The following is a 60,948-nucleotide window of genomic DNA, read 5'->3' as shown; positions in this document are numbered from 1 at the left end:
GAATATTATTTAAATGTGTACACTACTATTTGGTTATTTATTCAAGCCATACATCTTTTTATTAGAAATCTTTCCAGTAGCAGACTAAATGTAAGTCGAAATTATTTATGGACCTACTTGTTTTTGAGTTGTTTTGGTTTGGTTTAAATAATTTGACAGAGTGAAAAATAAAGGAACTCAATACTAAATATAACAATTTGATAAAAGTGGCTTGTGATTTCTAGCACTGTAACAAAAACAAAAAACTTCACACATCCCCAGGCTGTGCTTTACGGGCCCCTGATGTAGACTATACAAAGGTTCTGGCCAAGATCATACAATTGTTGAACAAACAACATCAATTAAATGTAATTACATATATGAGAATCTGTTTAAGTTAAGACCACTTTCAAGTACCATGATTATGCTTTTTGAATTAAAAAATAACAAGAAAAACTGCACCTCAATTTATTAAAATAAAATGCTAAAAAAAAAAAAAACACCTTGGTTTAGTTCTTTGCATATGTGCTCTTAATTTACATGTTGTTAAGTATGGAGAAGATGTATATATTTATGCTGGGGCATTGTGCATTATGGGATATAAATACATACACTCCATACTGTTGTATATTCAAACACACTTCCTGATGCATGCACAGGACACCTGAGCTGTTTAGCTCCCTCTAGTGTAATTAACTTTAATTGTTCCTTTGATTGTTTTTTTTCTTCCCTTTTTTTTTTGGGGGGGGGGGGGGGTTGTATGGTGGAGGGGGGTGTTACTACTTGAAGCTAAGGTGCTGAATTTTTTGTTGACTACAGGGTAATGAATGTCTTGATGAGGTCGTGAATAAGATGAATATAAGAACTTCAATAACATGCACCAGCTGGATTTTAAAGTAGCATTTCCCAATTCTCATTTACAATAAACAACAAGTACCATCTGTATTTTATTCAATTGCTTATACAGCAATTGTATTTAAAAAATGCCAAGAGTTAATTATCAGAGTATAAAATAGGTTTGATCCAAACTTCAATAACTAAATAAGAAATAAGCCAATAAATAATGTCAGAAGGGATGATGGAAAGCTCAGGTATAAATAAAAGCTCTCCGGCTAAATAAATATTTAATATATCAGTGGACACATTTTAACAAAAGCCCTATTATTTGAGTAGTTGGATTATGTTCAGAAGGGAACAATGAAATGTATTTTACAGTAATTGGGGTCTCTGGCTGAAAAAGTTTGAGAATCCCCTAGTCTGTAGGATTCGTATAAATCTCTGACTTATTTACAGATCAATCCTTATACTCTTTACATGCCAAGTTGGCATTCAATGTAATTCAATAAAACATTATACATTTTGGGTTTTAACTTTTATTTTGGGTATATTATTTTCATATCATTTTTAAAAAAGGTTCTGTGTATAGGCCAAATTGTAATAAATTACAAATGCTGATAAAGTACTACAGAATAGGATTACCATTAATGCTCCCAAGTGGCATTTACCTTATTGTCAGTACATCATTAGATCAGCAGTTTGAATCAGAACACAGACATCTGTAGCCGGGAGCAAAGGGAGTAAATTTGGCTTTCTGCTTTGCTTGGGAGTGATGGCAACAACTGCTATTTCTTACATAGTTTAAGACATAAAATGCTTTTCTTCATATGCAGCTGAGGTCATTGGTAATAATAATGTCAAAGAAATACACAGGAGTTTGTGCAAAAACTATGTGGTTTAATAGTGTCAAAAAGTCATGGTTGCTGTTTATCCGTAGTTTGTTTCTTTCTTTCAATCAATCTCTTTCCTTCTGCAGTTTAGCATACATGTTGTCATTAAATGTTCCTATATTCCTAATAGTTTTAGGAAAAATGCACTTTTTTTTTTTTTTTGTTACTTTGGTTAACAAGGCTTCTGTAGATTATCGCCTGTTTTGTTTTTAACAATTAGAACAGTTTGTCAATAACAATGTACCTGTAAAAGCAGCGGTTTTGTATTCCTTAAAAACTTTGTTTTTTAACCCAAGATGAGGAACCCACCTCATGGTACTCTTCCAGAACTTGTTTCCTGTATCCCTTTTGTGTTTTGCATTGAAGGACTTAACAACAAAAGCAATTTATTCATTTGCAGAGGCAAATTCTAACCCCCTAATCTGAGGGTAATCACACTGATAAATACAGAGGTGAAAAGGATTTCCCAGCATAAGACTTGCACAACAAACTGTCCATCAATAAGTCCTATCACTGATTTTGCTTCAGCAAATCAAAGAGCATTTAAATTACCACTCATCACTATCACAAAAGCGTAAAAGGTCAGATAACGCTGTCTTTAAAGCCTGTCAGTGTAGGGTGCAGACAGTAGTTTGTCAGTAAACAGCTCATGTACAACAAAACTGTAAAAAAGCATTTGCACCAAAGCTGTATTTTGAACATATACAGAGACTAGATAAAGTCTATGTGCACTGCAGCTTGTACACACAGTTTGTAGTTCCTCAGTACAAAGCTTTTCTTGAACACCACTGTTATGATAGTCAGACAATCAGACACTGCATATACTTCATCTGAAAAACTACACTGAGAAATGAATGTGAGTTTAACTCTCTTGCATTATGCCAAAGTCTGTTTTACAGTGTCATGCAATGATTCAGCATCTAAACTGTCTACTGGTTCCTTTTTTTGCTCTTCTTGAATTAAATTCTCAGATCCGATCATCATCATTATCATGTATATTTTAATAATGGTCCTAATAGTCCCTATGGGTCTCCAGTAGGTAGGACTTGTGATCTACAAGTTGCCAGAAGTGTTCAATTAATGGTATACACTCGATTAGAGTTTTCCACACTTTTTCAATGAAGGGCCAAAAATCAAACTTGATTGAGAGCTGTGGGCCAGAAGTAAATGTTGTATTATTCCAAATTGTGTTATGTAAAAAAGTACAATTGCTATGGTTCCCCTAATTTCTGGTTTAATTATAATTATAAATAAATAATATCACTGTAATCTGTTTACAGTGGTGGTTTACAGGAGTGGTACAGTTTAGTGGAACATATAGTACAATGAAAACAGTGAAACAATCCCATTTAGAGAACAATAGAGTTCAATGCCTTGTAGAGTTTTTCAATTTATAAGCAATACTTGTAAAGCTGGTCTTTATTTCTTTGTACATTTTTCCCCAATTTGGCCTGCAACTGATTTGCTGAAAAAGTCATGACATTATGTAGGTGAGAGTCTGTTAGATCGCTTCTCAGTTCACATTTGATCAAGTTTGTCAGTCTGTAAGTCTGCTCATAGAGGTAGATACCTCCAAAGTGTTTGCTGCTTAAAAATATAACTTAGATGAATTTAACTATGCATTTCATATTTAATTTATTTGGTATTGCAGGCCCTAGTTTGGGCATCTCTGCACTAGATATTACATGCCAGTAAGGCAACATATCACAATAGAAACCCACATGGACCATTACCTTTTGCATTACAAACACAATTACAACCATTACAAAAATCTATGTAGGTTTCTAGTGCATTTTTTCATATTACAGAAATAAATCAAACTCGTGAATATTTGCTATTGTTTTTTTGGTGCATGATCTTCGCTTTACATATATTTCTTTTAAATACAAAATATATTATGTGCGTGTTTTTTATGTTAAAATTCCTACCTTTCTTCTAGTTCTTAGACATCGTAGACACTCCCACCTGCACAGGGCATATGTCTACTTGTACACTAGCGCACTACACAGAGCTCTAGAGTATCAGTAGGCCATTACTGCGCCACTCATACTGCTCAGTACGCTAGTATGCTGCAAGGGACGTAGTCAGGAAGCACATGATCGCTGCTGTTTACATGCAGCGCAATGCCACGACTCACCTAGACTAACAAAACTGCTGGCTTTTTTCACTTTGCCGGTTTGTTGGATTATATTAGTGACTCAGATTCACAGGATCTTCGTCAGTATGAGGGTTTAGCCAGCTCTGCTGTACTGTATACTCCGGACTGAGGATCTGCCTGGCTTTGCTTCACCAAGCGACCAAAAGCAGTGGCATAAAAGAAGAAAGGTAGAAGAGAGCTGATCACATTACAGCTGTTTTATTGCCACTTTTTTTTGGATTGAAAATCCCAGTTGTCGGTTGGCTAAGGTGAATTAGCTCGCATGCTAGCTATCCTTTGGTCAGGTTCCAAGCAGCAAGTTCATGTGGACTGAGTAGGAAGTGAGCAGTTAGCTAGCTGGCTAACTGACAAGGCAGCTTGTGACTGCTGTGGGTCTGTTACTTGTGCTGTACATTCCTGTAAATATGTCCCCGTTCTGCTAGAGGACAAATGTAGTCACTGTTAGAAGTTAAATTGCCGGCTGTCATTATTTATTTGTCTTGTGTTTTTGGGGTGGAAACCCAATGTTCCTTCTATATGTGACTTTATATGCATTTATACACACAATCTATAGGCTTTAATATTATATATAATTTAGTAATCATGTTAATAGAAGGTTCTTAGAGGTATGATAAGAAAAGTCTGTGTGTGTGTGTGTGTGTGTGTGTGTGTGTGTGTGTGTGTGTGTGTGTGTGTGTGTTTGTTGAAAGGCCAGCAGGATTCCCAGATGTATAGCTAGATGATCTCCATTGCATGGCCATGGGGGTTATCGAGGAGAGCGATGTGGAGCGTAAGTACACTCATGTTCATACCATCAAATGACATTTTTTAACTCTCCACCTCTGTAACGGTCTCCGAGCTGCTCCACCTTTTTGATCTTGACCCACCAATGCACCTTTATCTCTCTACGATACTATATGTCATTCTGTTTAAACAGCTATAGAAAAAACCCGAGCCGGGAAAGTGTTTTAACCCAAACTGACACAGGAGCAATTTCAGAAGGGTTTGTTATGAAGTGCTGCTTCGACCAACATCGACACAACCTGCATAAAGACGACCAAAATATGCACCGAAAAACAGATGGATATAAATAGATATTTGCACTTTTGCATATTATAAAGATGATATTTATAGGGGTACTACCAGGATTACTATTACACTAATTGTGCTATATGATGCCAGGACTACAATATAGCACACCATAGAACACAGGTCATGATTGTCCTCTGCTTTTTGGCTGAATTTGTGGTTTTGTTCACTGGTAACTTGCCTACATTAATAATAGATATAATACAATTATTGGGCTCTATACACCTGATGGGTATACAGCTCATCCAATTATAGCAACACAGTTGATTACATTGTACTGTAACCAGTGTAACTAATAACACTGTATAGCGACCAATAAGTTCCATGCTGTATCATCTTAGCTTTACATTGTAAGTAAAAAAAAAAGGCATGTCCTTAAAGTGATTGTAATCCTGCTGTGTCAGATTGCTGGATTCACAAGTGAAAGTGCAGTCAAGTCAAGGCTTAGACAATAATCTGTATCTGAGACTCGTAGAATCCAGATTGAAGCATTTCCCTTCATCTTTCTGCTGATAATTTCATGTACTTCACAAAGCAGTTAGGTGTAAGGTTTAATGGGGAAATTATTGTGCAATCCTAGTGTATTGAGTCATTTGGTTTTTTTGGAAGTCTTTCTGTAAATAAGCCAAAGTAGTACCATTGTCTTGTGATTTTGCATCAGCATACGATGATGTAATTCTCAACAACGGTTATCAAATTAATAATTAATTACGTAATATTTAAATCGATTTTAAAGATTCAGTGCATTTTTATACTTTAAAATGCCCTAGTTTCAGCCTCCACATGTTTAACTTTGTTTTAAGCAGCGTGTTCTCTCAGCAGCAGTTGGCCCTTGCTGTAATCACTGTAATCCACCTAGTGTGATTGAACACCCACATTAGTTAACACTGTCTGCTAGTGAAGGGAGTAGGAGGAAATGTTTCCCTGTTAGTGTGCCAAACTCTGAAAGAAGCAGTACCTGCTTTTTTTTCTTCACAGTCACTATGAGAAAACATGTTAATGGCTGCCTGATGGTCACATGCCTTATTGTCATGAAACTTGAACAGGAACTGTCCATTAAAATTGTGACCTTAATCAGTAAAAAGCAATAATGTTTCCTCTAAGCACAACAGTCATATGCATTTCTACATGTCAGCTCGTGACGGTCCGGGTTTAGTAATGCTTGCTAAAGATTTATTTCAACACGAATTTTAGCCAATTAAAAAAAAAACGAAAAACAAAAAACTAGACAGTGGGTAACCTGGGTATGGTTTACGTGTTTTACAGAGGCTGAATAAAAAGTGGGTGATATTTTTTATAATAATGGATCTCATGGGAAATCTGTTTTGATGAATAAGCTTTGATTTGTTTTGGTGTGTTTGTGTGTGTAATCAGAGGTGACCCTCGCTCTACTGGATGCAGCTAATGATAAGGATGTGGGTGTACAAGAGCAGGTTCGAAAGTCTATCCTTACACTGGGGAACCAGCAGCCAGATAAAGTGCTGTCCATGTGCCAGGACTACCTGCTTAAACACTCCAAGGTCAGGCAATGATGATGATGTTGACTTTGTGTGTTCCAGGAAACTTATCAATAGGACTGCTGCTATCGATTATTTTAGTAATCTAATATTCTAAAGATTTTTCCATCGAATAATTGATTAATCGGATAAGAAGTACTTTTTTTTTATTATTATTAAAGAGCAATACTAAATAAGAGGGAGAAAATAAGACGAGTTTTAGAATTTAAAAAAAAAAAATGTATTGCTGAAATTGCATACAAGAATATCGGTGAAAACTAAACCCACATAGTGCATTTAATATAATATAGTACAGTGGGTTTAAAAAGTCCCCCCGTGGTGGCCGCGTACAGTAAGTTATGGGGAACAATTCGTTTAATGGAACTCATGATTATTCTCACTCATGTATTTATTTATTAAATCTCACAGTATCGTGATGTGGTTTTCTTGTCTCCCGAAAAGTTTTCCACACTAATCAGTGTATTTATATACACGTCTACAGCCGAGGGACTTTTTGAATGCACTGTATATAAATAAAACATATAAAAATCTAAATCGAATTGCTTTAAAAATGAAACCCACACTGTACATTGTTTCCTTTTTTAGTTTGAAATTATCCCAAACTTTTGATCCCAAACCGTTTTTTCATGTTGCAGCATCGTTTGTGTTACCTGTCCAGAGCGCTCCAGATTTTAGTGGCCGGTGCATCAGTAATAATGGTGTTTGGGAAACACAGTGATTCGTTTTTAGTTAAATAAACTAAATGAAGCATCGAAGCAAATTAATTCGCCCCGATGAATTTATGTACGCTAATTGAATTACTCAAATTACTTGAGGAATCGTTACAGTTCTACTTATCAAACCTATGTCAGCGGCACTATCATGTATATTTGTTATATGTGCTCGTCTATATACTTCATCAAAATGGGAACATGCTGTGGTATTTTAATCTTAAATAAGCACCTGCCACCCCAAAATTTACGTTTATCCCTGCCAAGCATTTAAACTATGTTTGAGAGACTTTTTTTCTTATTCAGAAATGTTTGGCAGTGGCATATAGGAAATGCACATCGAATAAAGACTGTTTAAAATAGCATTCTACACAAAAGCTGACAGTTCTGCAGTAAACCATTTTAATAAATGTATCATTTCCTTCCCGAATGTGCTTCAGCATGTGATCGCTTTGATACCAAGGAGAGAAAAAAATGTTGTGACATGTTGTGTTTTAAAGAAGATTTACCAGAAAGTCTTAATGAATCATATAGAGTTAGATGAAAATTATTGCTTAAAAGGTGAGAGTTTAAAATTCTTTATTTTTAGTGCAGTAACATACTATATTTTCCGGACAATATATGCCGCTACTTTTTTCCTACGCTTTGAACCCCGCGGCTTAAACAATGAAGCGGCTAATTTATGGATTTTTCCTGGGTTTTTCCCGGGTCACAAGCTTCAAGACAAAAAAACTGAGCCCCATAACATTAGACCAATGAAATTGCAGAACGGGTTCAGGTGAACCAATGAAACTCTTTATATTAAATCAGATGCGCTCCCACTGAATCGGGCCGCACCACATTAGAAATATGAATGAGGTTCCTCTGACGTTTGACCTGCCGCTCACTCGGACTGTCTACAGGAAATGTGAATCATTCGTCACGCTGAAAACAACCGGGCATGAAAAAACACTTCACCTGTGTTCTGAGCTGCACGGCTTCGGGAGAAAAAATTCACCGATGGTGATTTTTAAACGCACGACGATGCCAAAAGATAAACTCCAGAGAGAAATTGTTGTGAAAGGAAGGAGGAAGACAGTGAACAATGACTTTCTTGGTAGGCTACTGTTTAGATACAAGCCGTGTAACAGGCACTGTCTTTCATTAAATCCTGTGTAAAGTTCATTAGTTTCAGTGTATATTATAGACCGGTGCGGCTTATTTATGTTCAAAATAAAAAAATAAAAATTTAAATTCAGAGGGTGCGGCTTGTATTTGGGTGCGCTTAATAGTCCGGGAATTACGGGTAAACAGCAATACAATACAATTTCCCTCTTTTAAATGTAAAATATGTACATAATACAAACAAACTACTAACAAAACAACAAATAAAATGTAATCAAATAACAATAATTACCTGTGGGAGGGCATATATATTCTTTATAATTCAACTGCAAAATAAAAGTTGTGTATTGTAGGTTCTCAGTATATAGTAGGGGCTTTAGAAAAAATCATACCAATTTCCAATATTTAATAGGAGAGAAGTGAATTTGGGGAAATTTGCAAACACAGTTGCCTTACATATTCAACCCATTTAGACAAGGATTTAATAAACACATTTTTCTGAATGCGTAGAAATAAAGTATTCTTTTCCATTATATAGATGTCATTTACAATATCCAGACAGAAAAGTTGTGAGATTGTGGTAAAAATGTTTGTGGGTAATTAGGACCGCATGAAGTATACGATTTATTAAACTTTTCCTTGTTTGCATATGTATTGTTAATGCGCTTATTTATTGCTTTTGCTTATCTAGATTCTCTACAAGAATCTGCTTAACCTTAACTGTGTGTTTCTTGTTCAGCTGGTGGCAGGGCACAGAGTGGTGGTTCTGCAGACTATAGAGCTGGTGGTAAAAAGCAAGATTGAGGACATCAGTTACCCTAAAATAAAGACCACCATTTCACTGGCCTCAGATGAAATGACCAGATTTAAGGTAATAGTTCATCAATTTACCAAAAGAAGAATAAGAACAAGTGACTACAATATTTAATAAGTTCAAAATGATTTTTTACTTTTTCTGCAGGAAGTTGTCCATGACTGGCAGCAAACGGCTAGTAACATTTTGGTTGCGGTAGGGAACAAGTATATCAATGAAATCATGGAGGACATCCTCTGCAAATTCCAGCCAGGGGTCCTGCCTCATTACTTTGTCGTCCAAACATTAGCCAGTCTCTCCGACTCCAATGGTAGATATTTTGGCCTGAATCCATTAACAGTAACACGGTTGTTTTCACCTGTTTTAACTCTATGCATGTTTGCATTGTAACTCCATACGAAGCATTTAAACACATGTGCTGTGATGGATTTGTATTATTTGACAGATTGGCACATTATATCCATGGGGCCTTGAATGTTAAATAAAATGTTTACTGTCTTTTTCAGCTGATTCAATGCCTTTTTTAACTCCAGCTTTAGAATACCTTAGCTAGTATTTTCCAGGGTTTATTTGATTTTACTGTCACTTTCCTACTCAATGAATATTCAGTTTGAACTCCGTCTGCTTGCAGTTTATGGCATGGTGCCGTTCCTCAGTGCTATCTTGGGTACCATGTTGCCAATGTTAGGACTGGCCAAGCAAGACAACATGAAATGGGTCTTCTCATCAGGTAAGATTACAGTTAACAGATTGCAGGAAAATGAAGCCATTTCTAGCATTATAATGAACAGTAGATTAGATGTAAACAAGAGAGCAAAAACTATAGATAGCTATATCAATTTATTCATCTTCTGTACTTGCTTAATCTTCTCAGCATCGTAGTGACTCCAAAAACTGTCCTCGGAAATCTAGGTGTTAGTAAGAAATATTTCCTAATTTTTTTTATATGGGATGCTAATTAGATGTTAAGCGTCATACATATGAAATGTCTAGAGCAGAGGTCACCAACCTTTTTGAAACTGAGAGCTACTTCTTGGGTACCGATTAATGTGAAGGGCTACCAGCTTGATGCACACTTCTGAACTGACCTTTAATTATATGTTATTATTAATAATATAATTAATGATATTCATATATATCTAGTCATCTATATTTAAATATTGTCATTTTCAAATTCACACCAATGCAAGTGTGATTTAAAAAAAGAATAGTAACAAAAGAAATTAGATGCAGCTCACTGGTAAGTGGCACTATAGTGAGCTATTTTTAGAGAAGGCCTGCGGGCGACTCATGTGGTCCTTGCGGGCTAATATCTACCTCTAGAGCAGGGGTGTCTAATCTTTTCCACAAAGGGCCAGTATGGGTGCAGGTTTTCATTCCAACCAATCAATGGTCACACCTGATAGTCATTTGAACAGGTAGAATTTGGTGTGGATTTGCCTGGTTGGAATGGAAATCCTGCACCAACACTGGCCCTTTGTGGAAAAGATTGGACACTCCTGCTGATATTGTGCCGCGTTTTTTTTTTATCAATCTGTTTTTTTCGTCCTTATTTTAGCAGTTGAAAGATCCACTGTGCTGCCATCCTCATTGAGTGTTCTTATTGCCTTTAGCTCTTTCACGCTTCAGCGAGAGCATTCTGGAGTACCTGGCAAACCTGGACAAAGCGCCGGACCCAACAGTTCGCAAGGACACTTTCTCCAGTGAAATCTATGCCGCCTATGACATCCTCTTCAACAGCTGGCTACAAACCAGAGACACCAAGGTGCAGTAAATTCGACAAAGCGTGAAACCAATTAGAACTAACTCAATTATACAGTCAAAAGAAGACTGTCTGAGAAGATGTTGGTGACTTAAGAGGGAAGCGGTTATTGAAATCTTATTTTTAAGATTAACTTTAAAATCAAAGCTGACCCCATTTGTAAATTTGGAACACTACCAGGAATTTAGAAATCCACTTTGCAATCTAACTAGAAGAATATGGCATTGAGGACAACTAACAAGAGGTTTCTCAAATATGATAAAGTGTTTTGGGTATTTGGAAATCGTGTAGAAATATACAGTTGTAAGAAACTCACTCGCATTTTTACTTAATCAGTCAGTGATGCATGTCTTTACTATGCATGGATTCATCTATAGCCATTTGAGACCTTTTAGTCAGTAGACTTTTTTAAGTAGTGCCCAAGGCTGTGCAATAAATCCCCAGTGAATGAGTCTGAAATATAAGCCAATGTTTGGGAAAACATGTTCTTTTCTTCATTGTAGGCTTTAGTCTTTCGATTGCAGCATTGGAAATCTATTTATTTATCTTTTCATTGATGAAGTATAAAATTCACCATGTATAATGCAATGCTTTGTTATACTGTTTATTAATAGAATTGATAAATCTTCAAGCTTTTTTTTTTCATTTTAGAGAATTCATTGGAATTCATTGTGTCTTTATACTTACGATATGCATGTCTAATCTGAACTTGCTGGGACATAATTATAATAACAATATACACCGTGTTCCAATTTATTATGCATATGCCATTTTTGTTTGGTTTTACACAATGGTCAGTATGTTTAAAGATTTAATTTTATCCCCTAACAATTATATTACAATGTGGATATTATTACATGTAAAAGAACTGACAATGTCAACAGCTTTATTAATTTTCGGGAAAAAAATAAATACAAAGTATGTTTCAAATAATTATGCAGAATGCACTTTAAAAACATTCAACAAGTCATAACTCAAAACTCAAATCTGTCATATATGGTGCATGGACAGAACTTTCATAGAAATAACATTTAAATTTACAACAAAAAGAATTATTCATATTACATTTATTATATTATCTAATATATATACTGTGTATTATATTACAAGTTACATGTTAATATATGAGCCCTTCTTTGACTTTAACAACTCTCATCCATTTAACTTGTAAGATTCCTGTATTTCATAAAAGGTTGCCAGTATTGACACCCATAGCTGTTGTTTGGAGCTGTACTTCCTCCCACTGTCATAGATCTTCCTTTTGTGGATACTTTACAGGTTCTCAATAAAATTGAGGTCAGGGGATGATAGTGGCCACACCATGGTTTTTTTTTTTTTTTTTTTTTCTATGCCCGTAACAACAGTGTGTGATTGTGCGTCATCCTCCATGAAAATCATTTTATTTCCCAAGTCACAATTTTTGTTTTTATACATGACAGAAAATGAACAATTAGGAACTTCACATATCTCACAGAGCTCATTTTGACACCGTCAGGGAATCTTATAGGGACCTTCCATCTCACTTCTCAATATTCCAGCCGAATCATCACTCCATGCTGACATCAGTCTTGTTAGAACAGGGTGGCCATCCACCAGCCATCCAGAATTTCTCCACCGGCACCATCCAGTGTAGAACGGCATTCATCAGTGAACAAAACAGATAGAAAAATTTGACCTTATCTATCTAACTATATATCTAACTGAGCCCACTGTAAATGCTTTGGTTAGGGGTGGCTGTTGTTTGGGACTGAGACAATGGGAATTCCTTGGGATTCCAGAGACACTAGCATCTTCAAAAAACATTTTGCTGCTTGACAGGCTTTTTAAAAAAAATCATTTTTCTTTTTAAATACCATACATTTTTCTGACAGAAATCTTTCTTACTAATCCTTTATCTGATCGAATTCTTCTGTTTTGTGGATCTCTGTTTACTTTCTGTGATATATCCATTGTTTTCGTGTCTTTTGCAGGACATTGCACTGTTTCACGCTTTTCATCTTCAGAAAGATCTTTCTTTCTCTCCGTATTGCATTAGAACTGTGACTTGCTTAATAATGTGGAACAACCTCAAGTAGGTTTCCTTCTTTAGCTAAAATCACCTGTCAAACTAATTAATGAAACTGAGACTGAGCCCAGTTATCTCATCATATATGAGAAAAAACAAACAAACAAATGCTTTCTTTGAAAAACTGAAACCCGGATGTTTATTTTATTAAAATGCTACTAAAATGTTACTTACATAATAATTTGGAACACAGTGTAATAATATATATATTTTTATTAAATAAAATAGCTGAAATTTTGATTGAAAAGAATTAATGGCTTCTGAGAAAGAAACTGCTCACTGTGTTGTTGGTAAATCAAGTGTCAAGTGTGAAGTATAGTAAGAGTGTGTGTGTGTGTGTGTGTGTGTGTGTGTGTGTGTGTGTGTGTGTGTGTGTGCGCATGCAATTATTTTGCAGTTGCGTCTAACTGTAGCTGAGGCTCTGGGGTTGATGAGTCACTTGATTGCTCATGACAAGTTGGAGGAGCAGCTTCCTAAACTTCTTCCTGCAATACTTAACTTGTACAAGAAAAACCCTGAGCACTACATCATCAGCAAGGTGCAGTTTTTTATGACTTCACTTACTTACTGTGACTTGACTCACTGGAGATGCAGTAGGGATGAACTGGAATGAAAATTCTGGGCCAAACCCAAAATTCAGGATGCACTTGGCCGAAAACCAAAACCGAAAATTGCTTATTTTTAATTATTTCTAAATACTTTTTTAAAATAATTAATTGTATTAATATAAGACTTTTAATCTTGTAAAATTGTATTAATCTATACTGAAAAATTATGAACCAATAAAATAATCACACTGAAAAAAAAAATAAAAAAAAATATTTTAGAACAAACTCAAATATCTTATTCTTCATTGAGTTTTTTTCAACATAATAAAATGTTACAATTATTGTGCAAAACAGCAGTAACACAAACTAGAACCAACCTCAACCTGTAAATAACAAATGTATCCACACGCTACACAAATGTAACGCTACACAAATCTTAATATAACTGCACATAGCAAATTGGACTGCTTTCTATTTTAATAACAGTGGCAGGTTTTTCTACAACAAAAACAGTGGCTCAGCTTTCTGACAGGAGAAACAGTTCCTTCTCTCATTGAGAACAAGAGATGCTGCACCGAATAATTATAAACTAAATTATAACTGAATAATTAAAAATTATCGCTTCTGCCGATGGGTAGTTCAGCAAGGAAACAGGTCCAGTTGTGATGTAGCGGTGACTACTGCTTTAAAATTCTACTTTATATTGATGACATTGATGACTATTGATAGACATGATTGCCCTTCCATAGGTAGCGCTGTGATAATGTCTAGAGCAAGCGTGTAATCTGAGCGCCAAACGTGGGGGGCGAGACGGCATATTTTTGGCTTGTGATTTTTTTTTTTTGCCCCCCACCCCTTTTTTTTTTTTTTTCTTCCGGCCAAAAATGTTCAGCGGTCAAAAATTTGGTGCATCCTTATCCAGTATGCTACATTGATTCAGCTCTTCATTGAGTTGTTAATGAAAATAAATGAGTAAACTATTACAAAATATTAAATAAGTGTAACCTTTATCAGTAAGGTATGTGTAATTTTGTATATGTATTTTTTGCTGTGTGTGTGTGTGTGTGTGTGTGTGTGTGTTATAGAGTCTTTGTCAGGTCCTGGAAGCCTCTGTGAATATGGGTAGCAGGGTGCTGGAGTCTCAGATGGACAACCTTCTAGTTGCTCTGCACCAACAGGTTGTGGAGGTTTTATTTCCTTTTCCTTATCGCTCCTGTGTGTGTGTGTCTCTCTCACTCTCTCTCTCTCTCTCGCCCCCCCCCCCCCCCCCCCCCTCTTTCTCTCCCCCCCCCCCCCCCCCCTCTTTCTCTCATTCGCTTGTGCAAGACACACATGGCTGTTTTGTAAGCAGTCCTTTCCTATATGCTGTTGCAACAGAACAGGTTTTGAACAGGCTTGGTTTGTTTAAATAACCCCACCCAGCTCACATGTACAAACCTGCCAATACTTAATGATTAAAAAAAAAAAAAACTAGAGACAAGTTTGTAATACTTGTTTAAATAATGCGACTACCTAATGGCTCAGTTTATCAATGCTTATTGATGCTTTGTATTTTGGCCACACAGTTTCAGGTTCATGTCTACTGAACTATTCACGTCGTTCCACCTCATTTAAGACACAAATAAATATTTATTCTGTTCAAGGCAGCAAATACTTGTCCAACCCTGTGTTCTGATGTGCTCTTTCAGGTCTGTTCACCTCTGGACTATAATAATCTTCCAACTGTGAAAAACCACAACGAAGTTCTGCGATGTTTCACCGTCCTTGGTAGGGATTTTTTTTTCCTGAACACTGGTTACTGGAAAATACCCGATTTAATTAATTGGTTTTATTTAGATCCAAAATTAGTGGATTTAAGTGAAGCATTGATTTCTACTGCATATAATGAGCAGTTTATTCCCCTTATGGACATCATTTGGACACAACATTGTTCAGTCTTTTGGTGTCTAACATGAATGTTATAGAATAATGAGTGTACAGTGTGTCTGCAGTCAGGTGACTGCTGGTGTAATGCAGTGGTTGGGGGGAAAAAGAGGATTAAATTCAAGTCGAGTTAATCTTCAGACGCCTCGGCTCCTTCCGTCGCTAAAATTACATTTCACAAGTAGATGTTCGCTGTATTGACACGGCTTTGCTAGTGCTTTTTATAGAGATTTTTCTGTGACTGTGTAATTCCTACTGGTTTATTCGAATCTGAAGTATACTAAGTAAGCCAAATAAATTTTAAATGCACAAGCAGCACATTTCTTGGCTGATAATTTATTAATTTATTTTTTATTAATATGATTTTTTCTGTCTTGGGTAATGTGAATATTGAAAGTAACCGCTGAAAGATGGGTGGGGATGGCTTTTGGATTTTAAGTTAGGAATTGTTACCGTTAGAATACTGTACTGTACGTCCAAGTCCTATTGTAATATTTAATTCTTTGTCTGTCTCTGACACAGCCAACACATTCCCAGACCGACTGATGGTGTTTGTCCTGCAGAGACTGGAAAACAATAATGAGAGAAACAGAATGGGCTCCCTGGCTTTACTCAGACACCTCATCAACTCAACAAGTGAGACTCTGTCGTCATCAAATATAACACTTATGTGATAGATTTAAGAGGCTCCTGATTCAACAAGTCAGCGTTATCTGATGGATCATGTGCTGGAGATGCTTCAGTTTTTATTTGCGTAAAAAAAAAAAAAGTTTCATATTTTATTAGTATTTTAGTAATCTATAAAATGTAAACTATGTGTGTTAATCATTTTTTGATTGGCTTTACTAAGAAAATATATTACATTGTTCTATTTTTTTATAGCTTCCATAATGGAAAATAAAAAGCTTTTTATTATTGCAAGTATGAGGCAGCCTCTAGTAGACCACAGCAACAAGGTGAGCTTTTCAATAATTGGTGGGTAATGTGCACTTCATGTGTCTACACATCATCTTGAGGGGAAAATATGGCAAAATGATTAAATTGGATAAAGCATCTTGATGTTTCAGTGGTGGACATGTCTGTTTATGTGCGCAGGTAAAAAAGAGAGTTGTGCAGGTCATCAGCGCCATGGCTCACCATGGCTACCTGGAGCTGGAAGGAGGAGACGTGCTTGTGCGGTTTATCGTTCAGCACTGTGCTCTGTCAGACAATTATCATGTACGTAGCTCTTTTAAGTTCGCTATTTTTTCCATTTTGTACCTTCGTGTGCACCAGGCTTTTCTGCAAAGAAAGGGATGTGTTGTGTAAATGATCTATATTAGAAAGTCTTTTTTACATCACAATAACCCCTAATTATGGTGCAGATAATACCATCCTATTTTTAGTTTTTTTTTTTTAAAACAAACATCTTAAATATAATATATCCTGAATAAAAATACTATTAATATTACAGAATCTCTTAAGTGAAAAGCCTAAATTTGTATCTTTTTAGTTGTTTTAAGATCTGTGCAGATCGAGGTTTATTTAATGAATTGGAAAGCACTCTTTAGTTCATGTATTCTATATAAACTATTAGAGAAGGTATTTTATAAATAGACAGCAGACTGCAGCAAACTGCTTGATATTAATATTGTTATTCTGTGGAAATGCTAATGATGACGGATTGCATTTGCAGCGTGGACAGCGTCCTGTAGATCCAGAGGAGGTGACAAACGAGGCACTGAGAAGCATGTGTGATAACACACTCCATCTCTTCACCACAACTGTGGGCCGCCTGACTGATGTGAGAGTGGCACAAAAATCACACACTGACATATGGCCAGGAGGATTGGAAGGACTGTAATACTGAAAATGCACATAGGTTTAGTTGTTGGTATCACTTTGGAATGTAAACACAAAGAGCGATTTTCTCTGAAGCGAGATTAGCATGATAACAAGTTCACTAAGCACTTCTGTATGAATTGCAGATCAGTGTTTTAGCCTGGTAAAAGACACTGTGATCTGTATGACACCACAAGGAAGGAGCGTCATGAACGTTTAACCGTAAACTGTAAACCTTCAGCCAGCATCAGCAGCCCCAACCCATAATAGCAGTGTCTGTGTGTGTTTGTTCTGGAAGAGGTCAGCTCTTTTCCTGTATAGCTCCCAACATTAACAGAGGACTGATGACGGAACTCTGTCATCACGCTGGCACTTTGAGAGTTTTAGTGTGCAGACAGAGCGGGCTATTTTTAGTGACTTTGTTTCTAGGTGCTTTATATAGGACACTGATCCTATTCTTTTGTTCTGGATTAGTAACATGTCACTTAAATCTACTCCAACTATTTGTCGTCAGTTAAGTTCCTTTCCTGAGCAGATTTCGTGCACTGTGTAAGTCAAGTTGGCAAGTCAGTTTGTGTGCTGTAGGTGCTGTGGCCGATGCTGCTGTGCTACCTGACCCCGAGTCAGTACTTCAATGCCACCACACCTCTCTGCAAGAGCCTTATCTTGCTGGCTAATAAGAAGCGATCGGCCCAGGAACCCAATTTCATCATCAACTTCAATGCGCCAGGTGAGGGACATAATCAAACTATGCACCATGCTTTTCATGCACACAAACACATACGTCATCAACAACATGCACATAAACCTAATCATGATGTCATCGATGAATGCGGCTCCAGACATTTTTAAGTGCAGAGGGCTTTTCCACTGGCTAAGCTATCCTGTGCCGGTTAAACCAGGCCATCACATAAACACACTCTGACGCTCACAGCTCTGGCCAGGTGCCTTTTTTTGCCTGCTTTTTTCCACTTCTTTTTGGAAGCAACATTTCGCTTACAGACATTTTGTTTCTATTAACATTTGTTTGGCTGGCCAGTGCTGTCTGGTTCTAATTAGTCAAACCAGAAGTCATATTTATCATGTGACTATAGGTCTGGAGTTCTGTGATGAAGGATAATTATTTTTCACAGCAGCAGAGATTAAACTGTGCTCTTATTGATTATTTAATTGTTAAATGCAGTTCTTTTTCATCGAGTGATGATTACTGTCTTATCCTTGTCTGTACTGCTGCTGATTCTGTCATCTATCTATCTATCTATCTATCTATCTATCTATCTATCTATCTATCTATCTATCTATCTATCTATCTATCTATCTATCTATCTATCTATCTATCTATCTATCTATCTATCTATCTATCTATCTATCTATCTAATATTATTATTATTATTTATTTTATTTATTTTATTTATTTTACTTATTTTGTCTCTATAGGTTCCAGTCTTCCTTCTCCATATATACTAATGATAAGGCTTTTGGTAAGTGACTGTACAACATCTTCAGAATTCTGTTTCTCCAGAATCATTGGTGCTCTTCATAATTTTAAACAATGTCTATGCTATTAATTTAATTAATTTAATAGTGTTTATATAACTGCTTATCGCCTGGGATTTTAGTTTACTAAAATAGACGATAAAGTCAGAATCAGTTTGAAGCCGTTCACTCAATCTGTCTTAACTAATCATTACTTAAGTGCCACAGTCCATTTCATCATGTGCATCCCTTTATGGCTACAATTTACTCTTGTAAATTTTACTCTACTCAACTTTTCTCTAGTAGCTCCTTCCGGTATGATAATGTATGACAATACAAAAATTATTTTAAACTTCTTTCATAAAACATGAAAATCACTTCAGTGTTCTTCAGTGACCTTCCCATTCACCAGATCTGAATCCAATAGACTGACTTTGGGACGTGATGGAACAGAAAATTCACAGAATGAAAGTGTAGCTGAAAGGTCTGAAAGAATTGTGCAATCTAATAACATCAGCAACTCCCAAAACCTTGAAGGAATGTTTCCAAAACCTTGTGTAATCTTTGCCATTAAGAATTGAGAGCAAAAGAAGGCTGTACTTTAAATTATTATGGTATTCCTAATAAAGTGCTCAATGATTATACATTACCCAGCAATAATTAAAATCTCACCTTTTTGCTGTGGTCTAGAAACTGTTAAATCTAAAAACATTTAATGGTGGTCATCCATGACCTTGTATTTGACCGACAGGGATATATAACATTTCTTTAGCAAATAATCTGCTTGAAGAACATTATAGAATCCACAAATTTAATAAGAAAAAAGTGAACCTGTTTAGAACCTGTTTCTTTAAAATAAAGGCACAGAACTTTGCTAGGACACATGACATTATGGACCATGGAGTGCCCTGAAGTAGCCATGAAAACCTGGCTGCATTTGCCAAAAAGCTACAACTGAGTTGTGGTTGGACAGTAATCCAAAGTGTGCAATTTTATGCAGAAGAGGTTCACTAACCACAGAATCATGCTTTCACTGAATTATCCCAATCCCTTTATAAAATCCCCTTAGAATACATTTCCTTTAATTCATCATTTCTTTCACATTATTTTTTTTTCTGAGTAACCACAATGATAATGTTGGCAAGCCTTTACCCATCTTGACAACATGCACCATTTTGTTGATTAATTAGTTTGCATCTAACGTTTTAATAATGAAGAAATAATTTGGCAGATGTATGTACAGTGTTTTTTATTAGACATCTGTCCGTCATTCCACTATTAATCATGTGTATTTTTAAAATAGAGCAAAACATGAATGTGAAAATGATTGTGTGATTGCTGTCCTAGGTGAATGCCTCCATGCCATTCTCGTATCGAGGTCACGGTGCTCCCTCACTGAGTCTTCTAAATGCCATCAGTCCAAACATTAACCCTAAAGTTGAAGCACTATGGGAGAGTGAGGTCCCAAGACTCCTTAGCTATCTGGAAGGTGAGTGTTCGAGTTTAACCTTCAGGCTGTGGCTGAAAGTGTCGGTATGAAACAATGCAAATTCAACAAATCTGCTCCAGTTTGGAACAGGCTAAGTTGGACTGCATAAGCTATAATACATATTATTTATGAGGCACACTACAATTTTTGTCCTATTCACAGTTAAACTATTATTTAGCATAATTTTTTTCCCCACAGAGGACTTATAAATTTAAACAGTATTCTCATAATGTCTGTTGAGGTGAGGCCTTAGCTAAAAGCACGCATTTCTCCGAAAACAAACAAATTCCTATGTGAATTTATATGACTGCCAGACATGTCAACAAGCGAGCCTGTGTCATTTTAATGAGGAAAATGTTACATTTCCTAACATTCTCATAAAAGTATATGGTTTAAATAACATTCTTTTTTTAATGCTTGGTGTAAGCCACATTTATTTTGCCACACCATCTCTAACGAGGTGTTCTCTTTCACAAAACTAATCGTACTTTTATGATTAGAATCCACACCAGATGCATTTAACAAAAAGAAATGGGAAGACAGCCTCGTTCAGGTAAGTAGCTCTGTGTGTTTAGAAAATTATATGAGTTTGCCTTTGTTTGCTTTCTGTTGAACTGCTTGTCTCTGGTATATTATGATGATTATTTTGCTGTCTTGGGAAAGTTCCTGTCTAAAACTCTGGTCACCATTGATGATGGCCAGTGGTGCTGTCAGCTGGCGGTTGAGGCAACCCAATATCTTCCAACCTATAACTCTTTAGAGGAGAAGGTCAGTTCTGCTAATGTTAATCTTCTTATTCTTGCTATACCTTGACGTTTATGCATTTGGAATGGGTTGTACAAAATCAAGCTTCAAATGAGACCTGTACAAATTGTAAATATGAACAAATTATTTCCAGCATCCTCTCAGTTTATTCATACTGATACCTATTACCCGTTCTAGAGCTTCCTGTATAAGTGCATCGGTGTGGCTCTGCAGCAGTCTTCCAATAAAGAGCTGGTGAGAAAACAGCTCCAGGAGATTCTGATCAGCACCCGCCATAACGACGCCACCGAGCGAGCGGTACGGCAAAGAAAACACATTACACACGCTGCTCTGTTTGCTTTTACCTCTTTTATCTGCCAGCATCTGTCTGGCCTCTCATACATCGTCTTAAGCACTCCAGATGCTGTAATCTCAGCCATAGGCTCGTCTGCTCACTTGTTTGACGTGACCTTTAGTGCAGTTTCCTGTTTGAGCATTCAATTAAAGGCACATGGTTTGAGTGTTTGTTTCACTCTATCAGGAATGCTCAGAGAAATGTGGTCTTGTGACAAGAATGTGTTTGAAGCTGGCTGCTAATTTGCAAAAGGAGAGGCCATGGCTAGGCTCAGTCCTGGTCAACAGTATGGCTTTTCTACAGAGATTTGATCAGAGAATGCAGCCCAGCAGTTCTAATTGCAGAATGGTGCATATTGATGATTGCACCGAACCACTGCTTGGAAATGGGATACTTATACAAGCATTTAAAATCTACTAATATGTAATAATGAGAATAACTGGGAGTGATTGGTTTCACAGGGAGTAGCGATGGCTGTAGGGCTCTGTGCCAGCAGTCATTTGGATGGCACTCTGGCCAAGCTTTACGAGTTTGGGAAATCTGATGCCTTCAAGAAAGCCTCTGGGATTTTCAGCTTGCTCAAAGTAGGTTCTGCTGGCTTGTCTGGTGAGAGGAAACCAAAATGTTTCAAACAAATCAATAAAGGGCTCACAGACATGTGCGGTTATAAATATTACTGCTCTCATTACTGCTAATGTTGTATTTTATGGATGTCTTGTCAAGCAGGATAAGAATGATGTGGATGTAGAGAAGATGAAGAGCACTTTGATTATGTGTTATGGCTACGTAGCCCTGAACGCTCCAGAGGACCAGCTTCTCATTCGTCTCGACAATGACATACTCTGCAACATCAGCAAGCTCTTTAACACCAAGGTAGGATTAACAGATGCTACACATTATGCTCGAATGGATCTTTTTTTTTTTTTTTTTTAAGTTTAACTCTGAAAAGCGCAACTCATTGACTGATATTCAAACTCCTACACACACAAACCCTATCCTTACCTAATCATACCCTGCCAGACACTTTATTACATAACGGAATTTAAAAATTTTTATTACTATTTAACTATTTATAAGTTATAAATATATTTAATCTAATCATGTTTATTATGTGAAAGGGCTCAAACGAGGTGTAAAATTACATAAAGATTTGCTTTAGATTTTTTTTTATTACAAAATTCAGTTTGATTTAAAGCATCCATTTTGTAACTAGACAGTTAAAAAAGCATGACTTGTTATTAAAATAAAAAAAAAAGTTAGTCAGACCACTGTACACCTCAGAGTCGTAATTCTTTCCTAAATGGAACAAAAAAACGTCTGTGGTTTCGTATTGTAGTTGAAAACCAGTGTCTGCTGGAGAAGCAGCCATGCTTAGCTTGGCACTCACCCTGAATGACCTAATGTCAATGAGATCCTGACTGAGGTATAGTCCTCTAAAAGGCCCATTTTTAAAAAGTTACGAAGAGCAATGATACACTTTATTCCTAAAATTTTTATTTGTTTGATTGAAAATGTTGTAGTAGTCATTGTGCTTAGAATCAGGCTCAGTGCTGATCTCCTTTCACAAACATCTTATCAGTAAAGTTCAGTTAAGGATTAAATGAAAAGGTATCTTTTCCAGTAGGAGAGCGGGTAACTCCGTGGTTATGATGATGTCTTGATCAAAAGGTCAAGTGCAACCAAATCCAATCACTACAGCAGCCGCCACTGCTGGACCTTAAGCAAGACCTTTAACCCTCTACTGTTCAGTAAATGAGAGAATTGTCTCTCTGGATGAAAGTCGCTGTGGGTGTCTGCTAAATTCAGTATATGTAAATGTTTTGTACATGATATAGTGACATGAAACATAGTTTTGTCCATGTGTGCTAGCTAGAAGCCATGACTACCCTGCTAACCAGATTCTCTTATTAATGTCACCTTTGGACAATTGATTTGGTTTATTAACATTGGACTATTGAAGAATTGAAGACCAGGAGAAAAACTTTTCTATTCTTGAATTTTACACCAAGTGGATAATTCTATTACTTGTTCCTATCATTGCCTTTTAATGAATGACCTGTCTATAAAAAAGGCATGTATATTTACAGCAGCCATAGAAATGAAAGCACTGAAGGAATTTCTCAGAAGATATTCCAGTTTGCACGTACCCTTTTTTGTCATTCCGATTAAAATCATTCAGATACAAAGATTCTGTGGATTGTTTTCGAGATGTTATCTAATCCGATATGGTGTTTGTGTGTGCCGGCGCTTTCAGTTAGAATAACTTTGTGACATGTGCACATTAGCCTATATCCTGTTTGACACCTTTTATTCCTGTCAACGTGGAGTTCCATTATTTCTTATGCGCGCTATTTTTATGTGAAGTTTTGCTCTTAATCGATCAACAGCATGAATTTGTATGCGTGCTACTGCTGGAAGGTATGAGGAAAAGACAGGTGCAGGAAGCTGAGATTTTTTGGTGGTTGTGCATCTCTAATTAGGATCTCAATATTACCCCTCCCTCCTCCGAAAAGCAGAAGCGTGTGGATAAGGGTCCGTAGTAAGGACTGGTTGGAGCAGGTGTATTGCTGGAATTTAGTGACCTGGAATAGAAACTAAACTTTCGCCTGAGTCGCCGGTCATTCACACGTTTGTGTGGACTGGTAGAGGGATTTCTGCCCCCTAAGAAGAGTCCGTCAAAAATGTTTTATACAAACTCTGAAACTGTGCGGAATACCGTGTTGTGGCAAATCAATTCTGTGTTTAAAAAAGTTTTTGTACATCTTCTGCAAGTAATCGGTTTAAAGAATTTTTATTTTGTTCGGTTTATAGAAAAGTTTATCCCATCTCTCTCAAACAGATTACAATGTCATTCGGGTTGGGAATTTTTTTCTCTGATTAAGTTTATATGGAGCATTTTCATTCGGATTGGACTTTTAAACCGATTACAATGCTCCATGTAAACGTGCCTAGTATTGCCGCAAAATACGAAACTTATTTTGGTTAATTTGGAGATTATTGGTGCATTAAAGTTATCGATAGCTAGGCACGTGTGTGTGTGTGTGTGTGTGTGGATACTCTTATATTGTTTGTTTCAAAAAGGTAAGTTAACAGGTAACTTGCCTGTCCTGATTAAGAGTTCACTATCAGTTATATTCTGGCATAATAAATATACGTGTATGCACACAGCCAGTATTGAAATGATTGTCAGGGTGAATACAAATCTTACACAAGAACATTTTTCTGTTGCATTTATTTTTTTTTTATCTAATATTAACATTGCATTAGATGTGCTAAATATCATACTTTAACCTTATATGATTTGTAAACCGTTTACTGTAAAGCTCAATACAATAGTGTACATTATTAATGAAATGCAGTGTGTTGTCTTGATACAGTATATTGTGTTGTACTTTAAACTCCAACATTACTTTTATGTTGCACAGGTTCTTGGAATTAAAGTAGAGACTAAGGTACCATAAGGAGCCTCTTTCTTATTCTGACCTGTATAAAATCAACTTCATCCTTTAAACTATCTTTAATCTTGAGGCCTTCAATGAAAATCTGAGGAGCATGAACTTCTAAACTTCTCAAATTAAAGTAAAAATGAAATAAAATAAACATTGTAATTGTGTCTTTGTAAATGAGTTTCTCCAAAGAAGATGCATTTAACCCTAAGACCTTTAGATGTTTATTTAGAGGAGTACTAAATTATCTGTAGATCTCCTCTTGGTGTCTCAGTAAACTTAGTTCTGTGGCTTTGAGAAGTTCAGAAGGTTTAAGAATGAATATCTGTAACTAACCCCCTGAATACTTTCTGTTACTGAATTATCACACTGATGGTTCTGTAGGCTTCTGTGGACTGGCTTCTTTAACTTTCTTCCACAACCTACTTAATCTGTCTTTCTACTCACCATATTAAGGTGGAGGGTTATGATTTGCCTTTTCTGACTCTATCAACAGTTGATTATATTAATGCTTCAGATTGAACTGAAAAGCTAAAATTAATTTGCTAAATAAGTGGAAATCCTTCGAAAGCGAATATCATTTATTTGTATTAAAGTAAATAGTAATTTATTTACTTGTCTTCATTTAAACCTTTGAGTGTTTTAAGAAGAAATGTACCGAATAAACAAGTGTTAACTTGTGGCATGCCACCCTGATGTGGTCCAAGCACTAATACGAGTATGGCTTACTTAAAAGATTGGTGTGTAAAGTGACCAACCTTTGTAATTAAGTCTTTGTTTATGTCTTTCACTGTGTTTAAAATCTCAACAGGACCTGACCATGAAGCTGAGTCTAATTCAAAGTATTGGCCTGATTGCAAAAGCCATTAATACCTGCGTTCACAAACAGGGATTCGTCTTCACCCGCAAGCAGGAACTCATGGGAATAATGATGGTGTGTGATTTGTGGGACATCGGTTAAAACACTTGATCGTGAAGCCGTTTATTTACATGAGTGCTCACAGTATTGCTCTATTGGTTTGAATCAGGAAATAGTTTTTGGGCCTACCAATGACAAATCATTCCCATCGATTGATGAACAAACCAGGTTAAGGTCCAGGACATGCATCAGTTGTAGTTTGGATACAGCTCTGTTCTCATTTCCAAGATGTCTAATAGGTTCAAAATCCAGAAAAAAATTTTATTTTTATTATTAATTATTGTAGTCACCATCATTGGCAGCTTTTTAGTTTTTTTTATACTTAACTCTGGAAATGCTTGTGAATATAAAATCACTGCTGGATGTTAGAAGCATGCTTGAGCCTGCCTTTTGCTACCTGCACACTGAGATGAATGCTTATTAATGCTAGAAATACTAGTCTGATATATTGAGTCCCTGACTCAATATCTTCAAGCGACGATTGAAGACCTACCTCTTCCTGAAACACATAAATCAGCACTTTCCAATTGTAAAATTCAATAGTTATATTTATTTTAAGTTTGTAATCTGGCGTACCAGTGTAGATTTATTCATTGCTAGAGACTCAAAGCACTTTTGTACGTCGCTCTGGATAAGGCCGACTGCTGAATGCCGCAAATGTAAATGTAAATGTAGTCTGCCTGAATTGTAGCAAAGAGTGCAATGACGTGACCTATGTGCTGGAATGTATAATCTATTTAGAAGTGACTGATGTGTCTAATAACCTGCCACCTCATTGTATATGAGGTTTAGAAACAATAACTTGTCATAAAATGCTGTCAGTCTGTCCAGAGAACTCTTGTGTTTTCTTCTGTTTCACTAGGATTTCATTAAGGCGGAGCCAGTCGATGCCATGCGTACTCCAGTGCGCCACCTTGTAATGACCACATGTGCCAACCTCAAGTATCCTTTAAAGAGTAACCCTGACCCTAGATTTATATAATTTATTATATAATACTAAACCTACTAATATACTAGTTTTAGTATTATAAATCTAAGTGAAGAGCTGCTTTGATATTAACTTTTTTACATTAGAATTTGTGTGTGTGTGAATGTGTGTAAATACACAATATGGCTAAAGGTTTGCAGACACCTGACCCTCACACCCATATGTGGTTCTTTTTCACAAAATTTGAAGCACACGATTGTATAGGATGTTCTAATATGGGACCAAAGGGACCAAGCAAAAACATGTTCCACCATGACAGTTCTCCTGTAAACACAGCAAGCTTCCTGAAGGCATGGATAAGTGGGTGGTACTGGAAGAACTTGACATGTTTAAACATCCCCATAATGGATCAGGTAGACCCCTAGGTCTCCTTGCTTATTGCATGACCACACTGACCATAGTACCTGAATCCCTACAGCCATACTGCAAAATACAATTGAAAGCCTTCCAAGAAAATATGGGTGTCCACAAACCTTTTGCCACTGAAGTGGAGAACATGAATGATTGGCCAAAGCCACTGTTCACTGGCTGGCAGAGGAAAATGTATAAAAACCTAATAAATTTTTTAGGTTGTAACTAGAACTGAATTTTTTTTTTTTTTTTTTAAACCTTACACTAAAAAAATGTTGGAAATAATCTTGACTCAATGTTTCAGTTCTCTGGATCCACCACTGTCTGAGAATTACAATTTTGACATGCTAAAAACATGTATAAATGGTGTATTTGGGCTTCCTACATCGGAAATGGTTGAAAAAAACAAAGACGAAGAGTTTTTTGATCCCCAGGAGCGAAAGGTGAGAATAAAACCTGGATTGACACTCGCACATTTTAAATTTTTGACTGTTTTTGAAAATAATAAATGGTTGTGGTAGTTGCAAATTTTTATAATATAAATGATGATCAAAAGTAAAATAGGTTTTGAAAACTCACAGTGACTTTGTTTTTCATCTCATTTATAAAGATTCGCTTTAAAGCAGTCAGGTGATTTTATATTTTGGTTTTGGGGAAATTGGTTATACTTATAACCAATTATATAAAAAAAATTAATAAAAATTATAAAATAAATACATTTGTCTTGCCTTTTTTTTCTCTCTCTCTCTCTCTTCTCTCTCTCTCTCTCTCTCTCTCTCTCTCTCTCTCTCTCTCTCTTTCTCTCTCTCTCTCTCTCTCTCTCTCTCTCTCTGTTATCTAAGTCCCAAATCTAATTATATAGTACAGCATGTATCGCTTTAACACGTCTGACACCAATGTACCGCAGTAGTGTGCATTTTGTTACAGTGGTTTCCTCTAAAAAGAATAAGAAATGGGTCATACGATGGAATCCAGATGTGTGTTTCAGCAGCTAACAGCTTCTTTTGTTTTTCAGGCCTTATATGCATGTACATTCAGTGCCCTTCATGAACTGCTTTGCAGTGTTCTGGCCAGAGATTTAAGTCCAGATGGTATTCAGACTTTGTTCAAGGTAAGCAGAAGTTCACACATCTTATGAAGTCTTAAATTTATTAAACGATCATTTCTGAGTGCTTTTGCTTTTCCAACCAGCATATAGAGGGTTGGTTGAGTGCCAAACAGGACCACGAGCGTGAGAGAGCAATGAGGACTACAGCCGAGATGCTTCAGTTCTACTTGGACAATCTCAGTGTCAAGGTGTGACATACACTCATGTGACATACTTATCCTAATAGTTTGGCATTTTTGTCATTTTTTTTTTCACTTTTATCGACTTCTGTGTTAGAATATCCAATAAATATTAGTGATACTGATAGTGATAATTAATAGCAAATTAAATTGTGACCCAGAAATCTGTTAATCAAGTAAGTACTATTTATATTTTCTGTTTTGAGAAATGTATATTTTGTATAAGATAGCATTAGCCAAACGCTAACAGGTCACAGATTCTCAGAAGGTTTCCCAAAAAATTATGGAGATAGAATTTTATTTAAATAAATAATAATAATAAAAAAACCTTCAGTGAAAAAAACATGGACATAAATGTCACTATTGCTATATTTTAACAATAAGCCTTTATTAAAATGTTTTTGTCTTTTGAAAGGTAGTGCATCAGTAGGAGTGGTGCAGCAGAAGGTGCTGGTAGTAATTTGTGTTAAAATGAATTTAATGCTCTTGACTTATGATGCTGATCATTTTGGTCAGCCGATTAGTTCGATGTTTAATTCATAGGCGTTTTTATTTTTTTCGGTCACTTTATTCTGTATAGCACAGACATTATCTGAATTTTTGTGCAGACTTTAGTGGCATTCCATAACCTTGGTGCATTGTTGGGGCGTCTGGCCCCACGCTGTACGGACCCCAATGCAGCAGTGCGTACAGCAGCCATAGACTGCATTTACTCACTTTTACACATTCAGCTGCGCTATGAAGGTAAGACCCTATAATCATAAAAATACCACCTGTGTTATTTATGCGTGATATGAATTGACTGTACTTAGTGATCATTAGCTCAGCAATCTTCCCAGCATTAGTAATTTCTGTTTTTACTTCTCAATGTTTGTTAGTTTCACTGTTAGTGCATTTATTTGTGTCATTTCCTTGACATAGACTGACCAGGCATAACGTTATTTATGTGGTCATAAAGTTTTGCCTGGTCAGTGTATAACAGCTGCTTTAATTAGAGGACTTGGATGTTAATCTGAGGAATATTTTAAGTTATTTTATTTGCAATTCCTTAAACTATTATTGTTTTTGGATTCAAGTTCTTGCTTAAGTTTTATGTGTTAGCCCATGGACTATGATTTCGTATATGAGTAAACTACAGTTGACCCCCTGTCATTGTTTCTTTATTCATGCTGTGTTCTTCAGGCTTTTCACTGGACTACAAAGATGATTCTATTGAAAGTTTATTAACATTGAGAGAGAAATTAAATGACCCTGACCCTTCAGTCCTCTATAGGACCTGCTCCGAACTCACAAAGGTAATGAATATATACTGTATTTAATGTAAATTCTACAACACATTAATGCATTAGTTATTAGAATTCTTTGAAAAAAAGCCTGCTTGCCTTCATGACTGTTATATTCTTTATATTTTCTTCTCTTAACTATTATGCACTAATATGCAACCACTAAAATAAGACACTGTGAAATCAGTGTTGCTCCCTAATTGTGTGTCCAATTAGACTATAACATAATTATCATTTTCCTGATATGTTAATATTACATGGCATGATTTATTTATAATGCAAGTTTCTCTCTTCTATCTCTCTATTTTGTGGCAGATCATCAGTAAACGTCTGCCTCAGCAGCAGCTAAACTCGCTGATCTTCATGCTGTTTGAAGGTTTAGTGGATTCCCAGTCAAATTGCTCCAGAGCTTCCAGTGTCATTCTGAACACTCTGCTCAAAAACAGAGGGGCAATGCTGCAAGACCTGGTGATGATACTTAGTTATTCCCCCTCTGTGCAAAAAAAGGTCACGTTAAAGAGGTCAAAAGCCATATTAAAAATATGACTCCTTATTTCTGTGCATGTTTGTGTGTCAGGTCCCAGAGATGTTAGAGGTGCTGCACATTCGGCTTCAGGACATCACCGAAGAGCAGGTGAAGGTAGCAGTTGCGCAATCGATCCTGATCCTTGCCACACAGCACCTGCAGACGGTCATCAACACGCTCATTTCATATCCTCTTCCTTTCGACAGGTACTAGAATATTCAGTCTTTTTTCCCGCATTATGGTGGATGAAATCTTTATTCACATCAAGCGGGGGTGTTCTCAGACTGGATCTTGAATGTTTTTGTGTTTTTTTTCAGTTGGAGCAGTGAGATGTGGATCGCTCTGGGAGCTGACAGCACTGTAGCCCGGCAAATCATGGAGATGATCATGGAGAAGCTGAACGTCATTGTACCCTATGTGGATAAGAAAGAGTCCCTGCTGAAACCAGGCATGACCAAAGTAGCCACCAATCAACCTTTAGCGGTGAGTGAATATTTTTTTGTGTGTGTTTGGATATTGAGGAAAACAAAACCATGCCCTTTGCACTTTTGGGTGTAATTATCACCTTAGACATCAGCCAGTATAATAAAGCAGTTTTAAATGTAGTCATTTTGCCTAAAACAATACTACAAAAGAATTTAGATGCAGTCATATCGCTATAATAATTATTCTCGTTTGCAAATGTGCATTTCTGTTAATGCTAATTTGTTTGTATATAGATGCATTACTGCATCCATGTTATTAATTGTGTGTATATTTATGGATCTGTAGATGACATGTGCCCTGCGTGAGATGATGCTGAATGGACACACTGAGGAAGCTGTGGTCCGTCTGTTCCCACAGCTGTTCAGTGCCTTGCTGGTGCGCATGGGCTCCAGTGTCGGGGTTCAACTCCCTAAGGATATTAACAGCAACAGTATCAGAGCAGAAAGTAAAAGCCCCAGCAAAAGCACCATCATTAACTTTGATGTCTGTGGGTGAGTCATCTCAGTGTAGCTGTGGGTACATTCAGTCAAAATCTTTGAGTTTCTAAAGCTGGTGCAGACTAATTCACTAATTAGCAGTAAACATGCATTTGTGTTTCGCCCATGTAATACAGTGCATGATCATATATAACACGACAAATCGATCATATGTTCAGACAACCAACAGCTGGAGGAATATAAAAACTATCCATTGCCATTTGTCTTTTTATCTCGAGTGCTCAAGTTTTAATCCTGGTAATACCCTCTGTAGAGAAAAGCCAAGGGAGCAATATTGGGGATTCTCTCCGAGAAAGAGGGATGACGTTCTGCCTACTCTCTCAGTCACAGTGCCACTAGGCAACCATGGGCAGCTAATGTATGCTAAAGATGGCAGATAGCTCTTTCTTCCACGTGTGTTATGCTACTAAACAGCAGCTTAGAAAGGATGTAGTTACTGCCTTGTCTGAAAGAAAGCAAGTGTTTTGTCTTAGGAATCAGCAAGTGACCAAATAGGTGAGAAGAAATGAAAGGTAAATTGACAAATGAGATCATTTGTTTTTTGTCTAAATAAATAATGCATTACAAATAATTGGTATGGATAGGATTCACTGAGGTTCGGATAACACATGCCTGCAGACCATTTCTGAGATATTTATTCTTTCACCACAGCATTTTAAAACACCCTTTTAAACTTTAGCTTTCTTAGAATATCATTTGTTTTTATCAGATGTTTTCAAACGCATCTTTTTGAATTATCGACTAGGACATGAGTAATTTCTATAACTTTTTGCCGTAAACACATCGTCACTGACTCAGTATGGAAAGTAAGTGGCAAGCGTTACTGTTTGTTCTCCCTACAGTACAGCAGTTGAAGCCTTGCGCATCCTGCTGGCTCGAGCTCATCTGGATGTTGTAGTTAAGGTGCTAGACCAGGATGCAGTGTGGGACAAGATGAAGGACTCTCAGCAGCATACAACAGGGGTCACACTTCTCTCCAGGTATGGTGCCTAAAGCACTTGAAAATGTTCATTTCTTCATTTTAATTGACCAAATTAGTTTACTGCATAATTAGTATTTGAAATGCTAGCTGGTTAAGATAATGAGTGAGGAGTAATGATGTATGAACACTGTGTATTTATAATTTTTTTTTTCTCTCTTCCAGAGCGATGGCAAAGCATGCAGGTCCACGCATCCCAGCTATAGTGGAGAGCCTTTGTCCGTCCCTCAGCAACATCTACGAGTGCCAGAGAATCACAGTCACAGCTTTCTTCTCTGAGGTTAGATTTTTTTAAGCTATATTGGTATATAATTATAACGCAATAAGAATTAAGAACGGCTTTTATCCCCCAAATATATTATTTCTTCAAGCAATCACTCTACCTAAAAAAACACCAATATGGAATTAAACAAATGAAGAAAAATGGGATTATTAATTACCAAGTAATTTTACATAAGATATGAATATACATATATTGACTATGAGGTGACATTAGGGCAAGACAGTGTTTCATAATCTTGTCTACCATCTTTAAAAAAGGGGTGACAAATAATTAGTTATTTCCCTAAAAAGTTCAGGCTGAGACTGTGAGTGAGGGGGAAATTACAAGCAATTTGGAATAATTGGGCTACACACTGTTGGCTTCGTGTGACAGTAAGTCGAAGTTAAATTATATTTACATCCTGATGGTTTGAAAGAGGTCTAAAAATCGTGAATGGCAATTTCTTACAACTACAAATTGACACAATTCTCTTCTCTCTTTCATTCTTTCCCTCCTCCCTCAAGCTCCTTAACCATCATGTGGTGACAGAGTTGATGATAATTGATGTATTAATGAACAATATGATGGAGAGAATTTCAGACCCATGTTGTACTGTTCGTATGCTGGCTATCAGAGGCTTGGGGAACATCGCCATTGGCTCACCAGAGAAGGTACTTGGATCTGACCTACAGTACGAGTTGAGAAAGGCTGCAATTATTCATCGTGTTAAAAAGTGCTGAGTCTGTAATGGTGTAACAACCAGCTCCCATAGAAGACATGTGTTTATGTAAACATAAGCCAGTTGGATTATATTTGTATCAGCATTTTTATTAATGTAATGCAAGAGCCATAGATATGATACAGTGCAGTAATGTCTGCTGAGAATTCACTACACACTCATTTCACCATGTTTAGGTGAATAAATATGCTAAGGAGCTGCTGGCAGCCATGAGTTCGGGGATGGAGGAGAAGGACGACCCGGGGAAACTCATCACTCTTGAGGCAATGTCTGGCATGTCCAAGGTGTTGCTCTATTTGAATGAGAAAAATGTCCACATGCTGGTTGTTTACATCTTCATGAAGATTAAACCCTCCCTGGAGAATGTGAGTGAATAGCACAGAGCGGATATACTGGGATTTGCTGGAATGCACTATGTATTAGCTTCTTTTTACAAGGATATGCAAATATGCAGCAGTATTACATAGTTTAGCTCAATCTTCATCTTTCTTACAGCTTTAGAGCATAATTTCCTAATGGCAATGATACAGTTTCGGATAAATATAAATAAAAGGGATTTTGAACAATTATGCAACAAGAAGAGTCAGAAAGATGGAGATGGACAACATTGTGTTATTGTGGGTTATTTTATGACTTTGTTTATAATTTTGCTTATATACATGTATTCATCCTGCTATTACAAACATTCAAATGTATTCATCATTTAAATACACAGTCACCTTCAACAACTTGAAGATTTTATGCTGTGTACAGAATCAGCTTAACACAATTTCATTCCACAAGCTTTAGAATACATTTTTTATTGAATCTGTGATCTGTGAAAAATTTTGACTTCTAGACGAACGATGAGATCCGCTGTGCTTCCATCATGCTTTTGGGAAACCTGTCAAAGTTCGGCTTAGGGGAACCCGTTTTTAAAGACCAGATTCATAATGTGTTGGTCAGTCTGCTTCTGCACCTCAGTGATCCAAATGCACAGGTCATCAAGGTCAGTGTTTCACAGAGTTCATGCCTGAGGACATACATTTGCCACCAGCTTCATTCCATTGTTTCTTTCCTGTTAACAATTTCGAATTTTATTGGATAAAATGAACAAACGCTGGCAAAAACTGGTGATAAACCATTTGTGCGTTTGTGTTTTTTAGGCATGTAAATATGCCATGCGTGAGTGCGCTCCTGTCTTGGGTTCCGAACAGATCAACAACATGTTTCTGAACCATCTCCATGAGGAAAAGCCCCTTCACTATGGTGAATTCCTCAACGACCTTGTCAAATACCTAGTAAGTATTTATATGTCAGACAATTTTATTATCGTGGTTGGGGTGCATTGTTAAATATTTCATTTCTAGATGCCAGCCTACATCTCAGCACATCATAGAGTTGTTTTCAAATGCTGGTTATTATTTATTTCTTATGGTCAAATCCTGCGTGTGTGTAACCTTCATGTTGTAACAGGGTCTCAGAAAAGAGTTGGCGGGAAAGGTGTCATTGGAGCAAATTAACTTTAAGACAACACCAACTTGGCTTTAACGCTCCCTCATTCCATTGAATGAAAGTGCAGCTTGGATTAGTTACTTATTTTACTATACCCTCCACCTATGTTTTTATTTCTAATTGACTCAAATTTTTATTTTTATTTGTTTAAAGATTCAAGACTTCCCAGGAATGCTTAATTTCTACCATCTCACAGTCGTTCAGTTCTTCAAGAGCAACTGGGCAGAGATACGAGCAAGTGCGGCTATGTTTATAGGTAGGATAATTTTATAGTAAAAATATGAAAGATACTCTTGTGTCTGTCCTTGTCGAGGTTTGTACACAAATTTTTAAAATTTTCCTAAAGTTCAATATTCATGTGTGCTTGGGTGCTTCTCTTAATTTTAGGGTTTCTACTGGGAAATTTGCCTCATGAGCACTTCTCTCATATGAATATGGGGGAGGTGACTAAAGGTAATTTATATGAAATATTGCACATAACTTTCCTTCACTATGGTGTCCTTCAAAAAATATTACCACAGGGTTATCAGACTAGTGACATTTATATTGCATTCAAGTAATACAGAAACTGCAGTGTCATTTTATGTAATTATACACATTTAGTTATTTATTAGTGATGTAAAATGAGAATTCCATCCCGAATTACCTCCAGGCAAAAAAGTACATAAAAATGACAAAGACATCATTTAAAACAGATGCACACAGTAAAAACACGAGGCAAGCCAATTTCTGAATTTAAATTTCCAATCAAGTATGCATTTCCCATGCTGAAAAAAAAACATTGCAGGCTTTCTGATCACTGGATCCATGAGATCGTCACATAACAAATTTCCTTGCTTTTTTTCTTCTAGCTCTAGTCATGCTCCTACAGGATCCAGATCCTCTGGTACGAGCAAAGGCAGCAGAAGCCATGGGCCACTTTCACTGAACATTCCCACTCCTTAACTAAGCTTATTATTGTTGGTTACAACGGTCAATAGCCTATATGTTGCACTTGAATTATTCTTTTTAGTGACCAAAGACTGTGCACTACTGATAGAATGGTAAGATATACAGAAGCTCTGTAATGCCAGTCAAGAGGCTTGGACAATTTTGACGTGTGTGTATATATATATATATATATATATATATATATATATATATATATATATATATATATATATATATATATATATATATACACATACATACATACATACCTGTCAGCATTTTCCAAGCCTCTTGACTGGCTTCTGTATATCTTACCATTATTTATATATATATATATAATATATAATTTATATTGTGTGCCTATTGATCTGTAAGGGTTTGTATTATATGTAGTGGGCAGTCAAAGCTGTAAGGCTGACAGAATCCCTTTAAATATTGAGAGATTTGAGGTTTCAAATAATTTGTCTTTATTGTCCAGTCTAGACATTGTTTATAATTACTATTCGCCTGAGCTGACCGAATAATACCAGTGTTTTTATTTTCTTTTGGTATTGCTTTATTTCAATAGGCTATGTAGTATATGTATGTGTATATAGTATGTGTCCTAACTAAAACACAGTAATAAGTAAAAGGAAGGATGCAGCAAACTACCATTCAAAAACAGTGTCTATAGTGCCCTGAGCAAATGTAAGTGTGTCCTTTTTGTAGCATAAAGCATTTGAGGTAGCAAAATTAGTTCATCTTCTTAGGTGAGCATATTGGTGTGGGGCTTCCTCTAGACTCCAGGCAGAGCACATAGACAAACTTACATTTGCAACACCAGGCTATTACAGTGCCAAAATCCTATAAGGGTCGAACATACAGTGTAAACTAAGGCAGTGAACAGTGAACGTTTCATACTCATTTTTAATGCAGTCGAGCTGCTGTCAGTGAAATCTCAGCAGTATTTTCATATTGGTCAATGAGATATAGACAAAGATTAATACTAAATCATTATTACAACTGTTGATGCATCTAGTGCAGATAAGCAGGTTTTGTGATTTCCATGTGTATATTATTATCATGATTTATGTTGAAATGAATGCTATCCAACCTAGAACTCTAAACTCCAATAAACTGGACTCATTAGACTGCCACTTACTGACTGTACAGTCCTGTTGAATTCGAGTCTAGATTTGTTGATAATTACTTTGAACTTTGTCTTTTGTTTTGTTTTTGGGTTTTTTTTTTGTCTGAGAGAAACTTTTTTATGGATGATTATGGAATGTGGGGTGATTTATTAAAGCTGTTGAAAGCACACCCAGCACTAATGTATTCATTCTGGATCACAGCTGATCTTTTATATCCTACACTTCTATATTGCAGCCACATATTCTTGATTAAGTATCTATTAACATGTAGAGCATAGATTTATTTCTAAACATTTAATGTTAATCTGTAGCTGTTAAAAAGAGTTGAAATGCATCTCAGCTGGATCAAGACTTGTAGCAGTTAACTGTAGACATATTTTGGAGTCTATTTGCAGTTTATCACATCCTCCAAATACCCTGTGAATCTTTCAACACTACAGAGCTGTGGGTTGTCTGCTCCTACAAGTCAGTATTCCCTTATTAGTATTGCTAGACGGTATTAACCATCATTCACTATGTTCATTATCTGCATGAGTTTTTTTGTGTAGTTTATTACTTTTCATTCAGCAACCAGCACTAAATTCTAAGTTCTCGCTTCTGTATCGCTTTTTCCTTCTGTCTTGTCCTTTCTGAACATTCCACATCCTTAATTACAGGCCTGTGACTAACATTTCTCTAGCTTGGCTGGTTTTCCATTGAACATACAATGTCCTGTTTATTGTCAAATCTGCAAAATTAGCTGGATTTAGCATTTAGGTTAATAAGCAGCTCTGTTGTTGGTGGCTGTTTTCTCTCGACAAAGCAGACATCTTGGTTTCCTCCATAGATCTAATAAGTGGCTCTGCAAAAGAAGCATGCTGCATGTTTCTAAATCCTTTGGTAGCCAAAATTGGCATCAGTGTATGTGGCTGTTTCTGTCTCTGTACACTCAGTTGGTATTTTTAACCCCTGATTTGCTATCGAATATGACCCAAAACAACTGGCTAAACAAATGTTGTGTCACAAATGTTCACATCCAGCAAAGGCAGATGAGCGTCACAAAAAAAAAAACTGTCTTGAAACCAGCCTTGGCAGCCAGTCAAATGATGTCAATGGCCCAAACTATTAAATTCTGATGAGCACCGACTGCACCCTTTCCTCAATGTGCCATTCGTGACAGAATTCACTATGCCATAGTTCAAAATGAACTTTGACCGCTTTAAAGAGGGATTGAGGATAGTCATTAGTTTCCATTCGCATGAAATGTGTGGGGAATGTTATGGCTAATATGATTGATAGCTAGCATGTCGTTGTGGCCATATGCCTGCTGTTGATGCACAGATGCCTTTAGGGTTTGGGAGCAGTGAATTATGGGTCTGGGGGAGGGTGTGTATGTCACACTGGGGATCAGATCGTGTTAACCAGCCCTAAGAGACTGTAGTTCTCTGCCTATCAGTTTCTTTTTTATCAGGCCCAAGACATTGTTTGTTCGATCTTACAAAGTTGTGACAGTCATATCAATCATCAGAGTGGCACGACATTGAGCAGCTGTCTCCACCTTGCATGAACTCTTCTTAGGATGTACATTTCCATAGTTAGCCTCACTGACAGCAGCTCATCTGATGGGGCTGTAAAATGGTGCATTGAACACACAGTGAAGACTGTCCAAGGCATCCAGTGAAGTAGCATCTGTACCCAGAAATGCTAAACCAGATCTGGGAAAGATTTGCAAGGTGCAGATAGACCTCTTCTGCATGGAAAACCGCAGTGGTCCTTTTTACGGAAACTATTGTACAACTGAGGTCTATGACCTAACAGACCAGGACACATTCCTGAACCCCTAGTGCATAATTGTTTGTAAAACTGTATGCATTGCCCAAATCCCGAAACCTTTATATCAAGGACTGCTATTTCCCCGACAATGCTAAAATATTTGCATACAGCACCACAGCACCATGGACGGGATTTCCCTGAGGTCTGATAGGCTTATTATGTTTATTATTATTTTCTAAGAGGGTCGCTGTGCCTCCATACACCATAATTTCCTTAGAGCCTGCCATGGCATTCTGCCTTTGGATGAAATCCCTTGGGGCCCCTCCTTATGTGCTCATACAGGATGCTAAACTGAAATCTCTGAAACCTGCGTTTTTGCTAGTCATCAAATAGGAAAAAGTACCCACTGGTGCTACGTTAAACTTGCATGGGTGGCAATTTGACACTGAAGTGACCTTGTAAGTGAAACCAGGATTATTGGTGATCGTCATATCACCTTTGGGGAGTCCAGAGAGCATTCCTTTTGTCCAGTCCAGTTCATGGTACTGACTGGACTCACTGGACAGTTGATCCCTTCATTTAGGTCTACATACAGTACAAGCTGAACACAGAGTCCCTGCTGTTGTTAGATGCTTCCATACAAATGGTATCTGAAATAGACCATGATAATACACAGACATTTTCCCAACAGAGTTATAGACTGATGTTATTCTTAGTCTGTGTCCTAATAAACCAGCATTAGAATGCATTTAATGATGGAGATTTCAAAGCAGTTTTGTCAGTCGCTCTGGATACAGGCGTCTGCCTAATGTCGTAAATGTAAATGAAATAGGTTTGCTGAACCACTACACCTTGAGGACACAGTTTATCTGTCTCTCTTTTGAGTTTTACACATGCTTTACTTCAAATGCCCTGCCAGTGTTTATATGTAAATGAGAGCAATTTTCTCATTTCCTCTGCTTTACATAATGACACCGAATACTGTTTGAGAATGAAAAGACTTTGAACAAGTTTCTGACGGGCAAATTTGTCATGCAGCGTAAACATGCTTGAAGTACATTATGTGTAGTCAACTATTGACTATAATGTATCCTAATAAACACTTGCTTAAATCCCTGCTAGTGTTGTTTTTATATAAAAAGTACTGTATTATCAATTTTCTATCTGTGTAGGTTAGTCTACACAATTCATTTATGACCACTAGATGGACCTAGAGTACATTTTTTTCTTACAAAATGTTCCTCCATAATATTCCTCAAAGGGCTAAATCTGTATCTCAAAATGTTTTCACGAAATGCTTCAATTTTCACCAGTCAATCACCAGTTATTATTATTTTTTTAACCATTGATAAATCAATGTACTGAAAAGTCAAACTTTTTTGGAAATGATGAGTTTTCAGAAGTTAGAGGTATAACAGAGGTGTGTGTGTGTGTGTGTGTGTGTGTGTGTGTGTGTGTGTGTGTGTGTGTGTGTGTGTGTGTGTGATGGAGTGTATGTGTATTTACAGGCAGTATTCTATTAGACAGTCTGACTGGCCTTCACTGTAATTAACTGAATCTTCCCTATAGGCATTCTATCGACTACTCCAGCATAGCGATTACGACTTGTTTACACCTTAATAATGTTTATTATCCACCACTCTTGAGGGTAAAATAAGGTAAGATTTAATGTTTTAATGATTTAATTTGGGATTGTGGTTGGAGCTTATTTTTATTATATCCCTGTGATCTAAAACTGAAATATCTGATTTAGATAAATAAAAGATAAATAAGATAAATAATTAATAATAATAATAATAAAAAAGTCTGTCTGTGTACTAAATTGTATCACCCAAATTTTGTTTAAAGCAGTTTCTTCTGATAGAGACATGGTTAATTTGATTTAAATGATATCCTTTCTTCTGCATTTTGAAGGTATATATGTTGCAATTTCAAAAATGTACAACCGAAGTAGCTTGATAGTAAAATCTCAGGAGCATTCTATCGACCAGCGCTTTAGTTATGTTGAAGTCAGGGCTGCAATTGTCCCACTGGGTTTAGATTATGTCTTTAGTGAATGGTAATTTGCAGTGTTTATTTAGACGGTTTGTATGGTGCACATATATGCTGGTCTTTAGTGTAATAAATGTTCTCCCTTTTTATTTTTTTTTCTTCCTTTTTTTTTTTTATTTTAACAATGTATAACATTTTAGCTGCAACACCTCATATAAGGCTGTTTCTTAAAAGAATGTACTGGGTTCAGTGCCAGACAACTGTGCCAGATGCTGAGCAAGCATTTGACTAGATTCTTTCTCTTAAGGAAATGTATCTTAAAGAAATCAGGACGCAGGCTGTTTCTGAGGGGCTTCTGTTGCATTTTGGCCTGGTTTCTTTTTTACAGTTGATAATTGCTTTTAATATCTCTATTAATATTGATTAAGACAAAATAGGATAATGTCTCAGTATGTTAGTTTAAACATTTCTAAACCTCTTATGAGGAATGAGGAACACTATAATTAATTGTTCTCCAACACGCCATCCACTTGCACACCTGGTGCAGCTAGATAGTGTCTAATGGGTTGTGCTGGAGAGAAAAGAAATACATGGAATATACAGAGTACTGCAAAAAAGGTTTGATGAATTGTGTCCTTGCAGAATATTTGAATGCACTTATAAATGCACTTTTACTGTATTCATATATGGTTAGATTAATTTTAATGTTGCATATTGTTTTACAAATATTCGCACTTCAGCTTAATTTAGAAAAACTTAGTTTTTCTAAGTTGCTTTGGTGCGTTTCTCAGGAGTAACATTTTCGAAACTACTTGTTCAACCACCACATATATTTGTATATCATGTAATATTTGTGGATAGACTAAGTCTTTTAACTATTTCTCAATGTGTGTTTGAATGTGTTGGAAAAGAGGACCGGACTCTGTGGAGGCCAGTCAAGTTCTTCCACACCAAACTCACTCATCTATGTCTTTATGGGCCGTGCTTTGTGCACTGGTGCACAGTCACGTTGGAACAAGAACGGGCCATAACCAAACTCTTCCCACAAAGTTGGGAGCATGAAATTGTCCAAAATGTCTTGGTAACCACCAAACCCAGACGCGTCCATCGGATTGGCAGACACTGAAACGTGATTCATCACTTCAGAGAACACGTCTCCACTGCTCTACTGTCCTTTTTGTATACAGCTGCTCGACCATGGAAACCCATTCAGTGAAGCTCTTTACGCACTGTTCTTGAGCTAATCTGAAGGCCATATGAAGTTTGGAGATCTGTAGCTATTGACTCTGCAAAAAGTTGCCAACCTCTGTGCACTATGCATCTCAGCATCAGCTGACCCGCTCTGATTTTATATGGCCTACCACTTTTTGGCCGAGTTCCTGTCATTCCCAATCGCTTCCACTTTGTTATAATACCCCTAAAATATTATGACTGTGAAATATTTAGTAGCGAGGATTAGACTTATTGCAACCTTTCACGGTACCACGCTAGAATTCACTGAGCTCCTAAAAGGGACCTATTCGTTCACAAATGTTTGTAGAAGCGGTCTGCATTCCTAGGTGATTGAATTTATACACCTGTAACCACGGAAGTAATTGGAACACTTGCATTGGGTGGGTGAGTGAATACGTTTGGCAGTAGAGTGTATACTATATACATACATATATCTATGTGTATTACTCAATCAAAAAAGTCATGAATTTGCTTCAAAAAATAACAATTAACATGACTGAGTGACAATGGAAAACTTTTTAGACTCAACATTTCCATGATCTGGAAGGATGCTGCATAGTGGCTCCTTTCGCCAGCCTGGCTGTGTAGAAACACTGCATACAACTGCATTGAAATATTCAGTCATAAATAGGCCTACGGCTCACCAACATTACATCAATGCACCATTGCTGCTGTCAGAAAAAAACTGCTTCATCAATCATGAATGCTTCATTTAAATTAGTAACACTGGCAACTTCTCAATCTACTCAATCAAAAAAGTCATGAATTTGTATTTAGCAATATATAATTATTACGTAAAATAAATAAAAATAAAACAGCGGAATGAGTTTCATATGTGATTAAAACCAAAAATTTACATTTCTAACCACTGATATTTTACTGCATTGTACTGTACTTTTGAGTGTTTCTGTGCAACAATGTCTGCCTTACACTGTTACAAAGCACATATGTGATTGAGTTTGAGGAAAATGTGGACAATGGGGTGAGATTAACTGCTCAAAGTTAGAAACATTATACTATCCAAATCATGAGGCACTTTTTTTTACATGAAATTATTGTATTATTCAATGTTTCATTAGACAAAAGCACATAGAAAAAGCGATTTATGACCTTATCTAAGGTTTCATTGTGAAACTGAGTTGTTACGATTTCAAGAAAGGTGAAGTTTCTGAACTAGAAAAACAAACATCATTATAGCATTAAATAAAAAAATATATAAATAAAAAAAATAAACAAATTTCTTCAAATAACATCTAAACTTCAAAAAATAACAATTAACATGTCTGAGTGACAATGGAAAACTTTTTAGACTCAACATTTCCATGATCTGGAAGGATGCTGCATAGTGGCTCCTTTCGCCAGCCTGGCTGTGTAGAAACACTGCATACAACTGCATTGAATTATTCAGTCATAAATAGGCCTACGGCTCACCAACATTACATCAATGCACCATTGCTGCTGTCAGAAAAAAACTGCTTCATCAATCATGAATGCTTCAGTTAAATTAGTAACACTGGCAACTTCTGTTGCATTCCAGCACATTGTATTATTATAATAAATATATTTAAACGGTTATGCTGTATGTGGAAGTAAATTCTGAGGTATTGTTTCAGGTCATATTGCTGGTTATAAACGTTCTCGAGTGCAACATCTTTTCTCTGCATTTAATACAACACTGTAATAAATACACATCAGATGAGTATCTACATATAAGAATTAAAAATATTAAGATGGGACTGAGTTTCTCTCTTTTTTTTTTTTTTTTTATATCTCTGCTGAAATTACACTCATTTATTCCTCTGTCAGAGGGGCAGAGTGTGACAGAGCGTGTGTGTATCTGGAGCTGACCCGGCTGTGTGAGGACATATGGGTCTAATCTAGAGCTCAATTGCTTTGGCTCACATGTGATAGTGGCCATCAGTTCATAGCCTGGAATAGAATAGGAGAATATTCTCCCACAGTTCAGGCCATATTATATATGCTGGATCTGCTGTTATCATTGCTGTAGACTAGTGCAGGCCAGAATTCATTGTCAGCTCCACAAGAATGGGAAATCAAGCTCAGTCCTTGAGAAGAGATTAAAAAATGTAAACTAGTTGCCTTCTCTGCTACGAACTGACCTTCATTTCCTATAAAATTTCCCAAGATCTAATTTTATCTCAGTCATTTCTATTGTAAGATATCTTGTACATATTTTTTTAGATCTTTGTATGTTGTAGTATTTAGTTATGCTGAATAAACCAGTGTTTCATATACCTAAATGGATACTGTATTATGTATGTGTATGTTATGTATGAGGGGGGATGCTCTTTTTAAATATGAGTTCATGTGTACTTGGGGTTAGCTAGTTGAAAATGTCCGACTCTAAATGAGAAATAACCAACCATTAATGCTCTCTTAATTAACAACCAATCACCCACTTCTTAAAACTAATTAAACGCCACTTGAACTACTTAATTCAAACGCCTCTTAAAGTGTTTTAGTGGACGAAGAGAAGCACAATCCCTCGGGGAATGCAACGAATTATTTTGTCAGGAGGACATTCTCAGAATTAGTGCGCTTCTCCAAATTAAATGTCTGCTTGATCCACTCAGAATCAATTTAAAGTGTCACTGCAGTAGAGGACATGTCGTTGCTTGTTAATAACTGCTATATAATGAATTTGTCCCTCAGATGGCCAAAACTCATCATGGTTCAGGAGTGTCGTCTGATCGCTCGTCATTAATACTAATGATGGCCAGATCTGAGGAGGACAAGTCATAAACGAACCACTGATGTTCGATGTGATCGAAATTCCTCCGTGTGTAATTGCCTTAATGAGTGGAATGAAGTGTCATGTTTTTCAATATTTTAGTATTAATTTAATTGTTGTGTGGATGGATTATTGCACAGTTCTAACAGAAAAGTACACGAAACATGGGCAGAAAGGACAGATAGAGAACTGACACTGGACTGAAGGAAGAAGTGGGAGCAATACAATAACTGACAGATTGGAACACGAAGGACAACGAGGAAACTAGTGAGGAATGGCAGCTTAGAAGAGTTCTTGTGTGGTTCAGTTGTTTAACTTAGAAGAGAATACATATTTTGACATATTTATCAAATTGAGAAAGGAAAGGCATGCATATGGGTATACTGTAAGAATAAAAAAAAAAAGTCACGCCTGTGTTGGATGATGGATATTTTCTGAGTTTAGGTCTAAAATAAACACACACACACACACACACACACACACACACACACACACACACACACACACACACACACACACACACACACACACACACACACTATGATGTGAGACTAAGAGAATGTAAAGCGATGAGTAGCATTATGCATGCTGCCTAACCTCTCCTTCCAGTGCAGTTTCTTGTTAGAAAAAAAGACACAAGAAAAAAAGCAACAAAACTGAACGAATACCATCCTGGTTTTAACGGTACCACTAGCTTTGCATGTACAATGCTGCCTGCTTGTTAGTGTACTAAGACCTGAACCTTCCCTCTGCTCCATTCTGTTGGCCCTCAGCATACTGCCATGGCCAGAGGTCACTCCACACCAATTTATACTGATGCATATCAGCCCTGTCAGTCCTCAGCCTGTGAACAGGGAATAATTATAGAAGGAGCATCTGCTTTCCCTGAGAGCCTGAGACAGGCAGCTTGGACACTCCAAATCATGTTTCTTTTTCAAGACAATTGGATTGGAAGTGAAAGAGAGGGAGAAATACCGTCAGAGGAACACCTGGTGAAATCTTCCCTCAGTGATAGCTGCATATGTTTAATCACTTCACACTGGCACTAATTGGAATAATTACCCGGAATCTTCCATGAGAACGAGAGCGCAGGATATCCTGGGGAGAGAGGAATCAGGAGGATAGGCTGCCGCCGCACATCATTTAATTGTCTCTGGTACAGCAAACGACATGGTAGGCAATTTGACTTGAGATTAATGATAACGATCTTCATTGCTAGCTTTAAAACAATTTGGGAACAAAAATGATCTTTGTTCAAATCAAGATCTATTTGTTAAGGGCTTGGGTGAAACCTGCAATTACCCTGACCACTCTTCCATCAAATATTCGGGAGGCTAAATTACAGAGAAATGACTGTCACCTCGATTGTAAAGCTTTTAGTAAAGGTTTTATTTATCAAGTGACATAAAAATGTACTTTAACATCTAAATGGTGATTGGAGAAAGTTCCTGTGTAATCGGTTTTAATCAGAGTTCTTTTATCCAGGCCCTTATCCTACATGCACCCATTCAGTTTTAACACCAAGACACTTCCTTTTCATGCACTGTCATCTTCTTCCTGGTCTTGTTCTCAGACAGAGCTTTCTGTAGGTGTGCAAATGCTCTTATAATATGTATTCGTATTACATCTGCAGGTGAAATATTTCACACTGCCTTTACAGACTAGAGTGCAAACCTTTTTAAGATTCTGGTGCACCTCCCCAGAGCAGGAGATTTAGATTAAAAACAATAGACTATTGTATGCTCACTGACTTTCACTAAAGAGAGCCATCAAAATAGTGAGGGGAAAATGTGATTCCTGCTGTAGATAAAAATAAATGTGATTCCAGATGTTGTGCCAAAGGAAAGCTTATTAGCAGAGCTAAGTGTGTTAGTTTCACTGCAGGTTTTAAAACATCCCCGAGCTTGGTAATAATATCCACAACAGACACTAATTACAAAAAAGAAAACCTACATAGCTTTTTTTTTTCTGGATCCAACAGAGACCTCCAGTCAGGGAGCATGTGAAGTAAAAAAAAAAAACAGAGATGGGTGAGTAAAATAGCTGACTGTAAGTAATATCTTCCCTTGTGTCTAATAAGTTTTCTCACAGTCAAAAGACTGTTAAGATTTTACTGTGAGTGCTGGATCCTAAACCTCTGTTCTCAACTTAATTGTTGGGCTTTTTGTTTAAGATTTAAACCATCACTGTAATATCACATGGTCTGAAGACTCTGCGAAATGACTCAGCACTTGGATGATGACCTGCCCTTTGAAACACAAAAGTGCAATGATGCATAACATCATTCCCGTGCTGTACATCCTGCATTAAAAACTACCTTTCTATAATTATACTATTATCTGACGGCTGCTCTTGTATGCGCCAGATCATAGAGCTTATCTTCAGAAAATATATAGAGGGAACACACACAGTATTTCTATAGGTAGACCAGCACTCTACTTGCACTTCTTATGAATGTGTAAAAACCTTTTTAATTAGAGCCTCTTTTGAATTTCAGGCTGTATAGTAAGTGTGTATGTGTGTGTTTGTGTGTGTGTGTTTGAGTGTGTGTATGAGTGTGTGTGACACTCAGGTCTTTATGTGAGGGAAGTGCTCGTTCATCACTGTCTCTGGGGACAAAAGGGACCTGTAGCGCATGCTAAGCGGCCTGGCCTTCCACATGGCTGCTGAAATACATCAGTGGCCGAAAAGCACACAGACACACACCCTTGCATTTGGTTGCAGGGTGAACACGCTCACAGTCATCCAAATGGTTAGATGAATACATTAAGGCTCCCTCACGTACACACGCACACACAAATCTCTGATAATGAGCACTGGATGCCTGATGCTTCCCTGTCACTCTTACCCATCACCACAACAAACGCAGACAGATACACACACACACACACATACAAACCGTCTAGTCAGCCACTGACACAAAGAACGTCTTTCATCCGGTACCCTTAGAAGCAATAATTGCCTCTTATTTTACCCTTTATCAACCATACACTTTCAACTTTTATTCTTGTCTGTCTATGATTTATAAATTCATTTTTCATTGCCAATCCTGGTCGCTAGACTTTGTGTGCATGTGTGTGTGTGTGTGTGTGTGTGTGTGTGTGTGTGTGTGTGTGTGTGTGTGTGTGTGTGCTGGCACATATGCAATTGTACATGAGGGGGTTCTGCAATCAGGATTAGCTGGGAGCACAAGTCTTATCAGGCAAAGTCAGACCTCTAGGGTTGCAAGTTTGTTTGGGATTGATATAGTGACTAAATTAAATCTAGTCCTCCCACAACAAATATTCACTTCATGGTGCCAATAATTGCTCAACTTAATGCCCAATGATTATACAGGACCTTATCCCATAGGAATATGATCTCATAGCCTCCGCTCAGTCAGTACCGACCCACTGCCCACCTCTAAATCTGCCCGTGTGCGCTCGCCCTATATGCTTGAGTAATTGATGTCTGAAGTGGTGGCCTCTTTGTCATTAAACATGCATAAGAGGCTCTTGCTCTCTCTTTGTTCTTTTCTCCTTTGTAGGTCTATCTCAATATTAAGATGTTGAACAGGCATTTCAGTGCAATTTTGGCTAAGAGCTCTCAAGGAGGGCATAAAGAGTGAAGAGAACAGGTTAATGAACATGTTCTTTGCACATAGGGTACAATAAATGGAGAGCTGGTTCAAAATGATTTAAAATAATGGTGCATGCAGTATTGCACATTTTGCATAGCTCCGCCAAAAGCAGAATAACATGCGAGATAAGTGTGGTTACACAACAACGTATAAGTGAAGTGAATCATCAAAGCAGTTCATCAGATAAAATTTTTTTTAATTATTTGTGCGTTTAAAAATTTGGTAATGCAAAAGAGAAAAATTTTCTTGAATTAGATCACCTAGAGATAGCAAGCCACCTGTAGCCTGGGGCCAAGAGAGAAAAAATTGTCTGTGCTCTTTCTCTTTCTCTTTTTTTTTCTCTCTCTCTCTCTCTCTCTCTCTCTCTCTCTCTCTCTCTCTCTCTCTCTCTCTCTCTCTCTCTCTCTCTCTCTCTCTCTCTCTCTCTCTCTCTCTCTCTCTCTCTCTCTTCTCAATCACAGATCACAGAAAAAGTAGCCAACCACTAGGTGTCTGTGAACTTGTATGTGCTATTTTAAAATGGTTTTTAAATGTTATTTTTTATGGGTGGATAGTGCACTTCTCCAAGTATCTTTACGCTGCCCTCTGATGCAGCATATACAGCATACAGTTAGTTGACTTCACTTGCCTGTGTTAGTCTTCATCCTTGCTTCTGACATATTATAGGGACTGGGAAATAACTATAAATTCTGCCTAAACACATGCAATTTTCTTGAATGTTTTTCATTTATGACTTAGGACTTAGACATTCACAGAAAATTGGATGCATATGTAACTATCTAGCTGCTCTTTTGCCTCTGTTACACAGAAGAAAAAAGCTGAGTGTTTTTGTGATGTGCCTCAACCCCACCCCAAACCCTTCCTTCAAAATCATGCAGATTCAGCTTCACCAGATGGTTTGTCCATCAGCATAAGCAATAATGCCTTAGGGCTTTAGCAAAATCGGCCACAATGAACTAAGCCCTAAACATAGGTACATTTAAATAATCAACCATTTAATACGAATTTTGTATATCCAAAAGATAGCAAATAAGGCATTTGCTGTTTCCATGGTTTAACAGCAGTGAGAGCTCCTTTAAGCTGGGAGAGTGCAGTCCAACACAGGCAGGTGGATTAGATCAGGCACACCAGGCAGCTTTCCCTCCTCACACACACACACACACACACCACACATACACCACTGTCTGCTACCACTGTCTGAGTAACCAGCTGGGACATTCACCCTCAGGACGCTCACTGAGACAACACAAAAGAAAATTTTTAGAAAAGCCTTGTTGTCGTCCCCTAGTTGTGCCTTACGGCAGAGTTTCCCCACCCAACTCCTTGAAAATCTCCAGGCGGTCTGTATTTTGTGTTCTATTACAGCTCACAGCCTAGGCAGGTAGTGCATAATTTCTAGTTTTTGAATAGGGAGTTGGCATAGGATAAATGTGTGTCAGTAATGAGTCCACAAGGATCAAAATCTTCAAGAAATAAAACTTTTTAGAACTCTACAAGTATCTCAGGTTTTTATGTCAGTGACAAAGTCCCATTTGGACTCTTTGTGCAATAGGTTCAATGTAGTTTACTGTGATCTCTCCATTTTAAAGCACCTCAGCCAAAATGACATCATAGTGTTGTAATCGATAAGATGAGCTAAAGGCAATACAGGTTTTTTTGCCAGTTTAATGGCTTTGTATTCAGGTTTATTACATCACACGGAAATGCTCTCTCCTTGTTGTCAGAGTTTTGCTCTTGTCCCTAGGCTTCTGTCCGATGGCTAAAAATCAATCCCAAACCCACAACAGGATGATGGTATTCACCAACTTAGGATGAACAATTGGGTCTGGGGAGATGTGAATGAGATTCAGCTCTCTGCTCAATTCTACCCCTTTTCTCCTCCCATTCCACTTCTCTTTCATCCTGGCAGCTTGTCACACCACCTTGAAAAGATGGAAGGAGAGAGAGGGGGAGGGGATATGGGGGGGGGGAAGAAGCGGAAAGGAATGAAAGACACAAAAAATGAGCAAGCCAAAAAGGAGGCAGATGAAGGGCCGACTGTAAAGCGGCTGTAAAACGTGTTGATGGTGAAGTGAGACCTGATGGTCAATGCTGCGGGAAATCACACTCATACAATCATCAGCTACCAAAGAAATCATTCACAGGTCAAAAAGATTAGTTTTTTGAGTGCACTACAGAAGCAGACACCTTAAATGTACTTAGAGACCTCTAGATGAGCATTACAATCCTCAAGCAGTTACCCATTCCTCTATCTATCTATCTATCTATCTATCTATCTATCTATCTATCTATCTATCTATCTATCTATCTATCTATCTATCTATCTATCTATCTATCTATCTATCTGTCTGTCTGTCTGTCTGTCTGTCTGTCTGTCTGTCTGTCTGTCTGTCTGTCTGTCTGTCTGTCTGTCTGTCTGTCTGTCTGTCATTACAGTTACATTTTCATAATTACAGATCATTTTTGCATAATTCTTGGTGGTGCTGAGTTGTACAACTTTAAATTTGATCAGTTATGATCTCATAAGACAGAAAAACAAATCTATAATGACCCTTAAGCAAAAGCAGCTACTTACAATAAATAAAAGATTTAGACCTTTTCTTTGCCTTATACAAGATCGGTTTACAAAAGTCTTTTATTATGTGAATTCTATCTGGTCAGAAATCTACAGGCCATTCTTAAACTAGACTCTGATTTCTATAAAAGCTTTTGGATTTGCTATATTAATTTATATGAAACTTGAGATAAAAACATAATATTTGAACTAACTGTAGCTATACTGTATCTAAGTCATCCACATCACCACAGTGTAAACCAAAGAGTGTTCACACGAAATAATTTAAAATTGAATATGTAATAAGTTATAAACTTTAATAACATAAAAAGTCTGTAGAAGTTGGGAGAAAGCTCTTGTGAGGTAAATAAGATCCCAGTCATGACAGTTTCAGAGTTTAGCTGTTTAGCACAGTTTAGCTGAGTCTTGTGGTGGTCATGTCAACAATGAAACACAACCCCATTAAAATCTGTAAAGGTTGACCCTGAAATTTTATTTCCACTAAGCACAAATGGAATAATGTTATGTTCAAGATTACTTTAAGTCCATACACATCAATGCATGTTTTTAAACAAAATGGACTAGTGTGTATGGGCTACTGTACAAGAAAAAACCCTGATATCTACTGTTACATGATATTTTTACTTTTGTATGTGCTTGGAAAAGTCTACAGTACTTTATCAGAGAACAACTGGAAGAAATCAATGATCAATAGATTGTTATTGTGCACCTTGTGCTCTAATTTATGCTGATAATAATAATAATAATAATAATAATAATAATAATAATAATAAAATTAAAAATAATAATAAACAATCAACAACAATCATTATCATGATCATCGTCATCATCATCATCATCATCATCATCACCATCATCATTATTATGCTACACCAATCTATAAGCAAACAAAACTCATCACATGCTTCTGCTTCCAAAAGATGGTACTTTGGATTAAAACCCTGTTTGTAATCTATATTTAAAACTATCCATTTTTGATATTACAGATTGTTTTTGTTTTTGTCCTGTCCAGCTTCATCAGGAAGAATATTACAGTGTATATTGCAATAGATGTAGATATGTACAGTCAAACTGGACCAGCTGCTTTCCTGTTAATGTTTGTGTTTGATTTTGGCTATTCACAAATTTGTCATCTAGTCTTAATCCATATCACCTCACAAAGCTTTGCATAATCAGGCAAAATCTTCAGGCTGCAACCTCATCACCATCACCGCTCAGTGGCCACAGGGTGACCGCATTAGTATGGACGATGCTGTCGGCTTCATGAGGAGGTGCAGTAATGCGTTGCTTTGCCTAGAATTCCAATAATTAGCTTGAGCTCCACTGATCAAGGACCCTGCAGTCATTTCACAATCACTGCAAGGTGACTTCATGGAGATTCCACCTATGTCCTTGGTTTATCAATATGATGCTGACCATTTGATGCTGAAGCAGAAGGAAGATGTGTAAATAATAAGAAGTAAATAAAATGATAGTTTAAGCAAAGCAAAACCTTAAACCTTTATATTATCTTATTTAAGAGGTGCAAAACAATGAGCTTGATGTCCAACCTGCTGTACACACAGTTGGTCAACACAACACAACACAACACAACAAAACACAACACAACACAACACAACACAACACAACACAACACAACACAACACAACAAATGTGTGTTCCTGTTTACCTAGGCAATGCATCATTCTACTCCATTTTTCTTCTACACAGTATATTGTATTTTGGATGGAAATTAAATGTAGCCTTTTGGCTACATTCACCCCACTATAAGTAAGGGATTTTGGATCGAAGCATCTGTTTAAACAGCAGTGATAGAGACAACAATCACAAATTGATTATTGTCTATTATAATTGATTAAAAATCAATTATTGAAGATTACAATCGATTAAACATTTATTCTTGTCAGAAGAGGATATACATACAAATGTTATGCTGAAAAAAATAAACACTTGTGTAAATAAACTAGCAAGGTGACTTGCCTTTAACTCTGCTGCGTAAAATAGTTATTCTCATTAAAATACTGGTAAGTATTTGAACAACCTGCTATTTAGCAAGTTCTCCCACTTAGAAATCATGGAGGGGTCTGAAATTGTCATCGTAGGTGCATGTCCACTGTGAGAGACATAATCTAAAAAAAAAAAAAAAAAAATCCAGAAATCACAATGGATGATTTTTTAACTATTTATTTGTATGATACAGCTGCAAATAAGTATTTGAACACATGAGAAAGTCAATGTTAATATTTTGTACAGTAGCCTTTGTTTGCAATTACAGAGGTCAAACATTTCCTGTAGTTTTTCACCAGGTTTGCACACACTGCAGGAGGGATATTGGCCCACTCCTCCACACAGATCTTCTCTAGATAAGTCAGGTTTCTGGCCTGTCGCTGAGAAACACGGAGTTTGAGCTCCCTCCAAAGATTCTCTATTGGGTTTAGGTCTGGAGACTGGCTAGGCCATGCCAGAACCTTGATATGCTTCTTACAAAGCCACTCCTTGGTTATCCTGGCTGTGTGCTTCATGTCATTGTCATGTTGGAAGACCCAGCCTCGACCCATCTTCAATGCGCTAACTGAGGGAAGGAGGTTGTTCCCCAAAATCTCGCAATGCATGGCCCCGGTCATCCTCTCCTTAATACAGTGCAGTCGCCCTGTCCCATGTGCACCCCCAAAACACCCCCAAAGCATGATGCAACCACCCCCATGCTTCACAGTAGGGATGGTGTTCTTGGGGTGGTACTCATCTTTCTTCTTCCTCCAAACACGTTTAGTGGAATTATGAACCAAAAGTTCTATTTTGGTCTCATCTGACCACATGACTTTCTCCCATGACTCCTCTGGATCATCCAAATGGTCATTGGCAAACTTAAGACGTGCCTGGACATGTGCTGGTTTAAGCAGGGGAACCTTCCGTGCCATGCATGATTTCAAACCATGACGTCTTAGTGTTTTACCAACAGTAACCTTGGAAATGGTGGTCCCAGCTCTTTTCAGGTCATTGACCAGCTCCTCCTGTGTAGTTCTGGGATGATTTCTCACCTTTCTTAGGATCATTGAGACCCCACGAGGTGAGATCTTGCATGGAGCCCCAGTCCGAGGGCGATTGACAGTCATGTTTAGCTTCTACCATTTTCTAATGATTGCTCCAACAGTGGACCTTTTTTCACCAAGCTGCTTGGCAATTTCCCCGTAGCCCTTTCCAGCCTTGTGGAGGTGTACAATTTTGTCTCTAGTGTCCTTGGGAAAGCTCTTTGGTCTTGGCCATGCTAGTAGTTGGATTCGTACTGATTGTATGGGGTGGACAGGTGTCTTTATGCAGCTAATGACCTCAAAAAAGTGCATCTAATTTAGGATAATAAATGTAGTGGAGGTGGACATTTTAAAGGCAGACTAACAGGTCATTGAGGGTCAGAATTCTAGCTGATAGACAGGTGTTCAAATACTTATTTGCAGCTGTATCATACAAATAAATAGTTTAAAAATCATATATTGTGATTTCTGAATATTTTTTTTTTAGATTATGTCTTTTACAGTGGACATGCACCTACGATGACAATTTCAGACCCCTCCATGATTTCTAAGTGGGAGAACTTGCAAAATAGCAGGGTGTTCAAATACTTATTTTCCTCACTGAATATATATATATATATATATATATATATATATATATATATATATATATATATATATATAGTGCAATTGTGCAAGTTCTCCCACTTAAAAAGATGAGAGAGGCTCATCACAGGTTTCACTTCATCTATGAGAGACAAAATGAGGAAAAAAATTTCTAATTTTTAAAGAATTTTTTTGCAAATTAATTGACCAAATAATTGACCAAATGAGTATTTGGTCAATTACAAAAGTTCATCTCAATACTTTGTTATATACCCTTTGTTGGCAATGACAGATTTCAAACGTTTTCTGTAAGTCTCCACAAGGTTTTTAAACACTGTTGCTGGTAGTTTGGCCTATTCCTCCATGCAGATCTCCTCTAGAGCAGTGATGTTTTGGGGCTGTCGCTGGGCAACACGGATTTTCAACTCCCTCCAAAGATCTTCTATGGGGTTAAGATCTGGAGATTGGCTAGGCGACTCCAGGACCTTGAAATGCTTCTTACGAAGCCACTCCTTCTTTGCCCGGGTGGTGTGTTTAGGATCATTGTCATGCTGAAAGTTTCATCATTTTCATGTTTTATCTTTAATGCCTTTGCTGATGAAAGCAGGTTTTCACTCAAAATCTTACGATACATGGCCCCATTCATTCTTTCCTTTACACGGATCAGTCGCCCTGGTCCCTTTGCAGAAAAACAACCCCAAAGCATGATGTTTCCACCCCCATGCTTCACAGTAGGTACGGTGTTCTTTGAATGCAACTCAGCATTCTTTCTCCTCCAAACACGACAAGTTTTTACCAAAAAGTTCTTTTTTGGTTTCATCTGACCATATGACATTCTCCCAGTCCTCTTCTGGATCATCCAAATGCTCTCTAGTGAACTTCAGACCCCGGACATGTACTGACTTAAGCAGGGGGACACGTCTGGCACTGCAGGATTTGAGTCCCTGGTGGCGTAGTGTGTTACTGATGGTAGCCTTTGTTACTTTGGGCCCAGCTCTCTGCAGGTCATTCACTAGGTCCCCCCGTGTGGTTCATGGATTTTTGCTCACCGTTCTTGTGATCATTTTGACCCCACGGGGTGAGATCTTGCGTGGAGCCCCAGATCGAGGGAGATTATTAGTGGTCTTGTATGTACTCCATTTTCTAATAATTGCTCCCACAGTTGATTTCTTCACACCAGGCTGCTTACCTACTGCAGATTCAGTCTTTCCAGCCTGGTGCAGGTCTACAATTTGATTCTGGTGTCCTTTGACAGCTCTTCAATCTTGGCCATAGTGGAGTTTGAGTCTGACAGTTTGAGGTTGTGGACAGGTGTCTTTTATACTGATAACAAGTTCAAACAGGTGCCATTAATACAGGTAACAAGTGGAGGACAGAGGAGCCTCTTAAAGAAGAAGTTACGGGTCTGTGAGAGCCAGAAAAAGTATAATATATATATATATATACTTTTTGTTTTCCTTTCCCTGAGCATTGAGCTAATTGTACTTGTGTGTATACTGTACCAATAGAGAGCAAAGTAGAAAGCAGGGAGCAAACAGGAAAGCTGCCAGGAAAGCAGATTCCAGGGTTCAATGAATATAAAATACACCTGCCTCATGCTATAGAGTTTAGAGACATTTGCTGTTCGTTTTTTTGTAATTTGCTATAGTGTTCACATCGAAACCATGAAGACAGCCATATACACTTCTCAGAACAGTAGTTTAGGGTCACCTCTGTTTCATTATAGGAGATCCCACATCATACTGCAGACACCTATAATATGTCAAAGATTACAACATGGAACCTCTACAACCACATAGTAACTGTATTAAGAACCTCCCAGAGTTTTTATTTTTTGGAATGTGCTTATCATTTAACTCACTATGCCTTTTATTCAGTGTCTCTCTGATATATTTAAATGCTATATGCTCACCATAACAGTGCACACTGCAGCATTTTACTTTTATTTATTTATTTTTTCTAATGACACAACCATCTATTCACAGCTCCTACTAAAACTTTCTCTGTGTGATTATTGTTAGTCACGGGAAAGCTTAATTTTATTGCTCCTTTTTAACTTTTAACTATAGACTGAATGTCTTATTGTCTAACATAGTACCTAATTTTCAGCACAGATACCCACCAGCTTTATTCTTTTATTCAATAGCTCATTAAGGTTAATTAAAATAAGAAAACCAGTTGAGCACTTATGTGGGGTATTCTGTATACAGTGAAATATTCCCCACTGCTTTCGTTTTTTTGTGGTTCTTCCCCAAACTGCGGCAACAAAGTTGGAGGCACACAACTGTATAAGATATCTTTGGATGCAATAGCATTAAAATGTTTCTTTACTTGACTAGGAGACCCAAACTTGTTCCAGCATGACAATGCTCCTGTGTAAAAAAAAAAATAGGATGATATGGTTAACATGGGTTGAGTTCTCACCTAAATCCTATTAAAAACCGTTGGAATAAAATGAAACACTGACTGCACCCCAGGCCTCCTCACCTCACCTACAGTACCTGGCTTTACTAACACCCTTGTGGCTAAATGAACACAAATCTCCACAAGCACACTTTTAAATCTGATGGAACATCTACTTAGAATATTATAACAGCCAATGGTCATTAAATGTCGAATGGGATGTTCAAAAAGCACATATGAATCTTATGACGCAGCACATTGTTCCCTAAGGGAACTAGGGTAACATACATAACCTAGAGACGTTCCCTTTCAGGAACTACGGTTCCATACATAACATAGAGACATTCCCTTACAGAAACTCGAGCTGCGTCAAAATGCTTTGGGAACGAGTGTCCAATCACGCCAGACTGACCAGTCCCTGGCCAGTGTGTGTCTGTCGAACACAGCTAGAGGAGGACTGAGGGGCCAGGAGTGGCACTGCGGTCTGGGTTATAGTTCCGCATGAAGGTCAACGGGGTGGACCAACCCGCGGCATTACATATGTCTTGGAGGGGTACTCCAGAGGACCAAGATTTTGAAGCAGCCACAATCCGGGTGGAGTGAGCTCTGACCCCAAAGGGATGAGACCTGAGGACTCATAAGATGTGAAAGCATCAACAATCCACCTGCTCAGAGTCTGCTTATTAGCAGGGAGGCCTTTCTTGGGAGGGCCGTAGCAGACGAGTAGCTGATCGGTCTTTCTCCAAGAACCTGTCTTGTGGATGTAGGTGTCTAGTGCGTACCCTGGACAGAGCCGAATCAGTTTCTCCTGGTCTGGGGCCTGGAATGGAGGAGGATGGCCAACAAGAACGCGGTCTTGATTGAAAGGTGAGAGGCTAGAGGCTCAAAAATGACAGCCAGGTCCCACCCAGGCACTCTAGGTCGTACTGGGGGCCTCAGCCTCCGGGTGCCGTGGAGAAAGCATGTTATCATCGGGTTTCTGCCCAGAGATTGCTTGGGCACAGGAGCGTGATAAGTCGAAATGGTGGATGCGTAGACTTGTAGGGTGAATGGAGCCAACCCCTTGATGAACTGTCCCTGGAGGAAATCCAGCACTGAACCAACCGGGCAGTGCACTTAGAGGAATGTAGGGTGCTCGAGGAGAGCTACCAGGTCCGCAAACCATGGTTTGCTAGCCACCTTGGAGCTACCAGGGGGAGACGGACTACTGGAGAGTGGCAAACACTCTCCAGAACTCCTGGAAGCAACGTGATGGGGAAAAGCATACAGACGCAGCCCCGGCCACACCTGAGCCATGGCGTCCAGCCCCCAGTAAGGGAGAACCAGAGGGGACAGTGCAACATCTCTCAAGATGCAAACAGATCCACCTGGGCGTTCCTAAATTTCTCCCAAACCTGCTCCACCACATCGGGGCCTCGACAGGGTGTCTCCTGCCTCGTTCAACCAGCTGGGGATGTGAACTGCTCTCAAAGAAAGGAGTTTCCCCTGGGCCCAAAGGAGGATCTGGTGCGCCAGCCTGCACAGGGGGCACGAATGCAGACCTCCTTGATGGTTGATGTAGGAGACCACCGCAGTATTGTCCATACGCCAAGCATCTCTAGGCAGTTGATGTGCCAGCATAGATGGGGCCGTTCCCACAGACCTCAAGCAGAGCGACCACTCATGATCGCTCCCCACCCCGTGAGGGATGTATCTGTCGTGGACGTTAAGCAAAAACCAGGGACTCCCAGCATGGGACCTGGAGATAGGAACCGGGGAGCTCTCCAATCATCCAAGGCACGTAGGCATCGCCACGTGACCTTAATGGTGCGGAGGTGGTTGCCCCTCCTTGAGAACCAACGGGGCCTGAATCACCACTATAGGGGTCTCATGTACACCAGGCCAGGTGGAATCACACTGGACGCAGCTGCCATAAGCCCTAGCAGTTTCTGGAACTGCTTGACAGTGAGAGGCTGCCCTTCTCTGACCTTCCTGACAGCCACAATGAACGCAGGGGAACGCTGCGTGTGCAAAGTAGTTGAATCCCATATGACACCAAGATAGGTGGTTCTCTGTAATGGAGAAAGCACACTCTTCCCGCCGTTCAGCCGAAACCCCAACACCTTCATGTGGGCGAGAATGACATCTCGATGCCCTCATTTTGTCAAGCTATGGGGTGAAAGGGCAAGGCCAAACGTAAGAACCCGGTATTGGTGGGAGAAATCCCATGAAGACGAGGTGGAGGAGACCGAACCAAGTAGCCTCACTCTACAGTGTGCAGGACCCACTGAGAGACATCTGGAGGAGCTTTCCAAGCTGCCAGAAAGTGCCTTAGGGGTATCAGTCTCTCGAGACTAAACTCCGGTGTGCCTAGAGCCAGGGCAGTGCCCTGAGACAGCTCTAGGGGTAGCGAAATCTCCTGGACCACAAGCCTGTGAGCGGGAGCTGGACCAAGCAGGTGAGGTTGGAGAAAGGGACAAGCCGTCTTGAAACCCTCCGCAAGGTCCATTTGCAAGCCACAGGAACTGCTGCGCTGTTTTGCCTTAGCGAGAGCGGGGGCAAAAGCACGAGCTCTCTCTTCGGAGAGTGCCGCTCGGGAATTGACAGACAATCTAACACATACACACATAGCGCTTCGTGAACAAACGAAATGAGTTCCTGAAAGGGAATTTGGTTTCTGGTTGGTGGAAAGTTATATACACCTGTGTTTCTACTCCTTGCTGGCACTTGCTGCCATTTGTTCATGCTCCTTTAGTGGTATTTGGATTTAGTTCTCTTTTCGTTTTTTCTTTTTTCTTTTTTGGCTTTTTTTGTTGTGAACTGACCTATAGCATGACATAAATTAGGAGGTTAATCTCAACTTTCTCTTTAGCTGAAATCTGTCAGTGCTTTCACTTGTTGCTGTTCGATTTGTCCCTTATGTACATTTTATTTTTTTTGTAGGCACAGTGCCACATTCACACCTTTTTTTTTTTTTTTAAAGCCCACTAGATCAGTAACAAAGCTTTCCTGCTTATTGATTTATTTATGGAAAAGAGCCATAACATCCTGCGATCACAGACACCTGGGATAGTAGAATAGTTGCTATGTACCATTACCATTGTCTTATGAATAAATGACCATAATAATATATAGTTAATCTGTTCCAATAATTGTATTGATTAATTAGCTAACAAGCCGGTCAGGTGAATGAGATGAACGCGCAACGGGTTGGTATATCCGTGGTACGCCCAGAAGGGGCGAGGTCCACAATGTCTGAACCAGGATCCGAAGCGCTGTAGTAATATCTGTGGTGCGCCTAGGATGAGGCGCGGTCCACAAAAGAGAGAAAGAGAGAGAGAGAGTCTCGAGTCTTGCCAGCATAACTTGCAATAACCGACAGCGAGAGACTTTAGAACCGGAGTTTATAAAGGTGTGTGGCTGATGAATCCCAGGTGTTCGAGATCAAGGACGGGAGCGGCCGAGATAGCGGCAGCATGACAGCCGCCGAAGGGGGCATGGCAGGGGAATCCCTGACACTATTACTTTGCTTTCTAATTACTTATGCTAGGCAGTTTGATGTACTCTGCTAGAATTTTGCTAGGTGATGCTCAAGTTGATCCTGATTGTGTCTGTAAGCTGTTAGGAAACAAACAGTGGTACTAATTAGCACTGCTGCTGTTAGAGGTACAGAATGTTGAACTGCAACCTATAGTTCTTCCTCTGTGTGTGAAAGCACTAGAGTGCAGTTCATAGAAAGGAACTTTTTTTTTTTTCACCTTGTCTTGGTGCATTAAATAAACTTTTTGGTCTTACAAGCTTACAGGATTACTGTGCTGTGAAAGCACCTGTAGTAGTTCAAATGTTTATTAGCTGGACATGCCAACATCCAGCTGCCAAAGTTCAGGTTCACTTTTATAAGAAATTAATTGTTTCCAAGGGCTGTATGTGTGAACGTGGCTTTATCTCACATTGATATACAAAGAGTGTATCTGATGTAAATACCCAAAAGCTATACTGTGTTCGACTTACCTTCATCAGTGACATATTATTTTGTGATGTATTTAAAGACATTTTAGTTCAACCTAAACCTAAATTTGACAGAGACATATTCCTGCAATACTTATTCAATTAACATCAACACGGAACCAACAGTGCATTTGACATATAATGGTTATGTCCTTAACGGTAGGAGCTGGCAAGTATCCACAGCTTCCTGAGGAATGAGGAATTTCCTGTTATGCCTCAGGAAGAAGCCCTACTTTCCAAAACAACCTCCAGATAACAGAGTAACATCAATCTCATAAACCCTTTGGGGAGGTTAGTAGAGTATAAAACTCAAGATTTAAAAGGATGGATAACTTAAATACCACAAAGGGGTAGATTTTCACTTTTGAAAAGAGAGAGAGTGACTCAGCGATTTGGACAAGCAGAAAAATGTTGTTCCACCACCTGGGTGCCAGGACAGAGAAG

The 60,948-nt window shown here is 37.9% G+C and overlaps 1 protein-coding gene across 3 annotated transcripts; it reads left to right on the top strand.

The window, feature by feature from the left end:
- The first annotated feature begins 3,713 nt into the window (after window positions 1-3,713).
- mroh1 (maestro heat-like repeat family member 1) lies at window positions 3,714-35,718 on the top strand. Of its 3 annotated transcripts, none has more exons than XM_083554639.1 (43): window positions 3,714-4,031; window positions 4,554-4,633; window positions 6,307-6,452; window positions 9,003-9,134; window positions 9,225-9,387; window positions 9,709-9,807; window positions 10,691-10,842; window positions 13,302-13,442; window positions 14,538-14,630; window positions 15,141-15,219; window positions 15,898-16,011; window positions 16,258-16,331; window positions 16,471-16,593; window positions 17,051-17,158; window positions 17,782-17,926; window positions 18,634-18,677; window positions 20,020-20,161; window positions 20,662-20,714; window positions 20,825-20,929; window positions 21,104-21,223; window positions 21,722-21,844; window positions 21,987-22,133; window positions 24,686-24,712; window positions 25,518-25,640; window positions 26,488-26,567; window positions 27,269-27,407; window positions 27,980-28,075; window positions 28,156-28,260; window positions 28,860-28,995; window positions 29,434-29,546; window positions 29,850-30,002; window positions 30,112-30,266; window positions 30,378-30,543; window positions 30,832-31,037; window positions 31,886-32,023; window positions 32,188-32,302; window positions 32,809-32,955; window positions 33,200-33,388; window positions 33,862-34,011; window positions 34,169-34,303; window positions 34,671-34,773; window positions 34,905-34,970; window positions 35,369-35,718. In XM_083554639.1, the coding sequence occupies exons 2-43, from the start codon at window positions 4,597-4,599 to the stop codon at window positions 35,443-35,445; spliced, it is 4,959 nt and encodes a 1,652-aa protein (XP_083410765.1). In that variant the 5' UTR covers window positions 3,714-4,031; window positions 4,554-4,596; the 3' UTR covers window positions 35,446-35,718. The 3 variants fall into 3 exon arrangements, with proteins under 3 accessions (XP_083410765.1, XP_083410766.1, XP_083410764.1); XM_083554638.1 differs by having other exon boundaries at window positions 3,898-4,031; window positions 4,559-4,633; window positions 35,369-35,682; XM_083554640.1 differs by lacking the exon at window positions 24,686-24,712 and having other exon boundaries at window positions 35,369-35,651.
- The last annotated feature ends 25,230 nt before the right edge of the window (window positions 35,719-60,948 follow it).

Source organism: Silurus aristotelis (genome assembly GCF_946808225.1).
Source record: "Silurus aristotelis genome assembly, chromosome: 1".
In the NCBI taxonomy this organism is placed as follows: Eukaryota; Metazoa; Chordata; class Actinopteri; order Siluriformes; family Siluridae; genus Silurus; species Silurus aristotelis.
Note: the sequence above shows the minus strand (reverse complement) of the source record. Positions and strands in the feature narration are given on the sequence as shown.

What these genes read in the sequence shown, in the direction of transcription:
- mroh1 (XM_083554639.1), top strand. Translation starts at nt 4,597, where the DNA reads ATGGCCATGGGGGTTATCGAGGAGAGCGATGTGGAGC. An exon ending in CAGTCTCTCCGACTCCAATG is followed by an intron (nt 9,388 to 9,708) that starts GTAGATATTTTG and finishes GTCTGCTTGCAG; the next exon opens with TTTATGGCATGGTGCCGTTC. An exon ending in TAGTAGACCACAGCAACAAG is followed by an intron (nt 16,332 to 16,470) that starts GTGAGCTTTTCA and finishes TTATGTGCGCAG; the next exon opens with GTAAAAAAGAGAGTTGTGCA.